The sequence below is a fragment of the Lampris incognitus genome, chromosome 12 (genome assembly GCF_029633865.1).
Source record: "Lampris incognitus isolate fLamInc1 chromosome 12, fLamInc1.hap2, whole genome shotgun sequence".
Classification (NCBI taxonomy): domain Eukaryota; kingdom Metazoa; phylum Chordata; class Actinopteri; order Lampriformes; family Lampridae; genus Lampris; species Lampris incognitus.
Window position 1 is genome coordinate 46,302,369 of NC_079222.1, and position 72,089 is coordinate 46,374,457.

Sequence of the window (72,089 nt, forward strand, 5' to 3'; positions counted from 1 at the left end):
TGACTGCTCTTCGTCCTCTTAAAAAACAGTTTGACTGCTCTTCATCGTTTTATAAAGCAGTTTGACTGCTCTTCATCTTCTTATAAAGCAGTTTGACTGCTCTTCATCCTCATATAAACCAGTTTGACTGCGCTTCATCCTCCTATAGAACAGTTTGACTGCTCTTCATCCTCTTACAAAGCAGTTTGACTGCTCTTCATCCTCTTATAAATCAGTTTGACTGCTCTTCGTCCGATTATAAATCAGTTTGACTGCGGTTCATCCGCTTATAAAACAGTTTGACTGCTCTTCATCCTCTTATAAATCAGTTTGACTGCTCTTCATCCTCTTATAAATCAGTTTGACTGCTCTTCGTCCTCTTATAAAACAGTTTGACTGCTCTTCATCCTTTTATAAAGCAGTTTGACTGCTCTTCATCCTCTTATAAATCAATTTGACTGCTCTTCATCCTCTTATAAAACCGTTTGACTGCTCTTCGTCCTATTATAAATCAGTTTGACTGCTCTTCGTCCGATTATAAATCAGTTTGACTGCTCTTCATCCTCTTATAAATCAATTTGACTGCTCTTCATCCTCTTAAAAAAACCGTTTGACTGCTCTTCATCCTCTTATAAATCAATTTGACTGCTCTTCATCCTATCATAAAACCGTTTGACTGCTCTTCGTCCGATTATAAATCAGTTTGACTGCTCTTCGTCCGATTATAAATCAGTTTGACTGCTGTTCGTCCGCTTAATAAACAGTTTGACTGCTCTTATTCCTTTTATAAAGCAGTTTGACTGCTCTTCATCCTCTTATAAATCAGTTTGACTGCTCTTCATCCGATTATAATTCAGTTTGACTGCTCTTCGACCTCCTATATAACAGTTTGACTGCTCTTCGTCCGATTATTGACTGCTGTTCATCCGATTATAAATCAGTTTGACTGCTCTTCGTCCGCTTATAAAACAGTTTGACTGCTCTTCATCCTCCTATAAATCAGTTTGACTGCTCTTCATCCTCTTATAAATCAGTTTGACTGCTCTTCATCCTCTTATAAAACAGTTTGACTGCTCTTCGTCCGCTTATAAAACAGTTTGACTGCTCTTCATCCTCTTATAAAACAGTTTGACTGCTCTTCATCCTCTTGTAAAACAGGTTGACTGCTCTTCATCCTTTTATAAAGCAGTTTGACTGCTCTTCATTCTCTTATAAATCAATTTGACTGCTCTTCATCCTCTTATAAAACCGTTTGACTGCTCTTCGTCCGATTATAAATCAGTTTGACTGCTCTTCATCCTTTTATAAAGCATTTTGACTGCTCTTCATCCTCTTGTAAAACAGGTTGACTGCTCTTCAACCTCTTGTAAAACAGTCTGACTGCTCTACATCCTCGTATAAAACAGTTTGACTGGTCTTCATCCTTTTATAAAGCAGTTTGACTGCTCTTCATCCTCTTATAAATCAATTTGACTGCTCTTCATCCTCTTATAAAACCGTTTGACTGCTCTTCGTCCGATTACAAATCAGTTTGACTGCTCTTCGTCCGATTATAAATCAGTTTGACTGCTGTTCGTCCGCTTATAAAACAGTTTGACTGCTCTTCGTCTTTTATTAAACAGTTTGACTACTCTTCATCCTTTTATAAAGCAGTTTGACTGCTCTTCATCCTCTTATAAATCAGTTTGACTGCTCTTCATCCGATTATAATTCAGTTTGACTGCTCTTCGTCCTCCTATATAACAGTTTGACTGCTCTTCGTCCGATTATTGACTGCTGTTCATCCGATTATAAATCAGTTTGACTGCTCTTCATCCTTTTATAAAGCAGTTTGACTGCTCTTCATCCTCTTTTAAATCAGTTTGACTGCTCTTCATCCTCTTATAAATCAGTTTGACTGCTCTTCGTCCTCTTAAAAAACAGTTTGACTGCTCTTCATCGTTTTATAAAGCAGTTTGACTGCTCTTCATCTTCTTATAAAGCAGTTTGACTGCTCTTCATCCTCATATAAACCAGTTTGACTGCGCTTCATCCTCCTATAGAACTGTTTGACTGCTCTTCATCCTCTTACAAAGCAGTTTGACTGCTCTTCATCCTCTTATAAATCAGTTTGACTGCTCTTCGTCCGATTATAAATCAGTTTGACTGCGGTTCATCCGCTTATAAAACAGTTTGACTGCTCTTCATCCTCTTATAAATCAGTTTGACTGCTCTTCATCCTCTTATAAATCAGTTTGACTGCTCTTCGTCCTCTTATAAAACAGTTTGACTGCTCTTCATCCTTTTATAAAGCAGTTTGACTGCTCTTCATCCTCTTATAAATCAATTTGACTGCTCTTCATCCTCTTATAAAACCGTTTGACTGCTCTTCGTCCTATTATAAATCAGTTTGACTGCTCTTCGTCCGATTATAAATCAGTTTGACTGCTCTTCATCCTCTTATAAATCAATTTGACTGCTCTTCATCCTCTTAAAAAAACCGTTTGACTGCTCTTCATCCTCTTATAAATCAATTTGACTGCTCTTCATCCTATCATAAAACCGTTTGACTGCTCTTCGTCCGATTATAAATCAGTTTGACTGCTCTTCGTCCGATTATAAATCAGTTTGACTGCTGTTCGTCCGCTTAATAAACAGTTTGACTGCTCTTATTCCTTTTATAAAGCAGTTTGACTGCTCTTCATCCTCTTATAAATCAGTTTGACTGCTCTTCATCCGATTATAATTCAGTTTGACTGCTCTTCGACCTCCTATATAACAGTTTGACTGCTCTTCGTCCGATTATTGACTGCTGTTCATCCGATTATAAATCAGTTTGACTGCTCTTCGTCCGCTTATAAAACAGTTTGACTGCTCTTCATTCTCTTGTAAAACAGTCTGACTGCTCTACATCTCGTATAAAACAGTTTGACTGCTCTTCATCCTTTTATAAAGCAGTTTGACTGCTCTTCATCCTTTTATAAAATAGTTTGACTGCTCTTCATTCTCTTATAAATCAATTTGACTGCTCTTCATCCTCTTATAAAACCGTTTGACTGCTCTTCGTCCGATTATAAATCAGTTTGACTGCTCTTCATACGCTTATAAAACAGTTTGACTGCTCTTCATCCTTTTATAAAGCAGTTTGACTGCTCTTCATCCTCCTATAAATCAGTTTGACTGCTCTTCATCCTCTTATAAATCAGTTTGACTGCTCTTCATCCTCTTATAAATCAGTTTGACTGCTCTTCGTCCGCTTATAAAACAGTTTGACTGCTCTTCATCCTCTTATAAAACAGTTTGACTGCTCTTCATCCTCTTGTAAAACAGGTTGACTGCTCTTCATCCTTTTATAAAGCAGTTTGACTGCTCTTCATTCTCTTATAAATCAATTTGACTGCTCTTCATCCTCTTATAAAACCGTTTGACTGCTCTTCGTCCGATTATAAATCAGTTTGACTGCTCTTCATCCTCCTATAAAGCAGTTTGACTGCTCTTCATCCTCCTATAAACCAGTTTGACTGCGCTTCATCCTCCTATAGAACAGTTTGACTGCTCTTCGTCCGATTATAAATCAGTTTGACTGCTCTTCATCCTCTTATAAAACAGTTTGACTGCTCTTCATCCTCCTATAAACCAGTTTGACTGCGCTTCATCCTCGTATAGAACAGTTTGACTGCTCTTCGTCCGATTATAAATCAGTTTGACTGCTCTTCGTCCTCTTATAAAACAGTTTGACTGCTCTTCATACTTTTCTAAAGCAGTTTGACTGCTCTTCATCCTCTTATAAATAATTTTGACTGCTCTTCGTCCTCTTATAAAACAGTAGACTGCTCTTCATCCTTTTATAAAGCGGTTTGACTGCTCTTCATCCTCTTATAAAACAGTTTGACTGCTCTTCATCCTCTTGTAAAACAGGTTGACTGCTCTTCGTCCGATTATAAATCAGTTTGACTGCTCTTCATCCTCTTATAAATCAGTTTGACTGCTCTTCGTCCGCTTATAAAACAGTTTGACTGCTCTTCATTCTCTTGTAAAACAGTTTGACTGATCTACATCTCGTATAAAACAGTTTGACCGCTCTTCATCCTTTTATAAAGCAGTTTGACTGCTCTTCATCCTCTTTTAAATCAATTTGACTGCTCTTCATCCTCTTATAAAACCGTTTGACTGCTCTTCGTCCGATTATAAATCAGTTTGACTGCTCTTCGTCCGATTATAAATCAGTTTGACTGCTGTTCGTCCGCTTATAAAACAGTTAGACTGCTCTTCATCCTCCTATAAATCAGTTTGACTGCTCTTCATCCTCTTATAAATCAGTTTGACTGCTCTTCATCCTCTTATAAATCAGTTTGACTGCTCTTCGTCCGCTTATAAAACAGTTTGACTGCTCTTCATCCTCTTATAAAACAGTTTGACTGCTCTTCATCCTCTTGTAAAACAGGTTGACTGCTCTTCATCCTTTTATAAAGCAGTTTGACTGCTCTTCATTCTCTTATAAATCAATTTGACTGCTCTTCATCCTCTTATAAAACCGTTTGACTGCTCTTCGTCCGATTATAAATCAGTTTGACTGCTCTTCATCCTTTTATAAAGCATTTTGACTGCTCTTCATCCTCTTGTAAAACAGTCTGACTGCTCTACATCCTCGTATAAAACAGTTTGACTGGTCTTCATCCTTTTATAAAGCAGTTTGACTGCTCTTCATCCTCTTATAAATCAATTTGACTGCTCTTCATCCTCTTATAAAACCGTTTGACTGCTCTTCGTCCGATTACAAATCAGTTTGACTGCTCTTCGTCCGATTATAAATCAGTTTGACTGCTGTTCGTCCGCTTATAAAACAGTTTGACTGCTCTTCGTCTTTTATTAAACAGTTTGACTACTCTTCATCCTTTTATAAAGCAGTTTGACTGCTCTTCATCCTCTTATAAATCAGTTTGACTGCTCTTCATCCGATTATAATTCAGTTTGACTGCTCTTCGTCCTCCTATATAACAGTTTGACTGCTCTTCGTCCGATTATTGACTGCTGTTCATCCGATTATAAATCAGTTTGACTGCTCTTCATCCTTTTATAAAGCAGTTTGACTGCTCTTCATCCTCTTTTAAATCAGTTTGACTGCTCTTCATCCTCTTATAAATCAGTTTGACTGCTCTTCGTCCTCTTATAAAACAGTTTGACTGCTCTTCATCGTTTTATAAAGCAGTTTGACTGCTCTTCATCTTCTTATAAAGCAGTTTGACTGCTCTTCATCCTCATATAAACCAGTTTGACTGCGCTTCATCCTCCTATAGAACAGTTTGACTGCTCTTCATCCTCTTATAAAGCAGTTTGACTGCTCTTCATCCTCTTATAAATCAGTTTGACTGCTCTTCGTCCGATTATAAATCAGTTTGACTGCGGTTCATCCGCTTATAAAACAGTTTGACTGCTCTTCATCCTCTTATAAATCAGTTTGACTGCTCTTCATCCTCTTATAAATCAGTTTGACTGCTCTTCGTCCTCTTATAAAACAGTTTGACTGCTCTTCATCCTTTTATAAAGCAGTTTGACTGCTCTTCATCCTCTTATAAATCAATTTGACTGCTCTTCATTCTCTTATAAAACCGTTTGACTGCTCTTCGTCCTATTATAAATCAGTTTGACTGCTCTTCGTCCGATTATAAATCAGTTTGACTGCTCTTCATCCTCTTATAAATCAATTTGACTGCTCTTCATCCTCTTAAAAAAACCGTTTGACTGCTCTTCATCCTCTTATAAATCAATTTGACTGCTCTTCATCCTATCATAAAACCGTTTGACTGCTCTTCGTCCGATTATAAATCAGTTTGACTGCTCTTCGTCCGATTATAAATCAGTTTGACTGCTGTTCGTCCGCTTAATAAACAGTTTGACTGCTCTTCATCCTTTTATAAAGCAGTTTGACTGCTCTTCATCCTCTTATAAATCAGTTTGACTGCTCTTCATCCAATTATAATTCAGTTTGACTGCTCTTCGACCTCCTATATAACAGTTTGACTGCTCTTCGTCCGATTATTGACTGCTGTTCATCCGATTATAAATCAGTTTGACTGCTCTTCGTCCTCTTATAAAACAGTTTGACTGCTCTTCATCCTTTTATAAAGCAGTTTGACTGCTCTTCATCCTCTTATAAATCTGTTTGACTGCTCTTCATCCGATTATAAATCATTTTGACTGCTCTTCGTCCTCTTATAAAACTGTTTGACTGCTCTTCGTCCGCTTATAAAACAGTTTGACTGCTCTTCATCCTTTTATAAAGCAGTTTGACTGCTCTTCATCCTCTTATAAATCAGTTTGACTGCTCTTCATCCTCTTATAAAACAGTTTGACTGCTCTTCAACCTCTTGTAAAACAGGTTGACTGCTATTCATCCTCTTGTAAACCAGTCTGACTGCTCTATACCCTCGTGTAAAACAGTTTGACTGCGCTTCATCCTCCTTTATAACAGTTTGACTGCTCTTCGTCCGATTATTGACTGCTCTTCATCCGATTATAAATCAGTTTGACTGCTCTTCATCCTTTTGTAAAGCAGTTTGACTGCTCTTCATCCTCCTATAAAGCAGTTTGACTGCTCTTCATCCTCCTATAAACCAGTTTGACTGCGCTTCATCGTCCTATAGAACAGTTTGACTGCTCTTCGTCCTATTATAAATCAGTTTGACTGCTCTTCATCCTCTTATAAAGCAGGTTGACTGCTCTTCATCCACCTATAAACCACTTTGACTGCGCTTCATCCTCCTATAGAACAGTTTGACTGCTCTTCGTCGGATTATAAATCAGTTTGACTGCTCTTCATCCTTTTATAAAGCAGTTTGACTGCTCTTCATCCTCTTATAAATCAGTTTGACTGCTCTTCATCCGATTCTAAATCATTTTGACTGCTCTTCGTCCTCTTATAAAACAGTTTGACTGCTCTTCATCCTTTTATAAAGCGGTTTCACTGCTCTTCATCCTCTTATAAATCAGTTTGACTGCTCTTCATCCTCTTGTAAAACAGGTTGACTGCTCTTCGTCCTCCTATATAACAGTTTGACTGCTCTTCGTCCGATTATTGACTGCTGTTCATCCGATTATAAATCAGTTTGACTGCTCTTCATCCTTTTATAAAGCAGTTTGACTGCTCTTCATCCTCTTTTAAATCAGTTTGACTGCTCTTCATCCTCTTATAAATCAGTTTGACTGCTCTTCGTCCTCTTATAAAACAGTTTGACTGCTCTTCATCGTTTTATAAAGCAGTTTGACTGCTCTTCATCTTCTTATAAAGCAGTTTGACTGCTCTTCATCCTCATATAAACCAGTTTGACTGCGCTTCATCCTCCTATAGAACAGTTTGACTGCTCTTCATCCTCTTATAAAGCAGTTTGACTGCTCTTCATCCTCTTATAAATCAGTTTGACTGCTCTTCGTCCGATTATAAATCAGTTTGACTGCGGTTCATCCGCTTATAAAACAGTTTGACTGCTCTTCATCCTCTTATAAATCAGTTTGACTGCTCTTCATCCTCTTATAAATCAGTTTGACTGCTCTTCGTCCTCTTATAAAACAGTTTGACTGCTCTTCATCCTTTTATAAAGCAGTTTGACTGCTCTTCATCCTCTTATAAATCAATTTGACTGCTCTTCATCCTCTTATAAAACCGTTTGACTGCTCTTCGTCCTATTATAAATCAGTTTGACTGCTCTTCGTCCGATTATAAATCAGTTTGACTGCTCTTCATCCTCTTATAAATCAATTTGACTGCTCTTCATCCTCTTAAAAAAACCGTTTGACTGCTCTTCATCCTCTTATAAATCAATTTGACTGCTCTTCATCCTATCATAAAACCGTTTGACTGCTCTTCGTCCGATTATAAATCAGTTTGACTGCTCTTCGTCCGATTATAAATCAGTTTGACTGCTGTTCGTCCGCTTAATAAACAGTTTGACTGCTCTTCATCCTTTTATAAAGCAGTTTGACTGCTCTTCATCCTCTTATAAATCAGTTTGACTGCTCTTCATCCAATTATAATTCAGTTTGACTGCTCTTCGACCTCCTATATAACAGTTTGACTGCTCTTCGTCCGATTATTGACTGCTGTTCATCCGATTATAAATCAGTTTGACTGCTCTTCGTCCTCTTATAAAACAGTTTGACTGCTCTTCATCCTTTTATAAAGCAGTTTGACTGCTCTTCATCCTCTTATAAATCTGTTTGACTGCTCTTCATCCGATTATAAATCATTTTGACTGCTCTTCGTCCTCTTATAAAACTGTTTGACTGCTCTTCGTCCGCTTATAAAACAGTTTGACTGCTCTTCATCCTTTTATAAAGCAGTTTGACTGCTCTTCATCCTCTTGTAAAACAGGTTGACTGCTATTCATCCTCTTGTAAACCAGTCTGACTGCTCTATACCCTCGTGTAAAACAGTTTGACTGCGCTTCATCCTCCTTTATAACAGTTTGACTGCTCTTCGTCCGATTATTGACTGCTGTTCATCCGATTATAAATCAGTTTGACTGCTCTTCGTCCTCTTATAAAACAGTTTGACTGCTCTTCATCCTTTTATAAAGCAGTTTGACTGCTCTTCATCCTCTTATAAATCTGTTTGACTGCTCTTCATCCGATTATAAATCATTTTGACTGCTCTTCGTCCTCTTATAAAACTGTTTGACTGCTCTTCGTCCGCTTATAAAACAGTTTGACTGCTCTTCATCCTTTTATAAAGCAGTTTGACTGCTCTTCAACCTCTTGTAAAACAGGTTGACTGCTATTCATCCTCTTGTAAACCAGTCTGACTGCTCTATACCCTCGTGTAAAACAGTTTGACTGCGCTTCATCCTCCTTTATAACAGTTTGACTGCTCTTCGTCCGATTATTGACTGCTCTTCATCCGATTATAAATCAGTTTGACTGCTCTTCATCCTTTTGTAAAGCAGTTTGACTGCTCTTCATCCTCCTATAAAGCAGTTTGACTGCTCTTCATCCTCCTATAAACCAGTTTGACTGCGCTTCATCGTCCTATAGAACAGTTTGACTGCTCTTCGTCCTATTATAAATCAGTTTGACTGCTCTTCATCCTCTTATAAAGCAGGTTGACTGCTCTTCATCCACCTATAAACCACTTTGACTGCGCTTCATCCTCCTATAGAACAGTTTGACTGCTCTTCGTCGGATTATAAATCAGTTTGACTGCTCTTCATCCTTTTATAAAGCAGTTTGACTGCTCTTCATCCTCTTATAAATCAGTTTGACTGCTCTTCATCCGATTATAAATCATTTTGACTGCTCTTCGTCCTCTTATAAAACAGTTTGACTGCTCTTCATCCTTTTATAAAGCGGTTTCACTGCTCTTCATCCTCTGATAAAACAGTTTGACTGCTCTTCATCCTCTTGTAAAACAGGTTGACTGCTCTTCATCCTCTTTTAAAACAATCTGACTGCTCTACATCCTCGTATAAAACAGTTTGACTGCTCTTCATCCTTTTATAAAGCGGTTTGACTGCTCTTCATTGTCTTATAAAACCTTTTGACTGCTCTTCGTCCGATTATAAAACAGTTTGACTGCTCTTCGTCCGATTATAAATCAGTTTGACTGCTCTTCATCCTCTTGTAAAACAGGTTGACTGCTCTTCATCCTTTTATAAAGCAGTTTGACTGCTCTTCATTCTCTTATAAATCAATTTGACTAGTCTTCATCCTTTTATAAAGCAGTTTGACTGCTCTTCATCCTCTTATAAATCAGTTTGACTGCTCTTCATCCTCTTATAAAACAGTTTGACTGCTCTTCAACCTCTTGTAAAACAGGTTGACTGCTATTCATCCTCTTGTAAACCAGTCTGACTGCTCTATACCCTCGTGTAAAACAGTTTGACTGCGCTTCATCCTCCTTTATAACAGTTTGACTGCTCTTCGTCCGATTATTGACTGCTCTTCATCCGATTATAAATCAGTTTGACTGCTCTTCATCCTTTTGTAAAGCAGTTTGACTGCTCTTCATCCTCCTATAAAGCAGTTTGACTGCTCTTCATCCTCCTATAAACCAGTTTGACTGCGCTTCATCGTCCTATAGAACAGTTTGACTGCTCTTCGTCCTATTATAAATCAGTTTGACTGCTCTTCATCCTCTTATAAAGCAGGTTGACTGCTCTTCATCCACCTATAAACCACTTTGACTGCGCTTCATCCTCCTATAGAACAGTTTGACTGCTCTTCGTCGGATTATAAATCAGTTTGACTGCTCTTCATCCTTTTATAAAGCAGTTTGACTGCTCTTCATCCTCTTATAAATCAGTTTGACTGCTCTTCATCCGATTATAAATCATTTTGACTGCTCTTCGTCCTCTTATAAAACAGTTTGACTGCTCTTCATCCTTTTATAAAGCGGTTTCACTGCTCTTCATCCTCTGATAAAACAGTTTGACTGCTCTTCATCCTCTTGTAAAACAGGTTGACTGCTCTTCATCCTCTTTTAAAACAATCTGACTGCTCTACATCCTCGTATAAAACAGTTTGACTGCTCTTCATCCTTTTATAAAGCGGTTTGACTGCTCTTCATTGTCTTATAAAACCTTTTGACTGCTCTTCGTCCGATTATAAAACAGTTTGACTGCTCTTCGTCCGATTATAAATCAGTTTGACTGCTCTTCATCCTCTTGTAAAACAGGTTGACTGCTCTTCATCCTTTTATAAAGCAGTTTGACTGCTCTTCATTCTCTTATAAATCAATTTGACTGCTCTTCATCCTCTTATAAAACCGTTTGACTGCTCTTCGTCCGATTATAAATCAGTTTGACTGCTCTTCGTCCGATTATAAATCAGTTTGACTGCTCTTCATACGCTTATAAAACAGTTTGACTGCTCTTCATCCTTTTATAAAGCAGTTTGACTGCTCCTCATCCTCTTATAAAGCAGTTTGACTGCTCTTCATCCTCCTATAAATCAGTTTGACTGCTCTTCATCCTCTTATAAATCATTTTGACTGCTCTTAATCCTCTTATAAATCATTTTGACTGCTCTTCGTCCGCTTATAAAAGAGTTTGACTGCTCTTCATCCTCTTATAAAACAGTTTGACTGCTCTTCATCCTCTTGTAAAACAGGTTGACTGCTCTTCATCCTTTTATAAAGCAGTTTGACTGCTCTTCATTCTCTTATAAATCAATTTGACTGCTCTTCATCCTCTTATAATACAGTTTGACTGCTCTTCGTCCGATTATAAGTCAGTTTGACTGCTCTTCATCCTTTTATAAAGCATATTGACTGCTCTTCATCCTCCTATAAACCAGTTTAACTGCGCTTCATCCTCCTATAGAACAGTTTGACTGCTCTTCGTCCGATTATAAATCAGTTTGACTGCTCTTCATCCTCTTATAAAACAATTTGACTGCTCTTCATCCTCCTATAAACCAGTTTGACTGCGCTTCATCCTCGTATAGAACAGTTTGACTGCTCTTCGTCCGATTATAAATCAGTTTGACTGCTCTTCGTCTTCTTATAAAACAGTTTGACTGCTCTTCATCTTTTTCTAAAGCAGTTTGACTGCTCTTCATCTTCTTATAAATCTGTTTGACTGCTCTTCATCCGATTATAAATAATTTTGACTGCTCTTCGTCCTCTTATAAAACAGTAGACTGCTCTTCATCCTTTTATAAAGCGGTTTGACTGCTCTTCATCCTCTTATAAAACAGTTTGACTGCTCTTCATCCTCTTGTAAAACAGGTTGACTGCTCTTCGTCCGATTATAAATCAGTTTGACTGCTCTTCATCCTCTTATAAACCAGTTTGACTGCTCTTCGTCCGCTTATAAAACAGTTTGACTGCTCTTCATTCTCTTGTAAAACAGTCTGACTGCTCTACATCTCGTATAAAACAGTTTGACTGCTCTTCATCCTTTTATAAAGCAGTTTGACTGCTCTTCATCCTTTTATAAAATAGTTTGACTGCTCTTCATTCTCTTATAAATCAATTTGACTGCTCTTCATCCTCTTATAAAACCGTTTGACTGCTCTTCGTCCGATTATAAATCAGTTTGACTGCTCTTCATCCTTTTATAAAGCAGTTTGACTGCTCTTCATCCTCCTATAAATCAGTTTGACTGCTCTTCATCCTCTTATAAATCAGTTTGACTGCTCTTCATCCTCTTATAAATCAGTTTGACTGCTCTTCGTCCGCTTATAAAACAGTTTGACTGCTCTTCATCCTCTTCTAAAACAGTTTGACTGCTCTTCATCCTCTTGTAAAACAGGTTGACTGCTCTTCATCCTTTTATAAAGCAGTTTGACTGCTCTTCATTCTCTTATAAATCAATTTGACTGCTCTTCATCCTCTTATAAAACCGTTTGACTGCTCTTCGTCCGATTATAAATCAGTTTGACTGCTCTTCATCCTTTTATAAAGCATTTTGACTGCTCTTCATCCTCCTATAAAGCAGTTTGACTGCTCTTCATCCTCCTATAAACCAGTTTGACTGCGCTTCATCCTCCTATAGAACAGTTTGACTGCTCTTCGTCCGATTATAAATCAGTTTGACTGCTCTTCATCCTCTTATAAAACAGTTTGACTGCTCTTCATCCTCCTATAAACCAGTTTGACTGCGCTTCATCCTCGTATAGAACAGTTTGACTGCTCTTCGTCCGATTATAAATCAGTTTGACTGCTCTTCGTCCTCTTATAAAACAGTTTGACTGCTCTTCATACTTTTCTAAAGCAGTTTGACTGCTCTTCATCCTCTTATAAATAATTTTGACTGCTCTTCGTCCTCTTATAAAACAGTAGACTGCTCTTCATCCTTTTATAAAGCGGTTTGACTGCTCTTCATCCTCTTATAAAACAGTTTGACTGCTCTTCATCCTCTTGTAAAACAGGTTGACTGCTCTTCGTCCGATTATAAATCAGTTTGACTGCTCTTCATCCTCTTATAAATCAGTTTGACTGCTCTTCGTCCGCTTATAAAACAGTTTGACTGCTCTTCATTCTCTCTTAAAACAGTTTGACTGATCTACATCTCGTATAAAACAGTTTGACCGCTCTTCATCCTTTTATAAAGCAGTTTGACTGCTCTTCATCCTCTTTTAAATCAATTTGACTGCTCTTCATCCTCTTATAAAACCGTTTGACTGCTCTTCGTCCGATTATAAATCAGTTTGACTGCTCTTCGTCCGATTATAAATCAGTTTGACTGCTGTTCGTCCGCTTATAAAACAGTTTGACAGCTCTTCATCCTCCTATAAATCAGTTTGACTGCTCTTCATCCTCTTATAAATCAGTTTGACTGCTCTTCATCCTCTTATAAATCAGTTTGACTGCTCTTCGTCCGCTTATAAAACAGTTTGACTGCTCTTCATCCTCTTATAAAACAGTTTGACTGCTCTTCATCCTCTTGTAAAACAGGTTGACTGCTCTTCATCCTTTTATAAAGCAGTTTGACTGCTCTTCATTCTCTTATAAATCAATTTGACTGCTCTTCATCCTCTTATAAAACCGTTTGACTGCTCTTCGTCCGATTATAAATCAGTTTGACTGCTCTTCATCCTTTTATAAAGCATTTTGACTGCTCTTCATCCTCTTGTAAAACAGGTTGACTGCTCTTCAACCTCTTGTAAAACAGTCTGACTGCTCTACATCCTCGTATAAAACAGTTTGACTGGTCTTCATCCTTTTATAGAGCAGTTTGACTGCTCTTCATCCTCTTATAAATCAATTTGACTGCTCTTCATCCTCTTATAAAACCGTTTGACTGCTCTTCGTCCGATTACAAATCAGTTTGACTGCTCTTCGTCCGATTATAAATCAGTTTGACTGCTGTTCGTCCGCTTATAAAACAGTTTGACTGCTCTTCGTCTTTTATTAAACAGTTTGACTACTCTTCATCCTTTTATAAAGCAGTTTGACTGCTCTTCATCCTCTTATAAATCAGTTTGACTGCTCTTCATCCGATTATAATTCAGTTTGACTGCTCTTCGTCCTCCTATATAACAGTTTGACTGCTCTTCGTCCGATTATTGACTGCTGTTCATCCGATTATAAATCAGTTTGACTGCTCTTCATCCTTTTATAAAGCAGTTTGACTGCTCTTCATCCTCTTTTAAATCAGTTTGACTGCTCTTCATCCTCTTATAAATCAGTTTGACTGCTCTTCGTCCTCTTATAAAACAGTTTGACTGCTCTTCATCGTTTTATAAAGCAGTTTGACTGCTCTTCATCTTCTTATAAAGCAGTTTGACTGCTCTTCATCCTCATATAAACCAGTTTGACTGCGCTTCATCCTCCTATAGAACAGTTTGACTGCTCTTCATCCTCTTATAAAGCAGTTTGACTGCTCTTCATCCTCTTATAAATCAGTTTGACTGCTCTTCGTACGATTATAAATCAGTTTGACTGCGGTTCATCCGCTTATAAAACAGTTTGACTGCTCTTCATCCTCTTATAAATCAGTTTGACTGCTCTTCATCCTCTTATAAATCAGTTTGACTGCTCTTCGTCCTCTTATAAAACAGTTTGACTGCTCTTCATCCTTTTATAAAGCAGTTTGACTGCTCTTCATCCTCTTATAAATCAATTTGACTGCTCTTCATCCTCTTATAAAACCGTTTGACTGCTCTTCGTCCTATTATAAATCAGTTTGACTGCTCTTCGTCCGATTATAAATCAGTTTGACTGCTCTTCATCCTCTTATAAATCAATTTGACTGCTCTTCATCCTCTTAAAAAAACCGTTTGACTGCTCTTCATCCTCTTATAAATCAATTTGACTGCTCTTCATCCTATCATAAAACCGTTTGACTGCTCTTCGTCCGATTATAAATCAGTTTGACTGCTCTTCGTCCGATTATAAATCAGTTTGACTGCTGTTCGTCCGCTTAATAAACAGTTTGACTGCTCTTCATCCTTTTATAAAGCAGTTTGACTGCTCTTCATCCTCTTATAAATCAGTTTGACTGCTCTTCATCCGATTATAATTCAGTTTGACTGCTCTTCGACCTCCTATATAACAGTTTGACTGCTCCTCGTCCGATTATTGACTGCTGTTCATCCGATTATAAATCAGTTTGACTGCTCTTCGTCCTCTTATAAAACAGTTTGACTGCTCTTCATCCTTTTATAAAGCAGTTTGACTGCTCTTCATCCTCTTATAAATCTGTTTGACTGCTCTTCATCCGATTATAAATCATTTTGACTGCTCTTCGTCCTCTTATAAAACTGTTTGACTGCTCTTCGTCCGCTTATAAAACAGTTTGACTGCTCTTCATCCTTTTATAAAGCAGTTTGACTGCTCTTCATCCTCTTATAAATCAGTTTGACTGCTCTTCATCCTCTTATAAAACAGTTTGACTGCTCTTCAACCTCTTGTAAAACAGGTTGACTGCTATTCATCCTCTTGTAAACCAGTCTGACTGCTCTATACCCTCGTGTAAAACAGTTTGACTGCGCTTCATCCTCCTTTATAACAGTTTGACTGCTCTTCGTCCGATTATTGACTGCTCTTCATCCGATTATAAATCAGTTTGACTGCTCTTCATCCTTTTGTAAAGCAGTTTGACTGCTCTTCATCCTCCTATAAAGCAGTTTGACTGCTCTTCATCCTCCTATAAACCAGTTTGACTGCGCTTCATCGTCCTATAGAACAGTTTGACTGCTCTTCGTCCTATTATAAATCAGTTTGACTGCTCTTCATCCTCTTATAAAGCAGGTTGACTGCTCTTCATCCACCTATAAACCACTTTGACTGCGCTTCATCCTCCTATAGAACAGTTTGACTGCTCTTCGTCGGATTATGAATCAGTTTGACTGCTCTTCATCCTTTTATAAAGCAGTTTGACTGCTCTTCATCCTCTTATAAATCAGTTTGACTGCTCTTCATCCGATTATAAATCATTTTGACTGCTCTTCGTCCTCTTATAAAACAGTTTGACTGCTCTTCATCCTTTTATAAAGCGGTTTCACTGCTCTTCATCCTCTGATAAAACAGTTTGACTGCTCTTCATCCTCTTGTAAAACAGGTTGACTGCTCTTCATCCTCTTTTAAAACAATCTGACTGCTCTACATCCTCGTATAAAACAGTTTGACTGCTCTTCATCCTTTTATAAAGCGGTTTGACTGCTCTTCATTGTCTTATAAAACCTTTTGACTGCTCTTCGTCCGATTATAAAACAGTTTGACTGCTCTTCGTCCGATTATAAATCAGTTTGACTGCTCTTCATCCTCTTGTAAAACAGGTTGACTTCTCTTCATCCTTTTATAAAGCAGTTTGACTGCTCTTCATTCTCTTATAAATCAATTTGACTGCTCTTCATCCTTTTATAAAGCAGTTTGACTGCTCTTCATCCTCTTATAAATCAGTTTGACTGCTCTTCATCCTCTTATAAAACAGTTTGACTGCTCTTCAACCTCTTGTAAAACAGGTTGACTGCTATTCATCCTCTTGTAAACCAGTCTGACTGCTCTATACCCTCGTGTAAAACAGTTTGACTGCGCTTCATCCTCCTTTATAACAGTTTGACTGCTCTTCGTCCGATTATTGACTGCTCTTCATCCGATTATAAATCAGTTTGACTGCTCTTCATCCTTTTGTAAAGCAGTTTGACTGCTCTTCATCCTCCTATAAAGCAGTTTGACTGCTCTTCATCCTCCTATAAACCAGTTTGACTGCGCTTCATCGTCCTATAGAACAGTTTGACTGCTCTTCGTCCTATTATAAATCAGTTTGACTGCTCTTCATCCTCTTATAAAGCAGGTTGACTGCTCTTCATCCACCTATAAACCACTTTGACTGCGCTTCATCCTCCTATAGAACAGTTTGACTGCTCTTCGTCGGATTATAAATCAGTTTGACTGCTCTTCATCCTTTTATAAAGCAGTTTGACTGCTCTTCATCCTCTTATAAATCAGTTTGACTGCTCTTCATCCGATTATAAATCATTTTGACTGCTCTTCGTCCTCTTATAAAACAGTTTGACTGCTCTTCATCCTTTTATAAAGCGGTTTCACTGCTCTTCATCCTCTGATAAAACAGTTTGACTGCTCTTCATCCTCTTGTAAAACAGGTTGACTGCTCTTCATCCTCTTTTAAAACAATCTGACTGCTCTACATCCTCGTATAAAACAGTTTGACTGCTCTTCATCCTTTTATAAAGCGGTTTGACTGCTCTTCATTGTCTTATAAAACCTTTTGACTGCTCTTCGTCCGATTATAAAACAGTTTGACTGCTCTTCGTCCGATTATAAATCAGTTTGACTGCTCTTCATCCTCTTGTAAAACAGGTTGACTGCTCTTCATCCTTTTATAAAGCAGTTTGACTGCTCTTCATTCTCTTATAAATCAATTTGACTGCTCTTCATCCTCTTATAAAACCGTTTGACTGCTCTTCGTCCGATTATAAATCAGTTTGACTGCTCTTCGTCCGATTATAAATCAGTTTGACTGCTCTTCATACGCTTATAAAACAGTTTGACTGCTCTTCATCCTTTTATAAAGCAGTTTGACTGCTCCTCATCCTCTTATAAAGCAGTTTGACTGCTCTTCATCCTCCTATAAATCAGTTTGACTGCTCTTCATCCTCTTATAAATCATTTTGACTGCTCTTAATCCTCTTATAAATCATTTTGACTGCTCTTCGTCCGCTTATAAAAGAGTTTGACTGCTCTTCATCCTCTTATAAAACAGTTTGACTGCTCTTCATCCTCTTGTAAAACAGGTTGACTGCTCTTCATCCTTTTATAAAGCAGTTTGACTGCTCTTCATTCTCTTATAAATCAATTTGACTGCTCTTCATCCTCTTATAATACAGTTTGACTGCTCTTCGTCCGATTATAAGTCAGTTTGACTGCTCTTCATCCTTTTATAAAGCATATTGACTGCTCTTCATCCTCCTATAAAACAGTTTAACTGCGCTTCATCCTCCTATAGAACAGTTTGACTGCTCTTCGTCCGATTATAAATCAGTTTGACTGCTCTTCATCCTCTTATAAAACAATTTGACTGCTCTTCATCCTCCTATAAACCAGTTTGACTGCGCTTCATCCTCGTATAGAACAGTTTGACTGCTCTTCGTCCGATTATAAATCAGTTTGACTGCTCTTCGTCTTCTTATAAAACAGTTTGACTGCTCTTCATCTTTTTCTAAAGCAGTTTGACTGCTCTTCATCCTCTTATAAATCTGTTTGACTGCTCTTCATCCGATTATAAATAATTTTGACTGCTCTTCGTCCTCTTATAAAACAGTAGACTGCTCTTCATCCTTTTATAAAGCGGTTTGACTGCTCTTCATCCTCTTATAAAACAGTTTGACTGCTCTTCATCCTCTTGTAAAACAGGTTGACTGCTCTTCGTCCGATTATAAATCAGTTTGACTGCTCTTCATCCTCTTATAAACCAGTTTGACTGCTCTTCGTCCGCTTATAAAACAGTTTGACTGCTCTTCATTCTCTTGTAAAACAGTCTGACTGCTCTACATCTCGTATAAAACAGTTTGACTGCTCTTCATCCTTTTATAAAGCAGTTTGACTGCTCTTCATCCTTTTATAAAATAGTTTGACTGCTCTTCATTCTCTTATAAATCAATTTGACTGCTCTTCATCCTCTTATAAAACCGTTTGACTGCTCTTCGTCCGATTATAAATCAGTTTGACTGCTCTTCATCCTTTTATAAAGCAGTTTGACTGCTCTTCATCCTCCTATAAATCAGTTTGACTGCTCTTCATCCTCTTATAAATCAGTTTGACTGCTCTTCATCCTCTTATAAATCAGTTTGACTGCTCTTCGTCCGCTTATAAAACAGTTTGACTGCTCTTCATCCTCTTATAAAACAGTTTGACTGCTCTTCATCCTCTTGTAAAACAGGTTGACTGCTCTTCATCCTTTTATAAAGCAGTTTGACTGCTCTTCATTCTCTTATAAATCAATTTGACTGCTCTTCATCCTCTTATAAAACCGTTTGACTGCTCTTCGTCCGATTATAAATCAGTTTGACTGCTCTTCATCCTTTTATAAAGCATTTTGACTGCTCTTCATCCTCCTATAAAGCAGTTTGACTGCTCTTCATCCTCCTATAAACCAGTTTGACTGCGCTTCATCCTCCTATAGAACAGTTTGACTGCTCTTCTTCCGATTATAAATCAGTTTGACTGCTCTTCATCCTCTTATAAAACAGTTTGACTGCTCTACATCTCGTATAAAACAGTTTGACTGCTCTTCATCCTTTTATAAAGCAGTTTGACTGCTCCTCATCCTCTTATAAAGCAGTTTGACTGCTCTTCATCCTCCTATAAATCAGTTTGACTGCTCTTCATCCTCTTATAAATCATTTTGACTGCTCTTAATCCTCTTATAAATCATTTTGACTGCTCTTCGTCCGCTTATAAAAGAGTTTGACTGCTCTTCATCCTCTTATAAAACAGTTTGACTGCTCTTCATCCTCTTGTAAAACAGGTTGACTGCTCTTCATCCTTTTATAAAGCAGTTTGACTGCTCTTCATTCTCTTATAAATCAATTTGACTGCTCTTCATCCTCTTATAATACAGTTTGACTGCTCTTCGTCCGATTATAAGTCAGTTTGACTGCTCTTCATCCTTTTATAAAGCATATTGACTGCTCTTCATCCTCCTATAAACCAGTTTAACTGCGCTTCATCCTCCTATAGAACAGTTTGACTGCTCTTCGTCCGATTATAAATCAGTTTGACTGCTCTTCATCCTCTTATAAAACAATTTGACTGCTCTTCATCCTCCTATAAACCAGTTTGACTGCGCTTCATCCTCGTATAGAACAGTTTGACTGCTCTTCGTCCGATTATAAAATAGTTTGACTGCTCTTCGTCTTCTTATAAAACAGTTTGACTGCTCTTCATCTTTTTCTAAAGCAGTTTGACTGCTCTTCATCCTCTTATAAATCTGTTTGACTGCTCTTCATCCGATAATAAATAATTTTGACTGCTCTTCGTCCTCTTATAAAACAGTAGACTGCTCTTCATCCTTTTATAAAGCGGTTTGACTGCTCTTCATCCTCTTATAAAACAGTTTGACTGCTCTTCATCCTCTTGTAAAACAGGTTGACTGCTCTTCGTCCGATTATAAATCAGTTTGACTGCTCTTCATCCTCTTATAAACCAGTTTGACTGCTCTTCGTCCGCTTATAAAACAGTTTGACTGCTCTTCATTCTCTTGTAAAACAGTCTGACTGCTCTACATCTCGTATAAAACAGTTTGACTGCTCTTCATCCTTTTATAAAGCAGTTTGACTGCTCTTCATCCTTTTATAAAATAGTTTGACTGCTCTTCATTCTCTTATAAATCAATTTGACTGCTCTTCATCCTCTTATAAAACCGTTTGACTGCTCTTCGTCCGATTATAAATCAGTTTGACTGCTCTTCATCCTTTTATAAAGCAGTTTGACTGCTCTTCATCCTCCTATAAATCAGTTTGACTGCTCTTCATCCTCTTATAAATCAGTTTGACTGCTCTTCATCCTCTTATAAATCAGTTTGACTGCTCTTCGTCCGCTTATAAAACAGTTTGACTGCTCTTCATCCTCTTATAAAACAGTTTGACTGCTCTTCATCCTCTTGTAAAACAGGTTGACTGCTCTTCATCCTTTTATAAAGCAGTTTGACTGCTCTTCATTCTCTTATAAATCAATTTGACTGCTCTTCATCCTCTTATAAAACCGTTTGACTGCTCTTCGTCCGATTATAAATCAGTTTGACTGCTCTTCATCCTTTTATAAAGCATTTTGACTGCTCTTCATCCTCCTATAAAGCAGTTTGACTGCTCTTCATCCTCCTATAAACCAGTTTGACTGCGCTTCATCCTCCTATAGAACAGTTTGACTGCTCTTCTTCCGATTATAAATCAGTTTGACTGCTCTTCATCCTCTTATAAAACAGTTTGACTGCTCTTCATCCTCCTATAAACCAGTTTGACTGCGCTTCATCCTCGTATAGAACAGTTTGACTGCTCTTCGTCCGATTATAAATCAGTTTGACTGCTCTTCGTCCTCTTATAAAACAGTTTGACTGCTCTTCATCCTTTTCTAAAGCAGTTTGACTGCTCTTCATCCTCTTATAAATCTGTTTGACTGCTCTTCATCCGATTATAAATAATTTTGACTGCTCTTCGTCCTCTTATAAAACAGTAGACTGCTCTTCATCCTTTTATAAAGCGGTTTGACTGCTCTTCATCCTCTTATAAAACAGTTTGACTGCTCTTCATCCTCTTGTAAAACAGGTTGACTGCTCTTCGTCCGATTATAAATCAGTTTGACTGCTCTTCATCCTCTTATAAATCAGTTTGACTGCTCTTCGTCCGCTTATAAAACAGTTTGACTGCTCTTCATTCTCTTGTAAAACAGTTTGACTGATCTACATCTCGTATAAAACAGTTTGACTGCTCTTCATCCTTTTATAAAGCAGTTTGACTGCTCTTCGTCCGATTATAAATCAGTTTGACTGCTCTTCGTCCGATTATAAATCAGTTTGACTGCTGTTCGTCCGCTTATAAAACAGTTTGACTGCTCTTCATCCTCTTATAAAACCGTTTGACTGCTCTTCGTCCGATTATAAATCAGTTTGACTGCTCTTCGTCCGATTATAAATCAGTTTGACTGCTGTTCGTCCGCTTATAAAACAGTTTGACTGCTCTTCATCCTCCTATAAATCAGTTTGACTGCTCTTCATCCTCTTATAAATCAGTTTGACTGCTCTTCATCCTCTTATAAATCAGTTTGACTGCTCTTCGTCCGCTTATAAAACAGTTTGACTGCTCTTCATCCTCTTATAAAACAGTTTGACTGCTCTTCATCCTCTTGTAAAACAGGTTGACTGCTCTTCATCCTTTTATAAAGCAGTTTGACTGCTCTTCATCCTCCTATAAACCAGTTTGACTGCGCTTCATCCTCTTGTAAAACAGGTTGACTGCTCTTCGTCCGATTATAAATCAGTTTGACTGCTCTTCGTCCTCTTATAAAACAGTTTGACTGCTCTTCATCCTTTTCTAAAGCAGTTTGACTGCTCTTCATCCTCTTATAAATCTGTTTGACTGCTCTTCATCCGATTATAAATAATTTTGACTGCTCTTCGTCCTCTTATAAAACAGTAGACTGCTCTTCATCCTTTTATAAAGCGGTTTGACTGCTCTTCATCCTCTTGTAAAACAGTTTGACTGCTCTTCATCCTCTTGTAAAACAGGTTGACTGCTCTTCGTCCGCTTATAAAACAGTTTGACTGCTCTTCATTCTCTTGTAAAACAGTTTGACTGATCTACATCTCGTATAAAACAGTTTGACTGCTCTTCATCCTTTTATAAAGCAGTTTGACTGCTCTTCGTCCGATTATAAATCAGTTTGACTGCTCTTCGTCCGATTATAAATCAGTTTGACTGCTGTTCGTCCGCTTATAAAACAGTTTGACTGCTCTTCATCCTCTTATAAAACCGTTTGACTGCTCTTCGTCCGATTATAAATCAGTTTGACTGCTCTTCGTCCGATTATAAATCAGTTTGACTGCTGTTCGTCCGCTTATAAAACAGTTTGACTGCTCTTCATCCTCCTATAAATCAGTTTGACTGCTCTTCATCCTCTTATAAATCAGTTTGACTGCTCTTCATCCTCTTATAAATCAGTTTGACTGCTCTTCGTCCGCTTATAAAGCAGTTTGACTGCTCTTCATCCTCTTATAAAACAGTTTGACTGCTCTTCATCCTCTTGTAAAACAGGTTGACTGCTCTTCATCCTTTTATAAAGCAGTTTGACTGCTCTTCATCCTCCTATAAACCAGTTTGACTGCGCTTCATCCTCTTGTAAAACAGGTTGACTGCTCTTCGTCCGATTATAAATCAGTTTGACTGCTCTTCGTCCTCTTATAAAACAGTTTGACTGCTCTTCATCCTTTTCTAAAGCAGTTTGACTGCTCTTCATCCTCTTATAAATCTGTTTGACTGCTCTTCATCCGATTATAAATAATTTTGACTGCTCTTCGTCCTCTTATAAAACAGTAGACTGCTCTTCATCCTTTTATAAAGCGGTTTGACTGCTCTTCATCCTCTTGTAAAACAGTTTGACTGCTCTTCATCCTCTTGTAAAACAGGTTGACTGCTCCTCATCCTCTTATAAAGCAGTTTGACTGCTCTTCATCCTCCTATAAATCAGTTTGACTGCTCTTCATCCTCTTATAAATCATTTTGACTGCTCTTAATCCTCTTATAAATCATTTTGACTGCTCTTCGTCCGCTTATAAAAGAGTTTGACTGCTCTTCATCCTCTTATAAAACAGTTTGACTGCTCTTCATCCTCTTGTAAAACAGGTTGACTGCTCTTCATCCTTTTATAAAGCAGTTTGACTGCTCTTCATTCTCTTATAAATCAATTTGACTGCTCTTCATCCTCTTATAATACAGTTTGACTGCTCTTCGTCCGATTATAAGTCAGTTTGACTGCTCTTCATCCTTTTATAAAGCATATTGACTGCTCTTCATCCTCCTATAAACCAGTTTAACTGCGCTTCATCCTCCTATAGAACAGTTTGACTGCTCTTCGTCCGATTATAAATCAGTTTGACTGCTCTTCATCCTCTTATAAAACAATTTGACTGCTCTTCATCCTCCTATAAACCAGTTTGACTGCGCTTCATCCTCGTATAGAACAGTTTGACTGCTCTTCGTCCGATTATAAATCAGTTTGACTGCTCTTCGTCTTCTTATAAAACAGTTTGACTGCTCTTCATCTTTTTCTAAAGCAGTTTGACTGCTCTTCATCCTCTTATAAATCTGTTTGACTGCTCTTCATCCGATTATAAATAATTTTGACTGCTCTTCGTCCTCTTATAAAACAGTAGACTGCTCTTCATCCTTTTATAAAGCGGTTTGACTGCTCTTCATCCTCTTATAAAACAGTTTGACTGCTCTTCATCCTCTTGTAAAACAGGTTGACTGCTCTTCGTCCGATTATAAATCAGTTTGACTGCTCTTCATCCTCTTATAAACCAGTTTGACTGCTCTTCGTCCGCTTATAAAACAGTTTGACTGCTCTTCATTCTCTTGTAAAACAGTCTGACTGCTCTACATCTCGTATAAAACAGTTTGACTGCTCTTCATCCTTTTATAAAGCAGTTTGACTGCTCTTCATCCTTTTATAAAATAGTTTGACTGCTCTTCATTCTCTTATAAATCAATTTGACTGCTCTTCATCCTCTTATAAAACCGTTTGACTGCTCTTCGTCCGATTATAAATCAGTTTGACTGCTCTTCATCCTTTTATAAAGCAGTTTGACTGCTCTTCATCCTCCTATAAATCAGTTTGACTGCTCTTCATCCTCTTATAAATCAGTTTGACTGCTCTTCATCCTCTTATAAATCAGTTTGACTGCTCTTCGTCCGCTTATAAAACAGTTTGACTGCTCTTCATCCTCTTGTAAAACAGGTTGACTGCTCTTCATCCTTTTATAAAGCAGTTTGACTGCTCTTCATTCTCTTATAAATCGATTTGACTGCTCTTCATCCTCTTATAAAACCGTTTGACTGCTCTTCGTCCGATTATAAATCAGTTTGACTGCTCTTCATCCTTTTATAAAGCATTTTGACTGCTCTTCATCCTCCTATAAAGCAGTTTGACTGCTCTTCATCCTCCTATAAACCAGTTTGACTGCGCTTCATCCTCCTATAGAACAGTTTGACTGCTCTTCGTCCGATTATAAATCAGTTTGACTGCTCTTCATCCTCTTATAAAACAGTTTGACTGCTCTTCATCCTCCTATAAACCAGTTTGACTGCGCTTCATCCTCGTATAGAACAGTTTGACTGCTCTTCGTCCGATTATAAATCAGTTTGACTGCTCTTCGTCCTCTTATAAAACAGTTTGACTGCTCTTCATCCTTTTCTAAAGCAGTTTGACTGCTCTTCATCCTCTTATAAATCTGTTTGACTGCTCTTCATCCGATTATAAATAATTTTGACTGCTCTTCGTCCTCTTATAAAACAGTAGACTGCTCTTCATCCTTTTATAAAGCGGTTTGACTGCTCTTCATCCTCTTATAAAACAGTTTGACTGCTCTTCATCCTCTTGTAAAACAGGTTGACTGCTCTTCGTCCGATTATAAATCAGTTTGACTGCTCTTCATCCTCTTATAAATCAGTTTGACTGCTCTTCGTCCGCTTATAAAACAGTTTGACTGCTCTTCATTCTCTTGTAAAACAGTTTGACTGATCTACATCTCGTATAAAACAGTTTGACTGCTCTTCATCCTTTTATAAAGCAGTTTGACTGCTCTTCGTCCGATTATAAATCAGTTTGACTGCTCTTCGTCCGATTATAAATCAGTTTGACTGCTGTTCGTCCGCTTATAAAACAGTTTGACTGCTCTTCATCCTCTTATAAAACCGTTTGACTGCTCTTCGTCCGATTATAAATCAGTTTGACTGCTCTTCGTCCGATTATAAATCAGTTTGACTGCTGTTCGTCCGCTTATAAAACAGTTTGACTGCTCTTCATCCTCCTATAAATCAGTTTGACTGCTCTTCATCCTCTTATAAATCAGTTTGACTGCTCTTCATCCTCTTATAAATCAGTTTGACTGCTCTTCGTCCGCTTATAAAACAGTTTGACTGCTCTTCATCCTCTTATAAAACAGTTTGACTGCTCTTCATCCTCTTGTAAAACAGGTTGACTGCTCTTCATCCTTTTATAAAGCAGTTTGACTGCTCTTCATCCTCCTATAAACCAGTTTGACTGCGCTTCATCCTCTTGTAAAACAGGTTGACTGCTCTTCGTCCAATTATAAATCAGTTTGACTGCTCTTCGTCCTCTTATAAAACAGTTTGACTGCTCTTCATCCTTTTCTAAAGCAGTTTGACTGCTCTTCATCCTCTTATAAATCTGTTTGACTGCTCTTCATCCGATTATAAATAATTTTGACTGCTCTTCGTCCTCTTATAAAACAGTAGACTGCTCTTCATCCTTTTATAAAGCGGTTTGACTGCTCTTCATCCTCTTGTAAAACAGTTTGACTGCTCTTCATCCTCTTGTAAAACAGGTTGACTGCTCTTCGTCCGCTTATAAAACAGTTTGACTGCTCTTCATTCTCTTGTAAAACAGTTTGACTGATCTACATCTCGTATAAAACAGTTTGACTGCTCTTCATCCTTTTATAAAGCAGTTTGACTGCTCTTCGTCCGATTATAAATCAGTTTGACTGCTCTTCGTCCGATTATAAATCAGTTTGACTGCTGTTCGTCCGCTTATAAAACAGTTTGACTGCTCTTCATCCTCTTATAAAACCGTTTGACTGCTCTTCGTCCGATTATAAATCAGTTTGACTGCTCTTCGTCCGATTATAAATCAGTTTGACTGCTGTTCGTCCGCTTATAAAACAGTTTGACTGCTCTTCATCCTCCTATAAATCAGTTTGACTGCTCTTCATCCTCTTATAAATCAGTTTGACTGCTCTTCATCCTCTTATAAATCAGTTTGACTGCTCTTCGTCCGCTTATAAAACAGTTTGACTGCTCTTCATCCTCTTATAAAACAGTTTGACTGCTCTTCATCCTCTTGTAAAACAGGTTGACTGCTCTTCATCCTTTTATAAAGCAGTTTGACTGCTCTTCATCCTCCTATAAACCAGTTTGACTGCGCTTCATCCTCTTGTAAAACAGGTTGACTGCTCTTCGTCCGATTATAAATCAGTTTGACTGCTCTTCGTCCTCTTATAAAACAGTTTGACTGCTCTTCATCCTTTTCTAAAGCAGTTTGACTGCTCTTCATCCTCTTATAAATCTGTTTGACTGCTCTTCATCCGATTATAAATAATTTTGACTGCTCTTCGTCCTCTTATAAAACAGTAGACTGCTCTTCATCCTTTTATAAAGCGGTTTGACTGCTCTTCATCCTCTTGTAAAACAGTTTGACTGCTCTTCATCCTCTTGTAAAACAGGTTGACTGCTCTTCGTCCGCTTATAAAACAGTTTGACTGCTCTTCATTCTCTTGTAAAACAGTCTGACTGATCTACATCTCGTATAAAACAGTTTGACTGCTCTTCTTCCTTTTATAAAGCAGTTTGACTGCTCTTCATCCTCTTATAAAACCGTTTGACTGCTCTTCATCCTCTTATAAAACCGTTTGACTGCTCTTCGTCCGATTATAAATCAGTTTGACTGCTCTTCGTCCGATTATAAATCAGTTTGACTGCTGTTCGTCCGCTTATAAAACAGTTTGACTGCTCTTCGTCCTCTTATAAAACAGTTTGACTGCTCTTCATCCTTTTATAAAGCAGTTTGACTGCTCTTCATCCTCTTATAAATCAGTTTGACTGCTCTTCATCAGATTATAATTCAGTTTGACTGCTCTTCGTCCTCTTATAATACAGTTTGACTGCTCTTCATCCTCCTATAAAGCAGTTTGACTGCTCTTCATCCTCCTATAAACCAGTTTGACTGCGCTTCATCCTCCTATAAAACAGTTTGACTGCTCTTCGTCCGATTATAAATCAGTTTGACTGCTCTTCATCCTCTTATAAAACAATTTGACTGCTCTTCATCCTCCTATAAACCAGTTTGACTGCGCTTCATCCTCGTATAGAACAGTTTGACTGCTCTTCGTCCGATTATAAATCAGTTTGACTGCTCTTCGTCTTCTTATAAAACAGTTTGACTGCTCTTCATCTTTTTCTAAAGCAGTTTGACTGCTCTTCATCCTCTTATAAATCTGTTTGACTGCTCTTCATCCGATTATAAATAATTTTGACTGCTCTTCGTCCTCTTATAAAACAGTAGACTGCTCTTCATCCTTTTATAAAGCGGTTTGACTGCTCTTCATCCTCTTATAAAACAGTTTGACTGCTCTTCATCCTCTTGTAAAACAGGTTGACTGCTCTTCGTCCGATTATAAATCAGTTTGACTGCTCTTCATCCTCTTATAAATCAGTTTGACTGCTCTTCGTCCGCTTATAAAACAGTTTGACTGCTCTTCATTCTCTTGTAAAACAGTCTGACTGCTCTACATCTCGTATAAAACAGTTTGACTGCTCTTCATCCTTTTATAAAGCAGTTTGACTGCTCTTCATCCTTTTATAAAATAGTTTGACTGCTCTTCATTCTCTTATAAATCAATTTGACTGCTCCTCATCCTCTTATAAAACCGTTTGACTGCTCTTCGTCCGATTATAAATCAGTTTGACTGCTCTTTGTCCGATTATAAATCAGTTTGACTGCTCTTCATACGCTTATAAAACAGTTTGACTGCTCTTCATCCTTTTATAAAGCAGTTTGACTGCTCTTCATCCTCCTATAAATCAGTTTGACTGCTCTTCATCCTCTTATAAATCAGTTTGACTGCTCTTCATCCTCTTATAAATCAGTTTGACTGCTCTTCGTCCGCTTATAAAACAGTTTGACTGCTCTTCATCCTCTTATAAAACAGTTTGACTGCTCTTCATCCTTTTCTAAAGCAGTTTGACTGCTCTTCATCCTCTTATAAATCTGTTTGACTGCTCTTCATCCGATTATAAATAATTTTGACTGCTCTTCGTCCTCTTATAAAACAGTAGACTGCTCTTCATCCTTTTATAAAGCGGTTTGACTGCTCTTCATCCTCTTATAAAACAGTTTGACTGCTCTTCATCCTCTTGTAAAACAGGTTGACTGCTCTTCGTCCGATTATAAATCAGTTTGACTGCTCTTCATCCTCTTATAAATCAGTTTGACTGCTCTTCGTCCGCTTATAAAACAGTTTGACTGCTCTTCATTCTCTTGTAAAACAGTTTGACTGATCTATATCTCGTATAAAACAGTTTGACTGCTCTTCATCCTTTTATAAAGCAGTTTGACTGCTCTTCATCCTCTTTTAAATCAATTTGACTGCTCTTCATCCTCTTATAAAACCGTTTGACTGCTCTTCGTCCGATTATAAATCAGTTTGACTGCTCTTCGTCCGATTATAAATCAGTTTGACTGCTGTTCGTCCGCTTATAAAACAGTTTGACTGCTCTTCATCCTCCTATAAATCAGTTTGACTGCTCTTCATCCTCTTATAAATCAGTTTGACTGCTCTTCATCCTCTTATAAAACAGTTTGACTGCTCTTCGTCCGCTTATAAAACAGTTTGACTGCTCTTCATCCTCTTATAAAACAGTTTGACTGCTCTTCATCCTCCTGTAAAACAGGTTGACTGCTCTTCATCCTTTTATAAAGCAGTTTGACTGCTCTTCATTCTCTTATAAATCAATTTGACTGCTCTTCATCCTCTTATAAAACCGTTTGACTGCTCTTCGTCCGATTATAAATCAGTTTGACTGCTCTTCATCCTTTTATAAAGCATTTTGACTGCTCTTCATCCTCTTGTAAAACAGGTTGACTGCTCTTCAACCTCTTGTAAAACAGTCTGACTGCTCTACATCCTCGTATAAAACAGTTTGACTGGTCTTCATCCTTTTATAAAGCAGTTTGACTGCTCTTCATCCTCTTGTAAATCAATTTGACTGCTCTTCATCCTCTTATAAAACCGTTTGAATGCTCTTCGTCCGATTACAAATCAGTTTGACTGCTCTTCGTCCGATTATAAATCAGTTTGACTGCTGTTCGTCCGCTTATAAAACAGTTTGACTGCTCTTCGTCTTTTATTAAACAGTTTGACTACTCTTCATCCTTTTATAAAGCAGTTTGACTGCTCTTCATCCTCTTATAAATCAGTTTGACTGCTCTTCATCCGATTATAATTCAGTTTGACTGCTCTTCGTCCTCCTATATAACAGTTTGACTGCTCTTCGTCCGATTATTGACTGCTGTTCATCCGATTATAAATCAGTTTGACTGCTCTTCATCCTTTTATAAAGCAGTTTGACTGCTCTTCATCCTCTTTTAAATCAGTTTGACTGCTCTTCATCCTCTTATAAATCAGTTTGACTGCTCTTCGTCCTCTTATAAAACAGTTTGACTGCTCTTCATCGTTTTATAAAGCAGTTTGACTGCTCTTCATCTTCTTATAAAGCAGTTTGACTGCTCTTCATCCTCATATAAACCAGTTTGACTGCGCTTCATCCTCCTATAGAACAGTTTGACTGCTCTTCATCCTCTTATAAAGCAGTTTGACTGCTCTTCATCCTCTTATAAATCAGTTTGACTGCTCTTCGTCCGATTATAAATCAGTTTGACTGCGGTTCATCCGCTTATAAAACAGTTTGACTGCTCTTCATCCTCTTATAAATCAGTTTGACTGCTCTTCATCCTCTTATAAATCAGTTTGACTGCTCTTCGTCCTCTTATAAAACAGTTTGACTGCTCTTCATCCTTTTATAAAGCAGTTTGACTGCTCTTCATCCTCTTATAAATCAATTTGTCTGCTCTTCATCCTCTTATAAAACCGTTTGACTGCTCTTCGTCCTATTATAAATCAGTTTGACTGCTCTTCATCCTCTTATAAATCAGTTTGACTGCTCTTCATCCTCTTATAAATCAATTTGACTGCTCTTCATCCTCTTAAAAAAACCGTTTGACTGCTCTTCATCCTCTTATAAATCAATTTGACTGCTCTTCATCCTATCATAAAACCGTTTGACTGCTCTTCGTCCGATTATAAATCAGTTTGACTGCTCTTCGTCCGATTATAAATCAGTTTGACTGCTGTTCGTCCGCTTAATAAACAGTTTGACTGCTCTTCATCCTTTTATAAAGCAGTTTGACTGCTCTTCATCCTCTTATAAATCAGTTTGACTGCTCTTCATCCGATTATAATTCAGTTTGACTGCTCTTCGACCTCCTATATAACAGTTTGACTGCTCTTCGTCCGATTATTGACTGCTGTTCATCCGATTATAAATCAGTTTGACTGCTCTTCGTCCGCTTATAAAACAGTTTGACTGCTCTTCATTCTCTTGTAAAACAGTCTGACTGCTCTACATCTCGTATAAAACAGTTTGACTGCTCTTCATCCTTTTATAAAGCAGTTTGACTGCTCTTCATCCTTTTATAAAATAGTTTGACTGCTCTTCATTCTCTTATAAATCAATTTGACTGCTCTTCATCCTCTTATAAAACCGTTTGACTGCTCTTCGTCCGATTATAAATCAGTTTGACTGCTCTTTGTCCGATTATAAATCAGTTTGACTGCTCTTCATACGCTTATAAAACAGTTTGACTGCTCTTCATCCTTTTATAAAGCAGTTTGACTGCTCTTCATCCTCCTATAAATCAGTTTGACTGCTCTTCATCCTCTTATAAATCAGTTTGACTGCTCTTCATCCTCTTATAAATCAGTTTGACTGCTCTTCGTCCGCTTATAAAACAGTTTGACTGCTCTTCATCCTCCTATAAAGCAGTTTGACTGCTCTTCATTCTCTTATAAATCAATTTGACTGCTCTTCATCCTCTTATAAAACCGTTTGACTGCTCTTCGTCCGATTATAAATCAGTTTGACTGCTCTTCATCCTTTTATAAAGCATTTTGACTGCTCTTCATCCTCCTATAAAGCAGTTTGACTGCTCTTCATCCTCCTATAAACCAGTTTGACTGCGCTTCATCCTCCTATAGAACAGTTTGACTGCTCTTCGTCCGATTATAAATCAGTTTGACTGCTCTTCATCCTCTTATAAAACAGTTTGACTGCTCTTCATCCTCCTATAAACCAGTTTGACTGCGCTTCATCCTCGTATAGAACAGTTTGACTGCTCTTCGTCCGATTATAAATCAGTTTGACTGCTCTTCGTCCTCTTATAAAACAGTTTGACTGCTCTTCATACTTTTCTAAAGCAGTTTGACTGCTCTTCATCCTCTTATAAATCTGTTTGACTGCTCTTCATCCGATTATAAATAATTTTGACTGCTCTTCGTCCTCTTATAAAACAGTAGACTGCTCTTCATCCTTTTATAAAGCGGTTTGACTGCTCTTCATCCTCTTATAAAACAGTTTGACTGCTCTTCATCCTCTTGTAAAACAGGTTGACTGCTCTTCGTCCGATTATAAATCAGTTTGACTGCTCTTCATCCTCTTATAAATCAGTTTGACTGCTCTTCGTCCGCTTATAAAACAGTTTGACTGCTCTTCATTCTCTTGTAAAACAGTTTGACTGATCTACATCTCGTATAAAACAGTTTGACTGCTCTTCATCCTTTTATAAAGCAGTTTGACTGCTCTTCATCCTCTTTTAAATCAATTTGACTGCTCTTCATCCTCTTATAAAACCGTTTGACTGCTCTTCGTCCGATTATAAATCAGTTTGACTGCTCTTCGTCGGATTATAAATCAGTTTGACTGCTGTTCGTCCGCTTATAAAACAGTTTGACTGCACTTCATCCTCCTATAAATCAGTTTGACTGCTCTTCATCCTCTTATAAATCAGTTTGACTGCTCTTCATCCTCTTATAAATCAGTTTGACTGCTCTTCGTCCGCTTATAAAACAGTTTGACTGCTCTTCATCCTCTTATAAAACAGTTTGACTGCTCTTCATCCTCTTGTAAAACAGGTTGACTGCTCTTCATCCTTTTATAAAGCAGTTTGACTGCTCTTCATTCTCTTATAAATCAATTTGACTGCTCTTCATCCTCTTATAAAACCGTTTGACTGCTCTTCGTCCGATTATAAATCAGTTTGACTGCTCTTCATCCTTTTATAAAGCATTTTGACTGCTCTTCATCATCTTGTAAAACAGGTTGACTGCTCTTCAACCTCTTGTAAAACAGTCTGACTGCTCTACATCCTCGTATAAAACAGTTTGACTGGTCTTCATCCTTTTATAAAGCAGTTTGACTGCTCTTCATCCTCTTATAAATCAATTTGACTGCTCCTCATCCACTTATAAAACCGTTTGACTGCTCTTCGTCCGATTACAAATCAGTTTGACTGCTCTTCGTCCGATTATAAATCAGTTTGACTGCTGTTCGTCCGCTTATAAAACAGTTTGACTGCTCTTCGTCTTTTATTAAACAGTTTGACTACTCTTCATCCTTTTATAAAGCAGTTTGACTGCTCTTCATCCTCTTATAAATCAGTTTGACTGCTCTTCATCCGATTATAATTCAGTTTGACTGCTCTTCGTCCTCCTATATAACAGTTTGACTGCTCTTCGTCCGATTATTGACTGCTGTTCATCCGATTATAAATCAGTTTGACTGCTCTTCATCCTTTTATAAAGCAGTTTGACTGCTCTTCATCCTCTTTTAAATCAGTTTGACTGCTCTTCATCCTCTTATAAATCAGTTTGACTGCTCTTCGTCCTCTTATAAAACAGTTTGACTGCTCTTCATCGTTTTATAAAGCAGTTTGACTGCTCTTCATCTTCTTATAAAGCAGTTTGACTGCTCTTCATCCTCATATAAACCAGTTTGACTGCGCTTCATCCTCCTATAGAACAGTTTGACTGCTCTTCATCCTCTTATAAAGCAGTTTGACTGCTCTTCATCCTCTTATAAATCAGTTTGACTGCTCTTCGTCCGATTATAAATCAGTTTGACTGCGGTTCATCCGCTTATAAAACAGTTTGACTGCTCTTCATCCTCTTATAAATCAGTTTGACTGCTCTTCATCCTCTTATAAATCAGTTTGACTGCTCTTCGTCCTCTTATAAAACAGTTTGACTGCTCTTCATCCTTTTATAAAGCAGTTTGACTGCTCTTCATCCTCTTATAAATCAATTTGACTGCTCTTCATCCTCTTATAAAACCGTTTGACTGCTCTTCGTCCTATTATAAATCAGTTTGACTGCTCTTCGTCCGATTATAAATCAGTTTGACTGCTCTTCATCCTCTTATAAATCAATTTGACTGCTCTTCATCCTCTTAAAAAACCGTTTGACTGCTCTTCATCCTCTTATAAATCAATTTGACTGCTCTTCATCCTATCATAAAACCGTTTGACTGCTCTTCGTCCGATTATAAATCAGTTTGACTGCTCTTCGTCCGATTATAAATCAGTTTGACTGCTGTTCGTCCGCTTAATAAACAGTTTGACTGCTCTTCATCCTTTTATAAAGCAGTTTGACTGCTCTTCATCCTCTTATAAATCAGTTTGACTGCTCTTCATCCTCTTATAAATCAGTTTGACTGCTCTTCGTCCTCTTATAAAACAGTTTGACTGCTCTTCATCCTTTTATAAAGCAGTTTGACTGCTCTTCATCCTCTTATAAATCAATTTGACTGCTCTTCATCCTCTTATAAAACCGTTTGACTGCTCTTCGTCCTATTATAAATCAGTTTGACTGCTCTTCATCCTCTTATAAATCAGTTTGACTGCTCTTCATCCTCTTATAAATCAATTTGACTGCTCTTCATCCTCTTAAAAAAACCGTTTGACTGCTCTTCATCCTCTTATAAATCAATTTGACTGCTCTTCATCCTATCATAAAACCGTTTGACTGCTCTTCGTCCGATTATAAATCAGTTTGACTGCTCTTCGTCCGATTATAAATCAGTTTGACTGCTGTTCGTCCGCTTAATAAACAGTTTGACTGCTCTTCATCCTTTTATAAAGCAGTTTGACTGCTCTTCATCCTCTTATAAATCAGTTTCACTGCTCTTCATCCGATTATAATTCAGTTTGACTGCTCTTCGACCTCCTATATAACAGTTTGACTGCTCTTCGTCCGATTATTGACTGCTGTTCATCCGATTATAAATCAGTTTGACTGCTCTTCGTCCGCTTATAAAACAGTTTGACTGCTCTTCATTCTCTTGTAAAACAGTCTGACTGCTCTACATCTCGTATAAAACAGTTTGACTGCTCTTCATCCTTTTATAAAGCAGTTTGACTGCTCTTCATCCTTTTATAAAATAGTTTGACTGCTCTTCATTCTCTTATAAATCAATTTGACTGCTCTTCATCCTCTTATAAAACCGTTTGACTGCTCTTCGTCCGATTATAAATCAGTTTGACTGCTCTTTGTCCGATTATAAATCAGTTTGACTGCTCTTCATACGCTTATAAAACAGTTTGACTGCTCTTCATCCTTTTATAAAGCAGTTTGACTGCTCTTCATCCTCCTATAAATCAGTTTGACTGCTCTTCATCCTCTTATAAATCAGTTTGACTGCTCTTCATCCTCTTATAAATCAGTTTGACTGCTCTTCGTCCGCTTATAAAACAGTTTGACTGCTCTTCATCCTCCTATAAAGCAGTTTGACTGCTCTTCATTCTCTTATAAATCAATTTGACTGCTCTTCATCCTCTTATAAAACCGTTTGACTGCTCTTCGTCCGATTATAAATCAGTTTGACTGCTCTTCATCCTTTTATAAAGCATTTTGACTGCTCTTCATCCTCCTATAAAGCAGTTTGACTGCTCTTCATCCTCCTATAAACCAGTTTGACTGCGCTTCATCCTCCTATAGAACAGTTTGACTGCTCTTCGTCCGATTATAAATCAGTTTGACTGCTCTTCATCCTCTTATAAAACAGTTTGACTGCTCTTCATCCTCCTATAAACCAGTTTGACTGCGCTTCATCCTCGTATAGAACAGTTTGACTGCTCTTCGTCCGATTATAAATCAGTTTGACTGCTCTTCGTCCTCTTATAAAACAGTTTGACTGCTCTTCATACTTTTCTAAAGCAGTTTGACTGCTCTTCATCCTCTTATAAATCTGTTTGACTGCTCTTCATCCGATTATAAATAATTTTGACTGCTCTTCGTCCTCTTATAAAACAGTAGACTGCTCTTCATCCTTTTATAAAGCGGTTTGACTGCTCTTCATCCTCTTATAAAACAGTTTGACTGCTCTTCATCCTCTTGTAAAACAGGTTGACTGCTCTTCGTCCGATTATAAATCAGTTTGACTGCTCTTCATCCTCTTATAAATCAGTTTGACTGCTCTTCGTCCGCTTATAAAACAGTTTGACTGCTCTTCATTCTCTTGTAAAACAGTTTGACTGATCTACATCTCGTATAAAACAGTTTGACTGCTCTTCATCCTTTTATAAAGCAGTTTGACTGCTCTTCATCCTCTTTTAAATCAATTTGACTGCTCTTCATCCTCTTATAAAACCGTTTGACTGCTCTTCGTCCGATTATAAATCAGTTTGACTGCTCTTCGTCGGATTATAAATCAGTTTGACTGCTGTTCGTCCGCTTATAAAACAGTTTGACTGCACTTCATCCTCCTATAAATCAGTTTGACTGCTCTTCATCCTCTTATAAATCAGTTTGACTGCTCTTCATCCTCTTATAAATCAGTTTGACTGCTCTTCGTCCGCTTATAAAACAGTTTGACTGCTCTTCATCCTCTTATAAAACAGTTTGACTGCTCTTCATCCTCTTGTAAAACAGGTTGACTGCTCTTCATCCTTTTATAAAGCAGTTTGACTGCTCTTCATTCTCTTATAAATCAATTTGACTGCTCTTCATCCTCTTATAAAACCGTTTGACTGCTCTTCGTCCGATTATAAATCAGTTTGACTGCTCTTCATCCTTTTATAAAGCATTTTGACTGCTCTTCATCCTTTTGTAAAACAGGTTGACTGCTCTTCAACCTCTTGTAAAACAGTCTGACTGCTCTACATCCTCGTATAAAACAGTTTGACTGGTCTTCATCCTTTTATAAAGCAGTTTGACTGCTCTTCATCCTCTTATAAATCAATTTGACTGCTCCTCATCCACTTATAAAACCGTTTGACTGCTCTTCGTCCGATTACAAATCAGTTTGACTGCTCTTCGTCCGCTTATACAACAGTTTGACTGCTCTTTATCCTTTTATAAATCAGTTTGACTGCGGTTCATCCGCTTATAAAACAGTTTGACTGCTCTTCATCCTCTTATAAATCAGTTTGACTGCTCTTCATCCTCTTATAAATCAGTTTGACTGCTCTTCGTCCTCTTATAAAACAGTTTGACTGCTCTTCATCCTTTTATAAAGCAGTTTGACTGCTCTTCATCCTCTTATAAATCAATTTGACTGCTCTTCATCCTCTTATAAAACCGTTTGACTGCTCTTCGTCCTATTATAAATCAGTTTGACTGCTCTTCGTCCGATTATAAATCAGTTTGACTGCTCTTCATCCTCTTATAAATCAATTTGACTGCTCTTCATCCTCTTAAAAAACCGTTTGACTGCTCTTCATCCTCTTATAAATCAATTTGACTGCTCTTCATCCTATCATAAAACCGTTTGACTGCTCTTCGTCCGATTATAAATCAGTTTGACTGCTCTTCGTCCGATTATAAATCAGTTTGACTGCTGTTCGTCCGCTTAATAAACAGTTTGACTGCTCTTCATCCTTTTATAAAGCAGTTTGACTGCTCTTCATCCTCTTATAAATCAGTTTGACTGCTCTTCATCCTCTTATAAATCAGTTTGACTGCTCTTCGTCCTCTTATAAAACAGTTTGACTGCTCTTCATCCTTTTATAAAGCAGTTTGACTGCTCTTCATCCTCTTATAAATCAATTTGACTGCTCTTCATCCTCTTATAAAACCGTTTGACTGCTCTTCGTCCTATTATAAATCAGTTTGACTGCTCTTCATCCTCTTATAAATCAGTTTGACTGCTCTTCATCCTCTTATAAATCAATTTGACTGCTCTTCATCCTCTTAAAAAAACCGTTTGACTGCTCTTCATCCTCTTATAAATCAATTTGACTGCTCTTCATCCTATCATAAAACCGTTTGACTGCTCTTCGTCCGATTATAAATCAGTTTGACTGCTCTTCGTCCGATTATAAATCAGTTTGACTGCTGTTCGTCCGCTTAATAAACAGTTTGACTGCTCTTCATCCTTTTATAAAGCAGTTTGACTGCTCTTCATCCTCTTATAAATCAGTTTCACTGCTCTTCATCCGATTATAATTCAGTTTGACTGCTCTTCGACCTCCTATATAACAGTTTGACTGCTCTTCGTCCGATTATTGACTGCTGTTCATCCGATTATAAATCAGTTTGACTGCTCTTCGTCCGCTTATAAAACAGTTTGACTGCTCTTCATTCTCTTGTAAAACAGTCTGACTGCTCTACATCTCGTATAAAACAGTTTGACTGCTCTTCATCCTTTTATAAAGCAGTTTGACTGCTCTTCATCCTTTTATAAAATAGTTTGACTGCTCTTCATTCTCTTATAAATCAATTTGACTGCTCTTCATCCTCTTATAAAACCGTTTGACTGCTCTTCGTCCGATTATAAATCAGTTTGACTGCTCTTTGTCCGATTATAAATCAGTTTGACTGCTCTTCATACGCTTATAAAACAGTTTGACTGCTCTTCATCCTTTTATAAAGCAGTTTGACTGCTCTTCATCCTCCTATAAATCAGTTTGACTGCTCTTCATCCTCTTATAAATCAGTTTGACTGCTCTTCATCCTCTTATAAATCAGTTTGACTGCTCTTCGTCCGCTTATAAAACAGTTTGACTGCTCTTCATCCTCCTATAAAGCAGTTTGACTGCTCTTCATTCTCTTATAAATCAATTTGACTGCTCTTCATCCTCTTATAAAACCGTTTGACTGCTCTTCGTCCGATTATAAATCAGTTTGACTGCTCTTCATCCTTTTATAAAGCATTTTGACTGCTCTTCATCCTCCTATAAAGCAGTTTGACTGCTCTTCATCCTCCTATAAACCAGTTTGACTGCGCTTCATCCTCCTATAGAACAGTTTGACTGCTCTTCGTCCGATTATAAATCAGTTTGACTGCTCTTCATCCTCTTATAAAACAGTTTGACTGCTCTTCATCCTCCTATAAACCAGTTTGACTGCGCTTCATCCTCGTATAGAACAGTTTGACTGCTCTTCGTCCGATTATAAATCAGTTTGACTGCTCTTCGTCCTCTTATAAAACAGTTTGACTGCTCTTCATACTTTTCTAAAGCAGTTTGACTGCTCTTCATCCTCTTATAAATCTGTTTGACTGCTCTTCATCCGATTATAAATAATTTTGACTGCTCTTCGTCCTCTTATAAAACAGTAGACTGCTCTTCATCCTTTTATAAAGCGGTTTGACTGCTCTTCATCCTCTTATAAAACAGTTTGACTGCTCTTCATCCTCTTGTAAAACAGGTTGACTGCTCTTCGTCCGATTATAAATCAGTTTGACTGCTCTTCATCCTCTTATAAATCAGTTTGACTGCTCTTCGTCCGCTTATAAAACAGTTTGACTGCTCTTCATTCTCTTGTAAAACAGTTTGACTGATCTACATCTCGTATAAAACAGTTTGACTGCTCTTCATCCTTTTATAAAGCAGTTTGACTGCTCTTCATCCTCTTTTAAATCAATTTGACTGCTCTTCATCCTCTTATAAAACCGTTTGACTGCTCTTCGTCCGATTATAAATCAGTTTGACTGCTCTTCGTCGGATTATAAATCAGTTTGACTGCTGTTCGTCCGCTTATAAAACAGTTTGACTGCACTTCATCCTCCTATAAATCAGTTTGACTGCTCTTCATCCTCTTATAAATCAGTTTGACTGCTCTTCATCCTCTTATAAATCAGTTTGACTGCTCTTCGTCCGCTTATAAAACAGTTTGACTGCTCTTCATCCTCTTATAAAACAGTTTGACTGCTCTTCATCCTCTTGTAAAACAGGTTGACTGCTCTTCATCCTTTTATAAAGCAGTTTGACTGCTCTTCATTCTCTTATAAATCAATTTGACTGCTCTTCATCCTCTTATAAAACCGTTTGACTGCTCTTCGTCCGATTATAAATCAGTTTGACTGCTCTTCATCCTTTTATAAAGCATTTTGACTGCTCTTCATCCTTTTGTAAAACAGGTTGACTGCTCTTCAACCTCTTGTAAAACAGTCTGACTGCTCTACATCCTCGTATAAAACAGTTTGACTGGTCTTCATCCTTTTATAAAGCAGTTTGACTGCTCTTCATCCTCTTATAAATCAATTTGACTGCTCCTCATCCACTTATAAAACCGTTTGACTGCTCTTCGTCCGATTACAAATCAGTTTGACTGCTCTTCGTCCGATTATAAATCAGTTTGACTGCTGTTCGTCCGCTTATAAAACAGTTTGACTGCTCTTCGTCTTTTATTAAACAGTTTGACTACTCTTCATCCTTTTATAAAGCAGTTTGACTGCTCTTCATCCTCTTATAAATCAGTTTGACTGCTCTTCATCCGATTATAATTCAGTTTGACTGCTCTTCGTCCTCCTATATAACAGTTTGACTGCTCTTCGTCCGATTATTGACTGCTGTTCATCCGATTATAAATCAGTTTGACTGCTCTTCATCCTTTTATAAAGCAGTTTGACTGCTCTTCATCCTCTTTTAAATCAGTTTGACTGCTCTTCATCCTCTTATAAATCAGTTTGACTGCTCTTCGTCCTCTTATAAAACAGTTTGACTGCTCTTCATCGTTTTATAAAGCAGTTTGACTGCTCTTCATCTTCTTATAAAGCAGTTTGACTGCTCTTCATCCTCATATAAACCAGTTTGACTGCGCTTCATCCTCCTATAGAACAGTTTGACTGCTCTTCATCCTCTTATAAAGCAGTTTGACTGCTCTTCATCCTCTTATAAATCAGTTTGACTGCTCTTCGTCCGATTATAAATCAGTTTGACTGCGGTTCATCCGCTTATAAAACAGTTTGACTGCTCTTCATCCTCTTATAAAGCAGTTTGACTGCTCTTCATCCTCTTATAAATCAGTTTGACTGCTCTTCGTCCTCTTATAAAACAGTTTGACTGCTCTTCATCCTTTTATAAAGCAGTTTGACTGCTCTTCATCCTCTTATAAATCAATTTGACTGCTCTTCATCCTCTTATAAAACCGTTTGACTGCTCTTCGTCCTATTATAAATCAGTTTGACTGCTCTTCGTCCGATTATAAATCAGTTTGACTGCTCTTCATCCTCTTATAAATCAATTTGACTGCTCTTCATCCTCTTAAAAAAACCGTTTGACTGCTCTTCATCCTCTTATAAATCAATTTGACTGCTCTTCATCCTATCATAAAACCGTTTGACTGCTCTTCGTCCGATTATAAATCAGTTTGACTGCTCTTCGTCCGATTATAAATCAGTTTGACTGCTGTTCGTCCGCTTAATAAACAGTTTGACTGCTCTTCATCCTTTTATAAAGCAGTTTGACTGCTCTTCATCCTCTTATAAATCAGTTTGACTGCTCTTCATCCGATTATAATTCAGTTTGACTGCTCTTCGACCTCCTATATAACAGTTTGACTGCTCTTCGTCCGATTATTGACTGCTGTTCATCCGATTATAAATCAGTTTGACTGCTCTTCGTCCTCTTATAAAACAGTTTGACTGCTCTTCATCCTTTTATAAAGCAGTTTGACTGCTCTTCATCCTCTTATAAATCTGTTTGACTGCTCTTCATCCGCTTATAAAACAGTTTGACTGCTCTTCATCCTTTTATAAAGCAGTTTGACTGCTCTTCATCCTCCTATAAACCAGTTTGACTGCGCTTCATCCTCCTATAGAACAGTTTGACTGCTCTTCATCCTCTTATAAATCTGTTTGACTGCTCTTCATCCGATTATAAATCATTTTGACTGCTCTTCGTCCTCTTATAAAACTGTTTGACTGCTCTTCGTCCGCTTATAAAACAGTTTGACTGCTCTTCATCCTTTTATAAAGCAGTTTGACTGCTCTTCATCCTCTTATAAATCAGTTTGACTGCTCTTCATCCTCTTATAAAACAGTTTGACTGCTCTTCAACCTCTTGTAAAACAGGTTGACTGCTATTCATCCTCTTGTAAACCAGTCTGACTGCTCTATATCCTCGTGTAAAACAGTTTGACTGCGCTTCATCCTCCTTTATAACAGTTTGACTGCTCTTCGTCCGATTATTGACTGCTCTTCATCCGATTATAAATCAGTTTGACTGCTCTTCATCCTTTTGTAAAGCAGTTTGACTGCTCTTCATCCTCCTATAAAGCAGTTTGACTGCTCTTCATCCTCCTATAAACCAGTTTGACTGCGCTTCATCGTCCTATAGAACAGTTTGACTGCTCTTCGTCCGCTTATAAAACAGTCTGACTGCTCTACATCCTCGTATAAAACAGTTTGACTGGTCTTCATCCTTTTATAAAGCAGTTTGACTGCTCTTCATCCTCTTATAAATCAATTTGACTGCTCCTCATCCACTTATAAAACCGTTTGACTGCTCTTCGTCCGATTACAAATCAGTTTGACTGCTCTTCGTCCGATTATAAATCAGTTTGACTGCTGTTCGTCCGCTTATAAAACAGTTTGACTGCTCTTCGTCTTTTATTAAACAGTTTGACTACTCTTCATCCTTTTATAAAGCAGTTTGACTGCTCTTCATCCTCTTATAAATCAGTTTGACTGCTCTTCATCCGATTATAATTCAGTTTGACTGCTCTTCGTCCTCCTATATAACAGTTTGACTGCTCTTCGTCCGATTATTGACTGCTGTTCATCCGATTATAAATCAGTTTGACTGCTCTTCATCCTTTTATAAAGCAGTTTGACTGCTCTTCATCCTCTTTTAAATCAGTTTGACTGCTCTTCATCCTCTTATAAATCAGTTTGACTGCTCTTCGTCCTCTTATAAAACAGTTTGACTGCTCTTCATCGTTTTATAAAGCAGTTTGACTGCTCTTCATCTTCTTATAAAGCAGTTTGACTGCTCTTCATCCTCATATAAACCAGTTTGACTGCGCTTCATCCTCCTATAGAACAGTTTGACTGCTCTTCATCCTCTTATAAAGCAGTTTGACTGCTCTTCATCCTCTTATAAATCAGTTTGACTGCTCTTCGTCCGATTATAAATCAGTTTGACTGCGGTTCATCCGCTTATAAAACAGTTTGACTGCTCTTCATCCTCTTATAAATCAGTTTGACTGCTCTTCATCCTCTTATAAATCAGTTTGACTGCTCTTCGTCCTCTTATAAAACAGTTTGACTGCTCTTCATCCTTTTATAAAGCAGTTTGACTGCTCTTCATCCTCTTATAAATCAATTTGACTGCTCTTCATCCTCTTATAAAACCGTTTGACTGCTCTTCGTCCTATTATAAATCAGTTTGACTGCTCTTCGTCCGATTATAAATCAGTTTGACTGCTCTTCATCCTCTTATAAATCAATTTGACTGCTCTTCATCCTCTTAAAAAAACCGTTTGACTGCTCTTCATCCTCTTATAAATCAATTTGACTGCTCTTCATCCTATCATAAAACCGTTTGACTGCTCTTCGTCCGATTATAAATCAGTTTGACTGCTCTTCGTCCGATTATAAATCAGTTTGACTGCTGTTTGTCCGCTTAATAAACAGTTTGACTGCTCTTCATCCTTTTATAAAGCAGTTTGACTGCTCTTCATCCTCTTATAAATCAGTTTGACTGCTCTTCATCCTCTTATAAATCAGTTTGACTGCTCTTCGTCCTCTTATAAAACAGTTTGACTGCTCTTCATCCTTTTATAAAGCAGTTTGACTGCTCTTCATCCTCTTATAAATCAATTTGACTGCTCTTCATCCTCTTATAAAACCGTTTGACTGCTCTTCGTCCTATTATAAATCAGTTTGACTGCTCTTCATCCTCTTATAAATCAGTTTGACTGCTCTTCATCCTCTTATAAATCAATTTGACTGCTCTTCATCCTCTTAAAAAAACCGTTTGACTGCTCTTCATCCTCTTATAAATCAATTTGACTGCTCTTCATCCTATCATAAAACCGTTTGACTGCTCTTCGTCCGATTATAAATCAGTTTGACTGCTCTTCGTCCGATTATAAATCAGTTTGACTGCTGTTCGTCCGCTTAATAAACAGTTTGACTGCTCTTCATCCTTTTATAAAGCAGTTTGACTGCTCTTCATCCTCTTATAAATCAGTTTGACTGCTCTTCATCCGATTATAATTCAGTTTGACTGCTCTTCGACCTCCTATATAACAGTTTGACTGCTCTTCGTCCGATTATTGACTGCTGTTCATCCGATTATAAATCAGTTTGACTGCTCTTCGTCCGCTTATAAAACAGTTTGACTGCTCTTCATTCTCTTGTAAAACAGTCTGACTGCTCTACATCTCGTATAAAACAGTTTGACTGCTCTTCATCCTTTTATAAAGCAGTTTGACTGCTCTTCATCCTTTTATAAAATAGTTTGACTGCTCTTCATTCTCTTATAAATCAATTTGACTGCTCTTCATCCTCTTATAAAACCGTTTGACTGCTCTTCGTCCGATTATAAATCAGTTTGACTGCTCTTTGTCCGATTATAAATCAGTTTGACTGCTCTTCATACGCTTATAAAACAGTTTGACTGCTCTTCATCCTTTTATAAAGCAGTTTGACTGCTCTTCATCCTCCTATAAATCAGTTTGACTGCTCTTCATCCTCTTATAAATCAGTTTGACTGCTCTTCATCCTCTTAGAAATCAGTTTGACTGCTCTTCGTCCGCTTATAAAACAGTTTGACTGCTCTTCATCCTCCTATAAAGCAGTTTGACTGCTCTTCATTCTCTTATAAATCAATTTGACTGCTCTTCATCCTCTTATAAAACCGTTTGACTGCTCTTCGTCCGATTATAAATCAGTTTGACTGCTCTTCATCCTTTTATAAAGCATTTTGACTGCTCTTCATCCTCCTATAAAGCAGTTTGACTGCTCTTCATCCTCCTATAAACCAGTTTGACTGCGCTTCATCCTCCTATAGAACAGTTTGACTGCTCTTCGTCCGATTATAAATCAGTTTGACTGCTCTTCATCCTCTTATAAAACAGTTTGACTGCTCTTCATCCTCCTATAAACCAGTTTGACTGCGCTTCATCCTCGTATAGAACAGTTTGACTGCTCTTCGTCCGATTATAAATCAGTTTGACTGCTCTTCGTCCTCTTATAAAACAGTTTGACTGCTCTTCATACTTTTCTAAAGCAGTTTGACTGCTCTTCATCCTCTTATAAATCTGTTTGACTGCTCTTCATCCGATTATAAATAATTTTGACTGCTCTTCGTCCTCTTATAAAACAGTAGACTGCTCTTCATCCTTTTATAAAGCGGTTTGACTGCTCTTCATCCTCTTATAAAACAGTTTGACTGCTCTTCATCCTCTTGTAAAACAGGTTGACTGCTCTTCGTCCGATTATAAATCAGTTTGACTGCTCTTCATCCTCTTATAAATCAGTTTGACTGCTCTTCGTCCGCTTATAAAACAGTTTGACTGCTCTTCATTCTCTTGTAAAACAGTTTGACTGATCTACATCTCGTATAAAACAGTTTGACTGCTCTTCATCCTTTTATAAAGCAGTTTGACTGCTCTTCATCCTCTTTTAAATCAATTTGACTGCTCTTCATCCTCTTATAAAACCGTTTGACTGCTCTTCGTCCGATTATAAATCAGTTTGACTGCTCTTCGTCGGATTATAAATCAGTTTGACTGCTGTTCGTCCGCTTATAAAACAGTTTGACTGCACTTCATCCTCCTATAAATCAGTTTGACTGCTCTTCATCCTCTTATAAATCAGTTTGACTGCTCTTCATCCTCTTATAAATCAGTTTGACTGCTCTTCGTCCGCTTATAAAACAGTTTGACTGCTCTTCATCCTCTTATAAAACAGTTTGACTGCTCTTCATCCTCTTGTAAAACAGGTTGACTGCTCTTCATCCTTTTATAAAGCAGTTTGACTGCTCTTCATTCTCTTATAAATCAATTTGACTGCTCTTCATCCTCTTATAAAACCGTTTGACTGCTCTTCGTCCGATTATAAATCAGTTTGACTGCTCTTCATCCTTTTATAAAGCATTTTGACTGCTCTTCATCCTCTTGTAAAACAGGTTGACTGCTCTTCAACCTCTTGTAAAACAGTCTGACTGCTCTACATCCTCGTATAAAACAGTTTGACTGGTCTTCATCCTTTTATAAAGCAGTTTGACTGCTCTTCATCCTCTTATAAATCAATTTGACTGCTCCTCATCCACTTATAAAACCGTTTGACTGCTCTTCGTCCGATTACAAATCAGTTTGACTGCTCTTCGTCCGATTATAAATCAGTTTGACTGCTGTTCGTCCGCTTATAAAACAGTTTGACTGCTCTTCGTCTTTTATTAAACAGTTTGACTACTCTTCATCCTTTTATAAAGCAGTTTGACTGCTCTTCATCCTCTTATAAATCAGTTTGACTGCTCTTCATCCGATTATAATTCAGTTTGACTGCTCTTCGTCCTCCTATATAACAGTTTGACTGCTCTTCGTCCGATTATTGACTGCTGTTCATCCGATTATAAATCAGTTTGACTGCTCTTCATCCTTTTATAAAGCAGTTTGACTGCTCTTCATCCTCTTTTAAATCAGTTTGACTGCTCTTCATCCTCTTATAAATCAGTTTGACTGCTCTTCGTCCTCTTATAAAACAGTTTGACTGCTCTTCATCGTTTTATAAAGCAGTTTGACTGCTCTTCATCTTCTTATAAAGCAGTTTGACTGCTCTTCATCCTCATATAAACCAGTTTGACTGCGCTTCATCCTCCTATAGAACAGTTTGACTGCTCTTCATCCTCTTATAAAGCAGTTTGACTGCTCTTCATCCTCTTATAAATCAGTTTGACTGCTCTTCGTCCGATTATAAATCAGTTTGACTGCGGTTCATCCGCTTATAAAACAGTTTGACTGCTCTTCATCCTCTTATAAATCAGTTTGACTGCTCTTCATCCTCTTATAAATCAGTTTGACTGCTCTTCGTCCTCTTATAAAACAGTTTGACTGCTCTTCATCCTTTTATAAAGCAGTTTGACTGCTCTTCATCCTCTTATAAATCAATTTGACTGCTCTTCATCCTCTTATAAAACCGATTGACTGCTCTTCGTCCTATTATAAATCAGTTTGACTGCTCTTCGTCCGATTATAAATCAGTTTGACTGCTCTTCATCCTCTTATAAATCAATTTGACTGCTCTTCATCCTCTTAAAAAAACCGTTTGACTGCTCTTCATCCTCTTATAAATCAATTTGACTGCTCTTCATCCTATCATAAAACCGTTTGACTGCTCTTCGTCCGATTATAAATCAGTTTGACTGCTCTTCGTCCGATTATAAATCAGTTTGACTGCTGTTCGTCCGCTTAATAAACAGTTTGACTGCTCTTCATCCTTTTATAAAGCAGTTTGACTGCTCTTCATCCTCTTATAAATCAGTTTGACTGCTCTTCATCCGATTATAATTCAGTTTGACTGCTCTTCGACCTCCTATATAACAGTTTGACTGCTCTTCGTCCGATTATTGACTGCTGTTCATCCGATTATAAATCAGTTTGACTGCTCTTCGTCCTCTTATAAAACAGTTTGACTGCTCTTCATCCTTTTATAAAGCAGTTTGACTGCTCTTCATCCTCTTATAAATCTGTTTGACTGCTCTTCATCCACTTATAAAACAGTTTGACTGCTCTTCATCCTTTTATAAAGCAGTTTGACTGCTCTTCATCCTCCTATAAACCAGTTTGACTGCGCTTCATCCTCCTATAGAACAGTTTGACTGCTCTTCATCCTCTTATAAATCTGTTTGACTGCTCTTCATCCGATTATAAATCATTTTGACTGCTCTTCGTCCTCTTATAAAACTGTTTGACTGCTCTTCGTCCGCTTATAAAACAGTTTGACTGCTCTTCATCCTTTTATAAAGCAGTTTGACTGCTCTTCATCCTCTTATAAATCAGTTTGACTGCTCTTCATCCTCTTATAAAACAGTTTGACTGCTCTTCAACCTCTTGTAAAACAGGTTGACTGCTATTCATCCTCTTGTAAACCAGTCTGACTGCTCTATATCCTCGTGTAAAACAGTTTGACTGCGCTTCATCCTCCTTTATAACAGTTTGACTGCTCTTCGTCCGATTATTGACTGCTCTTCATCCGATTATAAATCAGTTTGACTGCTCTTCATCCTTTTGTAAAGCAGTTTGACTGCTCTTCATCCTCCTATAAAGCAGTTTGACTGCTCTTCATCCTCCTATAAACCAGTTTGACTGCGCTTCATCGTCCTATAGAACAGTTTGACTGCTCTTCGTCCTATTATAAATCAGTTTGACTGCTCTTCATCCTCTTATAAAGCAGGTTGACTGCTCTTCATCCACCTATAAACCACTTTGACTGCGCTTCATCCTCCTATAGAACAGTTTGACTGCTCTTCGTCGGATTATAAATCAGTTTGACTGCTCTTCATCCTTTTATAAAGCAGTTTGACTGCTCTTCATCCTCTTATAAATCAGTTTGACTGCTCTTCATCCGATTATAAATCATTTTGACTGCTCTTCGTCCTCTTATAAAACAGTTTGACTGCTCTTCATCCTTTTATAAAGCGGTTTCACTGCTCTTCATCCTCTTATAAAACAGTTTGACTGCTCTTCATCCTCTTGTAAAACAGGTTGACTGCTCTTCATCCTCTTTTAAAACAATCTGACTGCTCTACATCCTCGTATAAAACAGTTTGACTGCTCTTCATCCTTTTATAAAGCGGTTTGACTGCTCTTCATCCTCTTATAAATCAATTTGACTGCTCTTCATTGTCTTATAAAACCTTTTGACTGCTCTTCGTCCGATTATAAAACAGTTTGACTGCTCTTCGTCCGATTATAAATCAGTTTGACTGCTCTTCATCCTCTTGTAAAACAGGTTGACTGCTCTTCATCCTTTTATAAAGCAGTTTGACTGCTCTTCATTCTCTTATAAATCAATTTGACTGCTCTTCATCCTCTTATAAAACCGTTTGACTGCTCTTCGTCCGATTATAAATCAGTTTGACTGCTCTTCATCCGATTATAAATCAGTTTGACTGCTCTTCATACGCTTATAAAACAGTTTGACTGCTCTTCATCCTTTTATAAAGCAGTTTGACTGCTCCTCATCCTCTTATAAAGCAGTTTGACTGCTCTTCATCCTCCTATAAATCAGTTTGACTGCTCTTCATCCTCTTATAAATCAGTTTGACTGCTCTTAATCCTCTTATAAATCATTTTGACTGCTCTTCGTCCGCTTATAAAAGAGTTTGACCGCTCTTCATCCTCTTATAAAACAGTTTGACTGCTCTTCATCCTCTTGTAAAACAGGTTGACTGCTCTTCATCCTTTTATAAAGCAGTTTGACTGCTCTTCATTCTCTTATAAATCAATTTGACTGCTCTTCATCCTCTTATAATACAGTTTGACTGCTCTTCGTCCGATTATAAGTCAGTTTGACTGCTCTTCATCCTTTTATAAAGCATTTTGACTGCTCTTCATCCTCCTATAAAGCAGTTTGACTGCTCTTCATCCTCCTATAAACCAGTTTGACTGCGCTTCATCCTCCTATAGAACAGTTTGACTGCTCTTCATCCTCTTATAAATCTGTTTGACTGCTCTTCATCCGATTATAAATCATTTTGACTGCTCTTCGTCCTCTTATAAAACTGTTTGACTGCTCTTCGTCCGCTTATAAAACAGTTTGACTGCTCTTCATCCTTTTATAAAGCAGTTTGACTGCTCTTCATCCTCTTATAAATCAGTTTGACTGCTCTTCATCCTCTTATAAAACAGTTTGACTGCTCTTCAACCTCTTGTAAAACAGGTTGACTGCTATTCATCCTCTTGTAAACCAGTCTGACTGCTCTATATCCTCGTGTAAAACAGTTTGACTGCGCTTCATCCTCCTTTATAACAGTTTGACTGCTCTTCGTCCGATTATTGACTGCTCTTCATCCGATTATAAATCAGTTTGACTGCTCTTCATCCTTTTGTAAAGCAGTTTGACTGCTCTTCATCCTCCTATAAAGCAGTTTGACTGCTCTTCATCCTCCTATAAACCAGTTTGACTGCGCTTCATCGTCCTATAGAACAGTTTGACTGCTCTTCGTCCTATTATAAATCAGTTTGACTGCTCTTCATCCTCTTATAAAGCAGGTTGACTGCTCTTCATCCACCTATAAACCACTTTGACTGCGCTTCATCCTCCTATAGAACAGTTTGACTGCTCTTCGTCGGATTATAAATCAGTTTGACTGCTCTTCATCCTTTTATAAAGCAGTTTGACTGCTCTTCATCCTCTTATAAATCAGTTTGACTGCTCTTCATCCGATTATAAATCATTTTGACTGCTCTTCGTCCTCTTATAAAACAGTTTGACTGCTCTTCATCCTTTTATAAAGCGGTTTCACTGCTCTTCATCCTCTGATAAAACAGTTTGACTGCTCTTCATCCTCTTGTAAAACAGGTTGACTGCTCTTCATCCTCTTTTAAAACAATCTGACTGCTCTACATCCTCGTATAAAACAGTTTGACTGCTCTTCATCCTTTTATAAAGCGGTTTGACTGCTCTTCATCCTCTTATAAATCAATTTGACTGCTCTTCATTGTCTTATAAAACCTTTTGACTGCTCTTCGTCCGATTATAAAACAGTTTGACTGCTCTTCGTCCGATTATAAATCAGTTTGACTGCTCTTCATCCTCTTGTAAAACAGGTTGACTGCTCTTCATCCGTTTATAAAGCAGTTTGACTGCTCTTCATTCTCTTATAAATCAATTTGACTGCTCTTCATCCTCTTATAAAACCGTTTGACTGCTCTTCGTCCGATTATAAATCAGTTTGACTGCTCTTCGTCCGATTATAAATCAGTTTGACTGCTCTTCATACGCTTATAAAACAGTTTGACTGCTCTTCATCCTTTTATAAAGCAGTTTGACTGCTCCTCATCCTCTTATAAAGCAGTTTGACTGCTCTTCATCCTCCTATAAATCAGTTTGACTGCTCTTCATCCTCTTATAAATCAGTTTGACTGCTCTTAATCCTCTTATAAATCATTTTGACTGCTCTTCGTCCGCTTATAAAAGAGTTTGACCGCTCTTCATCCTCTTATAAAACAGTTTGACTGCTCTTCATCCTCTTGTAAAACAGGTTGACTGCTCTTCATCCTTTTATAAAGCAGTTTGACTGCTCTTCATTCTCTTATAAATCAATTTGACTGCTCTTCATCCTCTTATAATACAGTTTGACTGCTCTTCGTCCGATTATAAGTCAGTTTGACTGCTCTTCATCCTTTTATAAAGCATTTTGTCTGCTCTTCATCCTCCTATAAAGCAGTTTGACTGCTCTTCATCCTCCTATAAACCAGTTTGACTGCGCTTCATCCTCCTATAGAACAGTTTGACTGCTCTTCGTCCGATTATAAAAAAGTTTGACTGCTCTTCATCCTCTTATTAAACAATTTGACTGCTCTTCATCCTCCTATAAACCAGTTTGACTGCGCTTCATCCTCGTATAGAACAGTTTGACTGCTCTTCGTCCGATTATAAATCAGTTTGACTGCTCTTCGTCTTCTTATAAAACAGTTTGACTGCTCTTCATCTTTTTCTAAAGCAGTTTGACTGCTCTTCATCCTCTTATAAATCTGTTTGACTGCTCTTCATCCGATTATAAATAATTTTGACTGCTCTTCGTCCTCTTATAAATCAATTTGACTGCTCTTCATCCTCTTAAAAAAACCGTTTGACTGCTCTTCATCCTCTTATAAATCAATTTGACTGCTCTTCATCCTATCATAAAACCGTTTGACTGCTCTTCGTCCGATTATAAATCAGTTTGACTGCTCTTCGTCCGATTATAAATCAGTTTGACTGCTGTTCGTCCGCTTAATAAACAGTTTGACTGCTCTTCATCCTTTTATAAAGCAGTTTGACTGCTCTTCATCCTCTTATAAATCAGTTTGACTGCTCTTCATCCGATTATAATTCAGTTTGACTGCTCTTCGACCTCCTATATAACAGTTTGACTGCTCTTCGTCCGATTATTGACTGCTGTTCATCCGATTATAAATCAGTTTGACTGCTCTTCGTCCGCTTATAAAACAGTTTGACTGCTCTTCATTCTCTTGTAAAACAGTCTGACTGCTCTACATCTCGTATAAAACAGTTTGACTGCTCTTCATCCTTTTATAAAGCAGTTTGACTGCTCTTCATCCTTTTATAAAATAGTTTGACTGCTCTTCATTCTCTTATAAATCAATTTGACTGCTCTTCATCCTCTTATAAAACCGTTTGACTGCTCTTCGTCCGATTATAAATCAGTTTGACTGCTCTTTGTCCGATTATAAATCAGTTTGACTGCTCTTCATACGCTTATAAAACAGTTTGACTGCTCTTCATCCTTTTATAAAGCAGTTTGACTGCTCTTCATCCTCCTATAAATCAGTTTGACTGCTCTTCATCCTCTTATAAATCAGTTTGACTGCTCTTCATCCTCTTATAAATCAGTTTGACTGCTCTTCGTCCGCTTATAAAACAGTTTGACTGCTCTTCATCCTCCTATAAAGCAGTTTGACTGCTCTTCATTCTCTTATAAATCAATTTGACTGCTCTTCATCCTCTTATAAAACCGTTTGACTGCTCTTCGTCCGATTATAAATCAGTTTGACTGCTCTTCATCCTTTTATAAAGCATTTTGACTGCTCTTCATCCTCCTATAAAGCAGTTTGACTGCTCTTCATCCTCCTATAAACCAGTTTGACTGCGCTTCATCCTCCTATAGAACAGTTTGACTGCTCTTCGTCCGATTATAAATCAGTTTGACTGCTCTTCATCCTCTTATAAAACAGTTTGACTGCTCTTCATCCTCCTATAAACCAGTTTGACTGCGCTTCATCCTCGTATAGAACAGTTTGACTGCTCTTCGTCCGATTATAAATCAGTTTGACTGCTCTTCGTCCTCTTATAAAACAGTTTGACTGCTCTTCATACTTTTCTAAAGCAGTTTGACTGCTCTTCATCCTCTTATAAATCTGTTTGACTGCTCTTCATCCGATTATAAATAATTTTGACTGCTCTTCGTCCTCTTATAAAACAGTAGACTGCTCTTCATCCTTTTATAAAGCGGTTTGACTGCTCTTCATCCTCTTATAAAACAGTTTGACTGCTCTTCATCCTCTTGTAAAACAGGTTGACTGCTCTTCGTCCGATTATAAATCAGTTTGACTGCTCTTCATCCTCTTATAAATCAGTTTGACTGCTCTTCGTCCGCTTATAAAACAGTTTGACTGCTCTTCATTCTCTTGTAAAACAGTTTGACTGATCTACATCTCGTATAAAACAGTTTGACTGCTCTTCATCCTTTTATAAAGCAGTTTGACTGCTCTTCATCCTCTTTTAAATCAATTTGACTGCTCTTCATCCTCTTATAAAACCGTTTGACTGCTCTTCGTCCGATTATAAATCAGTTTGACTGCTCTTCGTCGGATTATAAATCAGTTTGACTGCTGTTCGTCCGCTTATAAAACAGTTTGACTGCACTTCATCCTCCTATAAATCAGTTTGACTGCTCTTCATCCTCTTATAAATCAGTTTGACTGCTCTTCATCCTCTTATAAATCAGTTTGACTGCTCTTCGTCCGCTTATAAAACAGTTTGACTGCTCTTCATCCTCTTATAAAACAGTTTGACTGCTCTTCATCCTCTTGTAAAACAGGTTGACTGCTCTTCATCCTTTTATAAAGCAGTTTGACTGCTCTTCATTCTCTTATAAATCAATTTGACTGCTCTTCATCCTCTTATAAAACCGTTTGACTGCTCTTCGTCCGATTATAAATCAGTTTGACTGCTCTTCATCCTTTTATAAAGCATTTTGACTGCTCTTCATCCTCTTGTAAAACAGGTTGACTGCTCTTCAACCTCTTGTAAAACAGTCTGACTGCTCTACATCCTCGTATAAAACAGTTTGACTGGTCTTCATCCTTTTATAAAGCAGTTTGACTGCTCTTCATCCTCTTATAAATCAATTTGACTGCTCCTCATCCACTTATAAAACCGTTTGACTGCTCTTCGTCCGATTACAAATCAGTTTGACTGCTCTTCGTCCGATTATAAATCAGTTTGACTGCTGTTCGTCCGCTTATAAAACAGTTTGACTGCTCTTCGTCTTTTATTAAACAGTTTGACTACTCTTCATCCTTTTATAAAGCAGTTTGACTGCTCTTCATCCTCTTATAAATCAGTTTGACTGCTCTTCATCCGATTATAATTCAGTTTGACTGCTCTTCGTCCTCCTATATAACAGTTTGACTGCTCTTCGTCCGATTATTGACTGCTGTTCATCCGATTATAAATCAGTTTGACTGCTCTTCATCCTTTTATAAAGCAGTTTGACTGCTCTTCATCCTCTTTTAAATCAGTTTGACTGCTCTTCATCCTCTTATAAATCAGTTTGACTGCTCTTCGTCCTCTTATAAAACAGTTTGACTGCTCTTCATCGTTTTATAAAGCAGTTTGACTGCTCTTCATCTTCTTATAAAGCAGTTTGACTGCTCTTCATCCTCATATAAACCAGTTTGACTGCGCTTCATCCTCCTATAGAACAGTTTGACTGCTCTTCATCCTCTTATAAAGCAGTTTGACTGCTCTTCATCCTCTTATAAATCAGTTTGACTGCTCTTCGTCCGATTATAAATCAGTTTGACTGCGGTTCATCCGCTTATAAAACAGTTTGACTGCTCTTCATCCTCTTATAAATCAGTTTGACTGCTCTTCATCCTCTTATAAATCAGTTTGACTGCTCTTCGTCCTCTTATAAAACAGTTTGACTGCTCTTCATCCTTTTATAAAGCAGTTTGACTGCTCTTCATCCTCTTATAAATCAATTTGACTGCTCTTCATCCTCTTATAAAACCGTTTGACTGCTCTTCGTCCTATTATAAATCAGTTTGACTGCTCTTCGTCCGATTATAAATCAGTTTGACTGCTCTTCATCCTCTTATAAATCAATTTGACTGCTCTTCATCCTCTTAAAAAAACCGTTTGACTGCTCTTCATCCTCTTATAAATCAATTTGACTGCTCTTCATCCTATCATAAAACCGTTTGACTGCTCTTCGTCCGATTATAAATCAGTTTGACTGCTCTTCGTCCGATTATAAATCAGTTTGACTGCTGTTCGTCCGCTTAATAAACAGTTTGACTGCTCTTCATCCTTTTATAAAGCAGTTTGACTGCTCTTCATCCTCTTATAAATCAGTTTGACTGATCTTCATCCGATTATAATTCAGTTTGACTGCTCTTCGACCTCCTATATAACAGTTTGACTGCTCTTCGTCCGATTATTGACTGCTGTTCATCCGATTATAAATCAGTTTGACTGCTCTTCGTCCTCTTATAAAACAGTTTGACTGCTCTTCATCCTTTTATAAAGCAGTTTGACTGCTCTTCATCCTCTTATAAATCTGTTTGACTGCTCTTCATCCGCTTATAAAACAGTTTGACTGCTCTTCATCCTTTTATAAAGCAGTTTGACTGCTCTTCATCCTCCTATAAACCAGTTTGACTGCGCTTCATCCTCCTATAGAACAGTTTGACTGCTCTTCATCCTCTTATAAATCTGTTTGACTGCTCTTCATCCGATTATAAATCATTTTGACTGCTCTTCGTCCTCTTATAAAACTGTTTGACTGCTCTTCGTCCGCTTATAAAACAGTTTGACTGCTCTTCATCCTTTTATAAAGCAGTTTGACTGCTCTTCATCCTCTTATAAATCAGTTTGACTGCTCTTCATCCTCTTATAAAACAGTTTGACTGCTCTTCAACCTCTTGTAAAACAGGTTGACTGCTATTCATCCTCTTGTAAACCAGTCTGACTGCTCTATATCCTCGTGTAAAACAGTTTGACTGCGCTTCATCCTCCTTTATAACAGTTTGACTGCTCTTCGTCCGATTATTGACTGCTCTTCATCCGATTATAAATCAGTTTGACTGCTCTTCATCCTTTTGTAAAGCAGTTTGACTGCTCTTCATCCTCCTATAAACCAGTTTGACTGCGCTTCATCGTCCTATAGAACAGTTTGACTGCTCTTCGTCCTATTATAAATCAGTTTGACTGCTCTTCATCCTCTTATAAAGCAGGTTGACTGCTCTTCATCCACCTATAAACCACTTTGACTGCGCTTCATCCTCCTATAGAACAGTTTGACTGCTCTTCGTCGGATTATAAATCAGTTTGACTGCTCTTCATCCTTTTATAAAGCAGTTTGACTGCTCTTCATCCTCTTATAAATCAGTTTGACTGCTCTTCATCCGATTATAAATCATTTTGACTGCTCTTCGTCCTCTTATAAAACAGTTTGACTGCTCTTCATCCTTTTATAAAGCGGTTTCACTGCTCTTCATCCTCTTATAAAACAGTTTGACTGCTCTTCATCCTCTTGTAAAACAGGTTGACTGCTCTTCATCCTCTTTTAAAACAATCTGACTGCTCTACATCCTCGTATAAAACAGTTTGACTGCTCTTCATCCTTTTATAAAGCGGTTTGACTGCTCTTCATCCTCTTATAAATCAATTTGACTGCTCTTCATTGTCTTATAAAACCTTTTGACTGCTCTTCGTCCGATTATAAAACAGTTTGACTGCTCTTCGTCCGATTATAAATCAGTTTGACTGCTCTTCATCCTCTTGTAAAACAGGTTGACTGCTCTTCATCCTTTTATAAAGCAGTTTGACTGCTCTTCATTCTCTTATAAATCAATTTGACTGCTCTTCATCCTCTTATAAAACCGTTTGACTGCTCTTCGTCCGATTATAAATCAGTTTGACTGCTCTTCATCCGATTATAAATCAGTTTGACTGCTCTTCATACGCTTATAAAACAGTTTGACTGCTCTTCATCCTTTTATAAAGCAGTTTGACTGCTCCTCATCCTCTTATAAAGCAGTTTGACTGCTCTTCATCCTCCTATAAATCAGTTTGACTGCTCTTCATCCTCTTATAAATCAGTTTGACTGCTCTTAATCCTCTTATAAATCATTTTGACTGCTCTTCGTCCGCTTATAAAAGAGTTTGACCGCTCTTCATCCTCTTATAAAACAGTTTGACTGCTCTTCATCCTCTTGTAAAACAGGTTGACTGCTCTTCATCCTTTTATAAAGCAGTTTGACTGCTCTTCATTCTCTTATAAATCAATTTGACTGCTCTTCATCCTCTTATAATACAGTTTGACTGCTCTTCGTCCGATTATAAGTCAGTTTGACTGCTCTTCATCCTTTTATAAAGCATTTTGACTGCTCTTCATCCTCCTATAAAGCAGTTTGACTGCTCTTCATCCTCCTATAAACCAGTTTGACTGCGCTTCATCCTCCTATAGAACAGTTTGACTGCTCTTCATCCTCTTATAAATCTGTTTGACTGCTCTTCATCCGATTATAAATCATTTTGACTGCTCTTCGTCCTCTTATAAAACTGTTTGACTGCTCTTCGTCCGCTTATAAAACAGTTTGACTGCTCTTCATCCTTTTATAAAGCAGTTTGACTGCTCTTCATCCTCTTATAAATCAGTTTGACTGCTCTTCATCCTCTTATAAAACAGTTTGACTGCTCTTCAACCTCTTGTAAAACAGGTTGACTGCTATTCATCCTCTTGTAAACCAGTCTGACTGCTCTATATCCTCGTGTAAAACAGTTTGACTGCGCTTCATCCTCCTTTATAACAGTTTGACTGCTCTTCGTCCGATTATTGACTGCTCTTCATCCGATTATAAATCAGTTTGACTGCTCTTCATCCTTTTGTAAAGCAGTTTGACTGCTCTTCATCCTCCTATAAAGCAGTTTGACTGCTCTTCATCCTCCTATAAACCAGTTTGACTGCGCTTCATCGTCCTATAGAACAGTTTGACTGCTCTTCGTCCTATTATAAATCAGTTTGACTGCTCTTCATCCTCTTATAAAGCAGGTTGACTGCTCTTCATCCACCTATAAACCACTTTGACTGCGCTTCATCCTCCTATAGAACAGTTTGACTGCTCTTCGTCGGATTATAAATCAGTTTGACTGCTCTTCATTCCTTTATAAAGCAGTTTGACTGCTCTTCATCCTCTTATAAATCAGTTTGACTGCTCTTCATCCGATTATAAATCATTTTGACTGCTCTTCGTCCTCTTATAAAACAGTTTGACTGCTCTTCATCCTTTTATAAAGCGTTTTCACTGCTCTTCATCCTCTGATAAAACAGTTTGACTGCTCTTCATCCTCTTGTAAAACAGGTTGACTGCTCTTCATCCTCTTTTAAAACAATCTGACTGCTCTACATCCTCGTATAAAACAGTTTGACTGCTCTTCATCCTTTTATAAAGCGGTTTGACTGCTCTTCATCCTCTTATAAATCAATTTGACTGCTCTTCATTGTCTTATAAAACCTTTTGACTGCTCTTCGTCCGATTATAAAACAGTTTGACTGCTCTTCGTCCGATTATAAATCAGTTTGACTGCTCTTCATCCTCTTGTAAAACAGGTTGACTGCTCTTCATCCTTTTATAAAGCAGTTTGACTGCTCTTCATTCTCTTATAAATCAATTTGACTGCTCTTCATCCTCTTATAAAACCGTTTGACTGCTCTTCGTCCGATTATAAATCAGTTTGACTGCTCTTCGTCCGATTATAAATCAGTTTGACTGCTCTTCATACGCTTATAAAACAGTTTGACTGCTCTTCATCCTTTTATAAAGCAGTTTGACTGCTCCTCATCCTCTTATAAAGCAGTTTGACTGCTCTTCATCCTCCTATAAATCAGTTTGACTGCTCTTCATCCTCTTATAAATCAGTTTGACTGCTCTTAATCCTCTTATAAATCATTTTGACTGCTCTTCGTCCGCTTATAAAAGAGTTTGACCGCTCTTCATCCTCTTATAAAACAGTTTGACTGCTCTTCATCCTCTTGTAAAACAGGTTGACTGCTCTTCATCCTTTTATAAAGCAGTTTGACTGCTCTTCATTCTCTTATAAATCAATTTGACTGCTCTTCATCCTCTTATAATACAGTTTGACTGCTCTTCGTCCGATTATAAGTCAGTTTGACTGCTCTTCATCCTTTTATAAAGCATTTTGTCTGCTCTTCATCCTCCTATAAAGCAGTTTGACTGCTCTTCATCCTCCTATAAACCAATTTGACTGCGCTTCATCCTCCTATAGAACAGTTTGACTGCTCTTCGTCCGATTATAAAAAAGTTTGACTGCTCTTCATCCTCTTATTAAACAATTTGACTGCTCTTCATCCTCCTATAAACCAGTTTGACTGCGCTTCATCCTCGTATAGAACAGTTTGACTGCTCTTCGTCCGATTATAAATCAGTTTGACTGCTCTTCGTCTTCTTATAAAACAGTTTGACTGCTCTTCATCTTTTTCTAAAGCAGTTTGACTGCTCTTCATCCTCTTATAAATCTGTTTGACTGCTCTTCATCCGATTATAAATAATTTTGACTGCTCTTCGTCCTCTTATAAAACAGTAGACTGCTCTTCATCCTTTTATAAAGCGGTTTGACTGCTCTTCGTCCGATTATAAATCAGTTTGACTGCTCTTCATCCTCTTATAAACCAGTTTGACTGCTCTTCGTCCCCTTATAAAACAGTTTGACTGCTCTTCATTCTCTTGTAAAACAGTCTGACTGCTCTACATCTCGTATAAAACAGTTTGACTGCTCTTCATCCTTTTATAAAGCAGTTTGACTGCTCTTCATCCTTTTATAAAATAGTTTGACTGCTCTTCATTCTCTTATAAATCAATTTGACTGCTCTTCATCCTCTTATAAAACCGTTTGACTGCTCTTCGTCCGATTATAAATCAGTTTGACTGCTCTTCATCCTTTTATAAAGCAGTTTGACTGCTCTTCATCCTCCTATAAATCAGTTTGACTGCTCTTCATCCTCTTATAAATCAGTTTGACTGCTCTTCATCCTCTTATAAATCAGTTTGACTGCTCTTCGTCCGCTTATAAAACAGTTTGACTGCTCTTCATCCTCTTATAAAACAGTTTGACTGCTCTTCATCCTCTTGTAAAACAGGTTGACTGCTCTTCATCCTTTTATAAAGCAGTTTGACTGCTCTTCATTCTCTTATAAATCAATTTGACTGCTCTTCATCCTCTTATAAAACCGTTTGACTGCTCTTCGTCCGATTATAAATCAGTTTGACTGCTCTTCATCCTTTTATAAAGCATTTTGACTGCTCTTCATCCTCCTATAAAGCAGTTTGACTGCTCTTCATCCTCCTATAAACCAGTTTGACTGCGCTTCATCCTCCTATAGAACAGTTTGACTGCTCTTCATCCTCCTATAAAGCAGTTTGACTGCTCTTCATCCTCTTATAAATCAGTTTGAGTGCTCTTCATCCTCTTATAAAACAGTTTGACTGCTCTTCATCCTCTTGTAAAACAGGTTGACTGCTCTTCATCCTTTTATAAAGCAGTTTGACTGCTCTTCATCCTCCTATAAACCAGTTTGACTGCGCTTCATCCTCTTGTAAAACAGGTTGACTGCTCTTCGTCCGATTATAAATCAGTTTGACTGCTCTTCGTCCTCTTATAAAACAGTTTGACTGCTCTTCATCCTTTTCTAAAGCAGTTTGACTGCTCTTCATCCTCTTATAAATCTGTTTGACTGCTCTTCATCCGATTATAAATAATTTTGACTGCTCTTCATCCTCTTATAAAACAGTAGACTGCTCTTCATCCTTTTATAAAGCGGTTTGACTGCTCTTCATCCTCTTATAAAACAGTTTGACTGCTCTTCATCCTCTTGTAAAACAGGTTGACTGCTCTTCGTCCGCTTATAAAACAGTTTGACTGCTCTTCATTCTCTTGTAAAACAGTCTGACTGATCTACATCTCGTATAAAACAGTTTGACTGCTCTTCATCCTTTTATAAAGCAGTTTGACTGCTCTTCATCCTCTTATAAAACCGTTTGACTGCTCTTCGTCCTCTTATAAAACCGTTTGACTGCTCTTCGTCCGATTATAAATCAGTTTGACTGCTCTTCGTCCGATTATAAATCAGTTTGACTGCTGTTCGTCCGCTTATAAAACAGTTTGACTGCTCTTCGTCCTCTTATAAAACAGTTTGACTGCTCTTCATCCTTTTATAAAGCAGTTTGACTGCTCTTCATCCTCTTATTAATCAGTTTGACTGCTCTTCATCCGATTATAATTCAGTTTGACTGCTCTTCGTCCTCTTATAATACAGTTTGACTGCTCTTCATCCTCCTATAAAGCAGTTTGACTGCTCTTCATCCTCCTATAAACCAGTTTGACTGCGCTTCATCCTCCTATAGAACAGTTTGACTGCTCTTCGTCCGATTATAAATAATTTTGACTGCTCTTCGTCCTCTTATAAAACAGTAGACTGCTCTTCATCCTTTTATAAAGCGGTTTGACTGCTCTTCATCCTCTTATAAAACAGTTTGACTGCTCTTCATCCTCTTGTAAAACAGGTTGACTGCTCTTCGTCCGATTATAAATCAGTTTGACTGCTCTTCATCCTCTTATAAATCAGTTTGACTGCTCTTCGTCCGCTTATAAAACAGTTTGACTGCTCTTCATTCTCTTGTAAAACAGTCTGACTGCTCTACATCTCGTATAAAACAGTTTGACTGCTCTTCATCCTTTTATAAAACCGTTTGACTGCTCTTCATCCTTTTATAAAATAGTTTGACTGCTCTTCATTCTCTTATAAATCAATTTGACTGCTCTTCATCCTCTTATAAAACCGTTTGACTGCTCTTCGTCCGATTATAAATCAGTTTGACTGCTCTTTGTCCGATTATAAATCAGTTTGACTGCTCTTCATACGCTTATAAAACAGTTTGACTGCTCTTCATCCTTTTATAAAGCAGTTTGACTGCTCTTCATCCTCCTATAAATCAGTTTGACTGCTCTTCATCCTCTTATAAATCAGTTTGACTGCTCTTCATCCTCTTATAAATCAGTTTGACTGCTCTTCGTCCGCTTATAAAACAGTTTGACTGCTCTTCATCCTCTTATAAAACAGTTTGACTGCTCTTCATCCTCTTGTAAAACAGGTTGACTGCTCTTCATCCTTTTATAAAGCAGTTTGACTGCTCTTCATTCTCTTATAAATCAATTTGACTGCTCTTCATCCTCTTATAAAACCGTTTGACTGCTCTTCGTCCGATTATAAATCAGTTTGACTGCTCTTCATCCTTTTATAAAGCATTTTGACTGCTCTTCATCCTCCTATAAAGCAATTTGACTGCTCTTCATCCTCCTATAAACCAGTTTGACTGCGCTTCATCCTCCTATAGAACAGTTTGACTGCTCTTCGTCCGATTATAAATCAGTTTGACTGCTCTTCATCCTCTTATAAAACAGTTTGACTGCTCTTCATCCTCCTATAAACCAGTTTGACTGCGCTTCATCCTCGTATAGAACAGTTTGACTGCTCTTCGTCCGATTATAAATCAGTTTGACTGCTCTTCGTCCTCTTATAAAACAGTTTGACTGCTCTTCACCCTTTTCTAAAGCAGTTTGACTGCTCTTCATCCTCTTATAAATCTGTTTGACTGCTCTTCATCCGATTATAAATAATTTTGACTGCTCTTCGTCCTCTTATAAAACAGTAGACTGCTCTTCATCCTTTTATAAAGCGGTTTGACTGCTCTTCATCCTCTTATAAAACAGTTTGACTGCTCTTCTTCCTCTTGTAAAACAGGTTGACTGCTCTTCGTCCGATTATAAATCAGTTTGACTGCTCTTCATCCTCTTATAAATCAGTTTGACTGCTCTTCGTCCGCTTATAAAACAGTTTGACTGCTCTTCATTCTCTTGTAAAACAGTTTGACTGATCTACATCTCGTATAAAACAGTTTGACTGCTCTTCATCCTTTTATAAAGCAATTTGACTGCTCTTCATCCTCTTATAAATCAATTTGACTGCTCTTCATCCTCTTATAAAACCGTTTGACTGCTCTTCGTCCGATTATAAATCAGTTTGACTGCTCTTCGTCCGATTATAAATCAGTTTGACTGCTGTTCGTCCGCTTATAAAACAGTTTGACTGCTCTTCATCCTCCTATAAATCAGTTTGACTGCTCTTCATCCTCTTATAAATCAGTTTGACTGCTCTTCATCCTCTTATAAATCAGTTTGACTGCTCTTCGTCCGCTTATAAAACAGTTTGACTGCTCTTCATCCTCTTATAAAACAGTTTGACTGCTCTTCATCCTCTTGTAAAACAGGTTGACTGCTCTTCATCCTTTTATAAAGCAGTTTGACTGCTCTTCATTCTCTTATAAATCAATTTGACTGCTCTTCATCCTCTTATAAAACCGTTTGACTGCTCTTCGTCCGATTATAAATCAGTTTGACTGCTCTTCATCCTTTTATAAAGCATTTTGACTGCTCTTCATCCTCCTATAAAGCAGTTTGACTGCTCTTCATCCTCCTATAAAGCAGTTTGACTGCGCTTCATCCTCCTATAGAACAGTTTGACTGCTCTTCGTCCGATTATAAATCAGTTTGACTGCTCTTCATCCTCTTATAAAACAGTTTGACTGCTCTTCATCCTCCTATAAACCAGTTTGACTGCGCTTCATCCTCTTGTAAAACAGGTTCACTGCTCTTCGTCCGATTATAAATCAGTTTGACTGCTCTTCGTCCTCTTATAATACAGTTTGACTGCTCTTCATCCTTTTCTAAAGCAGTTTGACTGCTCTTCATCCTCTTATAAATCTGTTTGACTGCTCTTCATCCGATTATAAATAATTTTGACTGCTCTTCGTCCTCTTATAAAACAGTAGACTGCTCTTCATCCTTTTATAAAGCGGTTTGACTGCTCTTCATCCTCTTATAAAACAGTTTGACTGCTCTTCATCCTCTTGTAAAACAGGTTGACTGCTCTTCGTCCGATTATAAATCAGTTTGACTGCTCTTCATCCTCTTATAAATCAGTTTGACTGCTCTTCGTCCGCTTATAAAACAGTTTGACTGCTCTTCATTCTCTTATAAATCAATTTGACTGCTCTTCATCCTCTTATAAAACCGTTTGACTGCTCTTCGTCCGATTATAAATCAGTTTGACTGCTCTTCGTCCTCTTATAAATCAGTTTGAATGCTGTTCGTCCGCTTATAAAACAGTTTGACTGCTCTTCGTCCTCTTATAAAACAGTTTGACTGCTCTTCATCCTCTTATAGAACAGTTTGACTGCTCTTCATCCGATTATAATTCAGTTTGACTGCTCTTCGTCCTCTTATAATACAGTTTGACTGCTCTTCATCCTCTTGTAAAACAGGTTGACTGCTCTTCATCCTCTTGTAAACCAGTCTGACTGCTCTACATCCTCGTGTAAAACAGTTTGACTGCGCTTCATCCTCCTATAGAAGAGTTTGACTGCTCTTCGTCCGATCATTGACTGCTCTTCGTCCGATTATAAATCAGATTGACTGCTCTTCAGCCTTTTATAAAGCAGTTTGACTGCTCTTCATCCTCTTATAAATCAGTTTGACTGCTCTTCATCCTCTTATAAATCAGTTTGACTGCTCTTCGTCCTCTTATAAAACAGTTGGACTGCTCTTCATCGTTTTATAAAGCAGTTTGACTGCTCTTCATCCTCCTATAAAGCAGTTTGACTGCTCTTCATCCTCCTATAAACCAGTTTGACTGCGCTTCATCCTCCTATAGAACAGTTTGACTGCTCTTCGTCAGATTATAAATCAGTTTGACTGCTCTTCATCCTCTTATAAAATAGTTTGACTGCTCTTCATCCTCCTATAAACCAGTTTGACTGCGCTTCATCCTCGTATAGAACAGTTTGACTGCTCTTCATCCTTTTATAAAGCGGTTTGACTGCTCTTCATCCTCTTGTAAAACAGGTTGACTGCTCTTCAACCTCTTGTAAAACAGTCTGACTGCTCTACATCCTCGTATAAAGCAGTTTGACTGGTCTTCATCCTTGTATAAAGCAGTTTGACTGCTCTTCATCCTCTTATAAATCAATTTGACTGCTCTTCATCCTCTTATAAAACCGTTTGACTGCTCTTCGTCCGATTACAAATCAGTTTGACTGCTCTTCGTCCGATTATAAATCAGTTTGACTGCTGTTCGTCCGCTTATAAAACAGTTTGACTGCTCTTCGTCCTCTTATTAAACAGTTTGACTACTCTTCATCCTTTTATAAAGCAGTTTGACTGCTCTTCATCCTCTTATAAATCAGTTTGACTGCTCTTCATCCGATTATAATTCAGTTTGACTGCTCTTCGTCCTCCTATATAACAGTTTGACTGCTCTTCGTCCGATTATTGACTGCTGTTCATCCGATTATAAATCAGTTTGACTGCTCTTCATCCTTTTATAAAGCAGTTTGACTGCTCTTCATCCTCTTTTAAATCAGTTTGACTGCTCTTCATCCTCTTATAAATCAGTTTGACTGCTCTTCGTCCTCTTATAAAACAGTTTGACTGCTCTTCATCGTTTTATAAAGCAGTTTGACTGCTCTTCATCCTCTTATAAAGCAGTTTGACTGCTCTTCATCCTCATATAAACCAGTTTGACTGCGCTTCATCCTCCTATAGAACAGTTTGACTGCTCTTCATCCTCTTATAAAGCAGTTTGACTGCTCTTCATCCTCTTATAAATCAGTTTGACTGCTCTTCGTCCGATTATAAATCAGTTTGACTGCGGTTCATCCGCTTATAAAACAGTTTGACTGCTCTTCATCCTTTTATAAATCAGTTTGACTGCTCTTCGTCCGATTATAAATCAGTTTGACTGCTCTTCGTCTGCTTATAAAACAGTTTGACTGCTCTTCATCCTTTTATAAAGCAGTTTGACTGCTCTTCATCCTCTTATAAATCAGTTTGACTGCTCTTCATCCTCTTATAAAACAGTTTGACTGCTCTTCAACCTCTTGTAAAACAGGTTGACTAGTCTTCATACTCTTGTAAACCAGTCTGACTGCTCTACATCCTCGTGTAAAACAGTTTGACTGCGCTTCATCCTCCTATAGAACCGTTTGACTGCTCTTCGTCCAATTATAAATCAGTTTGACTGCTCTTCATCCTTTTATAAAGCATTTTGACTGCTCTTCATCCTCCTATAAAGTAGTTTGACTGCTCTTCATCCTCCTATAAACCAGTTTGACTGCGCTTCATCCTCCTATAGAACAGTTTGACTGCTCTTCGTCCGATTATAAATCAGTTTGACTGCTCTTCATCCTCTTATAAAACAGTTTGCCTGCTCTTCATCCTCCTATAAACCAGTTTGACTGCGCTTCATCCTCGTATAGAACAGTTTGACTGCTCTTCGTCGGATTATAAATCAGTTTGACTGCTCTTCGTCCTCTTATAAAACAGTTTGACTGCTCTTCATCCTTTTCTATAGCAATTTGACTGCTCTTCATCCTTTTATAAAGCGGTTTGACTGCTCTTCATCCTCTTATAAAGCAGTTTGACTGCTCTTCATCCTCTTATAAAGCAGTTTGACTGCTCTTCATCCTTTTATAAAGCGGTTTGACTGCTCTTCATCCTCTTATAAATCAGTTTGACTGCTCTTCATCCTCTTACAAATCAGTTTGACTGCACTTTGTCCTCTTATAAAACAGTTTGACTGCTCTTCATCGTTTTATAAAGCAGCTTCACTGCTCTTCATCCTCTTATAAATCAGTTTGACTGCTCTTCATCCTCTTATAAATCAGTTTGACTGCTCTTCGTCCTCTTATAAAACAGTTTGACTGCTCTTCATCCTTTTATAAAGCAGTTTGACTGCTCTTCATCCTCTTATAAATCAATTTGACTGCTCTTCATCCTCTTATAAAACCGTTTGACTGCTCTTCGTCCGATTATAAATCAGTTTGACTGCTCTTCGTCCGATTATAAATCAGTTTGACTGCTCTTCATCCTCTTATAAATCAATTTGACTGCTCTTCATCCTCTTATAAAACCGTTTGACTGCTCTTCATCCTCTTATAAATCAATTTGACTGCTCCTCATCCTCTTATAAAACCGTTTGACTGCTCTTCGTCCGATTATAAATCAGTTTGACTGCTCTTCGTCCGATTATAAATCAGTTTGACTGCTGTTCGTCCGCATATAAAACAGTTTGACTGCTCTTCGTCCTCTTATTAAACAGTTTGACTGCTCTTCATCCTTTTATAAAGTAGTTTGACTGCTCTTCATCCTCTTATAAATCAGTTTGACTGCTCTTCATCCGATTATAATTCAGTTTGACTGCTCTTCGTCCTCCTATTTAACAGTTTGACTGCTCTTCGTCGGATTATTGACTGCTGTTCATCCGATTATAAATCAGTTTGACTGCTCTTCGTCCTCTTATAAAACAGTTTGACTGCTCTTCATCCTTTTCTATAGCAGTTTGACTGCTCTTCATCCTTTTATAAAGCGGTTTGACTGCTCTTCATCCTCTTATAAAGCAGTTTGACTGCTCTTCATCCTCTTATAAAGCAGTTTGACTGCTCTTCATCCTTTTATAAAGCGGTTTGACTGCTCTTCATCCTCTTATAAATCAGTTTGACTGCTCTTCATCCTCTTACAAATCAGTTTGACTGCACTTTGTCCTCTTATAAAACAGTTTGACTGCTCTTCATCGTTTTATAAAGCAGCTTCACTGCTCTTCATCCTCATAAATCAGTTTGACTGCTCTTCATCCTCTTATAAATCAGTTTGACTGCTCTTCGTCCTCTTATAAAACAGTTTGACTGCTCTTCATCCTTTTATAAAGCAGTTTGACTGCTCTTCATCCTCTTATAAATCAATTTGACTGCTCTTCATCCTCTTATAAAACCGTTTGACTGCTCTTCGTCCGATTATAAATCAGTTTGACTGCTCTTCGTCCGATTATAAATCAGTTTGACTGCTCTTCATCCTCTTATAAATCAATTTGACTGCTCTTCATCCTCTTATAAAACCGTTTGACTGCTCTTCATCCTCTTATAAATCAATTTGACTGCTCCTCATCCTCTTATAAAACCGTTTGACTGCTCTTCGTCCGATTATAAATCAGTTTGACTGCTCTTCGTCCGATTATAAATCAGTTTGACTGCTGTTCGTCCGCATATAAAACAGTTTGACTGCTCTTCGTCCTCTTATTAAACAGTTTGACTGCTCTTCATCCTTTTATAAAGTAGTTTGACTGCTCTTCATCCTCTTATAAATCAGTTTGACTGCTCTTCATCCGATTATAATTCAGTTTGACTGCTCTTCGTCCTCCTATATAACAGTTTGACTGCTCTTTGTCGGATTATTGACTGCTGTTCATCCGATTATAAATCAGTTTGACTGCTCTTCGTCCTCTTATAAAACAGTTTGACTGCTCTTCATCCTTTTATAAAGCAGTTTGACTGCTCTTCATCCTCTTATAAATCTGTTTGACTGCTCTTCATCCGATTATAAATCATTTTGACTGCTCTTCGTCCTCTTATAAAACAGTAGACTGCTCTTCATCCTTTTATAAAGCGGTTTGACTGCTCTTCATCCTCTTATAAAGCAGTTTGACTGCTCTTCATCCTCTTATAAAGCAGTTTGACTGCTCTTCATCCTTTTATAAAGCGGTTTGACTGCTCTTCATCCTCTTGTAAATCAGTTTGACTGCTCTTCATCCTTTTATAAAGCAGTTTGACTGCTCTTCATCCTCTTATAAATCAGTTTGACTGCTCTTCATCCTCTTATAAAACAGTAGACTGCTCTTCATCCTTTTATAAAGCGGTTTGACTGCTCTACATCCTCGTATAAAACCGTTTGACTGCTCTTCATCCTTTTATAAAGCAGTTTGACTGCTCTTCATCCTCTTATAAATCAATTTGACTGCTCTTCATCCTCTTATAAAACCGTTTGACTGCTCTTCGTCCGATTATAAATCATTTTGACTGCTCTTCGTCCTCTTATAAAACAGTAGACTGCTCTTCATCCTTTTATAAAGCGGTTTGACTGCTCTTCATCCTTTTATAAAGCAGTTTGAATGCTCTTCATCCTCTTTTATATCAGTTTGACTGCTCTTCATCCTCTTATAAATCAGTTTGACTGCTCTTCGTCCTCTTATAAAACAGTTTGACTGCTCTTCATCGTTTTATAAAGCAGTTTGACTGCTCTTCATCCTCTTATAAAGCAGTTTGACTGCTCTTCATCCTCATATAAACCAGTTTGACTGCGCTTCATCCTCCTATATAACAGTTTGACTGCTCTTCATCCTCTTATAAAGCAGTTTGACTGCTCTTCATCCTCTTATAAATCAGTTTGACTGCTCTTCGTCCGATTATAAATCAGTTTGACTGCGGTTCATCCGCTTATAAAACAGTTTGACTGCTCTTCATCCTTTTATAAATCAGTTTGACTGCTCTTCGTCCGATTATAAATCAGTTTGACTGCTCTTCGTCTGCTTATAAAACAGTTTGACTGCTCTTCATCCTTTTATAAAGCAGTTTGACTGCTCTTCATCCTCTTATAAATCAGTTTGACTGCTCTTCATCCTCTTATAAAGCAGTTTGACTGCTCTTCATCCTCTTATAAAGCAGTTTGACTGCTCTTCATCCTTTTATAAAGCGGTTTGACTGCTCTTCATCCTCTTGTAAATCAGTTTGACTGCTCTTCATCCTTTTATAAAGCAGTTTGACTGCTCTTCATCCTCTTATAAATCAGTTTGACTGCTCTTCATCCTCTTATAAAACAGTAGACTGCTCTTCATCCTTTTATAAAGCGGTTTGACTGCTCTACATCCTCGTATAAAACCGTTTGACTGCTCTTCATCCTTTTATAAAGCAGTTTGACTGCTCTTCATCCTCTTATAAATCAATTTGACTGCTCTTCATCCTCTTATAAAACCGTTTGACTGCTCTTCGTCCGATTATAAATCATTTTGACTGCTCTTCGTCCTCTTATAAAACAGTAGACTGCTCTTCATCCTTTTATAAAGCGGTTTGACTGCTCTTCATCCTTTTATAAAGCAGTTTGAATGCTCTTCATCCTCTTTTAAATCAGTTTGACTGCTCTTCATCCTCTTATAAATCAGTTTGACTGCTCTTCGTCCTCTTATAAAACAGTTTGACTGCTCTTCATCGTTTTATAAAGCAGTTTGACTGCTCTTCATCCTCTTATAAAGCAGTTTGACTGCTCTTCATCCTCATATAAACCAGTTTGACTGCGCTTCATCCTCCTATATAACAGTTTGACTGCTCTTCATCCTCTTATAAAGCAGTTTGACTGCTCTTCATCCTCTTATAAATCAGTTTGACTGCTCTTCGTCCGATTATAAATCAGTTTGACTGCGGTTCATCCGCTTATAAAACAGTTTGACTGCTCTTCATCCTTTTATAAATCAGTTTGACTGCTCTTCGTCCGATTATAAATCAGTTTGACTGCTCTTCGTCTGCTTATAAAACAGTTTGACTGCTCTTCATCCTTTTATAAAGCAGTTTGACTGCTCTTCATCCTCTTATACATCAGTTTGACTGCTCTTCATCCTCTTATAAAACAGTTTGACTGCTCTTCAACCTCTTGTAAAACAGGTTGACTAGTCTTCATACTCTTGTAAACCAGTCTGACTGCTCTACATCCTCGTGTAAAACAGTTTGACTGCGCTTCATCCTCCTATAGAACCGTTTGACTGCTCTTCGTCCGATTATACATCAGTTTGACTGCTCTTCATCCTTTTATAAAGCATTTTGACTGCTCTTCATCCTCCTATAAAGCAGTTTGACTGCTCTTCATCCTCCTATAAACCAGTTTGACTGCGCTTCATCCTCCTATAGAACAGTTTGACTGCTCTTCGTCCGATTATAAATCAGTTTGACTGTTCTTCATCCTCTTATAAAACAGTTTGACTGCTCTTCATCCTCCTATAAACCAGTTTGACTGCGCTTCATCCTCGTATAGAACAGTTTGACTGCTCTTCGTCCGATTATAAATCAGTTTGACTGCTCTTCGTCCTCTTATAAAACAGTTTGACTGCTCTTCATCCTTTTCTATAGCAGTTTGACTGCTCTTCATCCTCTTATAAATCTGTTTGACTGCTCTTCATCCGATTATAAATAATTTTGACTGCTCTTCGTCTTCTTATAAAACAGTAGACTGCTCTTCATCCTTTTATAAAGCGGTTTGACTGCTCTTCATCCTCTTATAAAACAGTTTGACTGCTCTTCATCCTCTTGTAAAACAGGTTGACTGCTCTTCGTCCGCTTATAAAACAGTTTGACTGCTCTTCATTCTCTTGTAAAACAGTCTGACTGATCTACATCTCGTATAAAACAGTTTGACTGCTCTTCATCCTTTTATAAAGCAGTTTGACTGCTCTTCATCCTCTTATAAAACCGTTTGACTGCTCTTCATCCTCTTATAAAACCGTTTGACTGCTCTTCGTCCGATTATAAATCAGTTTGACTGCTCTTCGTCCGATTATAAATCAGTTTGACTGCTGTTCGTCCGCTTATAAAACAGTTTGACTGCTCTTCGTCCTCTTATAAAACAGTTTGACTGCTCTTCATCCTTTTATAAAGCAGTTTGACTGCTCTTCATCCTCTTATAAATCAGTTTGACTGCTCTTCATCCGATTATAATTCAGTTTGACTGCTCTTCGTCCTCTTATAATACAGTTTGACTGCTCTTCATCCTTTTATAAAGCAGTTAGACTGCTCTTCATTCTCTTATAAAACAGTTTGACTGCTCTTCATCCTCTTGTAAAACAGGTTGACTGCTCTTCATCCTCTTGTAAACCAGTCTGACTGCTCTACATCCTCGTGTAAAACAGTTTGACTGCGCTTCATCCTCCTATAGAAGAGTTTGACTGCTCTTCGTCCGATCATTGACTGCTCTTCGTCCGATTATAAATCAGTTTGACTGCTCTTCAGCCTTTTATAAAGCAGTTTGACTGCTCTTCATCCTCTTATAAATCAGTTTGACTGCTCTTCATCCTCTTATAAATCAGTTTGACTGCTCTTCGTCCTCTTATAGAACAGTTTGACTGCTCTTCATCGTTTTATAAAGCAGTTTGACTGCTCTTCATCCTCCTATAAAGCAGTTTGACTGCTCTTCATCCTCCTATAAACCAGTTTGACTGCGCTTCATCCTCCTATAGAACAGTTTGACTGCTCTTCGTCGGATTATAAATCAGTTTGACTGCTCTTCATCCTCTTATAAAATAGTTTGACTGCTCTTCATCCTCCTATAAACCAGTTTGACTGCGCTTCATCCTCGTATAGAAAAGTTTGACTGCTCTTCATCCTTTTATAAAGCGGTTTGACTGCTCTTCATCCTCTTGTAAAACAGGTTGACTGCTCTTCAACCTCTTGTAAAACAGTCTGACTGCTCTACATCCTCGTATAAAACAGTTTGACTGGTCTTCATCCTTTTATAAAGCAGTTTGACTGCTCTTCATCCTCTTATAAATCAATTTGACTGCTCTTCATCCTCTTATAAAACCGTTTGACTGCTCTTCGTCCGATTACAAATCAGTTTGACTGCTCTTCGTCCGATTATAAATCAGTTTGACTGCTGTTCGTGCGCTTATAAAACAGTTTGACTGCTCTTCGTCCTCT